The 60,948-nt window shown below is 41.3% G+C and overlaps 2 protein-coding genes across 3 annotated transcripts; both read right to left on the bottom strand.

Moving 5' to 3' along the window:
• Nucleotides 1-520: 520 nt before the first annotated feature.
• tlk2 (tousled-like kinase 2) lies at nt 521-19,980 on the bottom strand. Of its 2 annotated transcripts, XM_079564430.1 has the most exons (28): nt 19,825-19,980; nt 19,218-19,306; nt 18,853-19,139; nt 18,196-18,245; nt 18,051-18,111; nt 17,684-17,823; nt 17,435-17,545; nt 16,412-16,473; nt 13,209-13,291; nt 11,857-11,934; nt 11,704-11,773; nt 11,579-11,622; nt 11,354-11,452; nt 11,023-11,124; nt 10,465-10,557; nt 10,275-10,385; nt 10,050-10,186; nt 9,537-9,689; nt 9,380-9,446; nt 9,220-9,317; nt 9,052-9,133; nt 7,998-8,089; nt 7,782-7,871; nt 7,372-7,541; nt 6,759-6,897; nt 3,966-4,077; nt 3,721-3,828; nt 521-718 (listed from the first exon to the last, which is right to left on the bottom strand). In XM_079564430.1, the coding sequence occupies exons 1-28, from the start codon at nt 19,974-19,976 to the stop codon at nt 545-547; spliced, it is 3,054 nt and encodes a 1,017-aa protein (XP_079420556.1). In that variant the 5' UTR covers nt 19,977-19,980; the 3' UTR covers nt 521-544. The 2 variants fall into 2 exon arrangements, with proteins under 2 accessions (XP_079420556.1, XP_079420555.1); XM_079564429.1 differs by lacking the exons at nt 16,412-16,473; nt 17,435-17,545; nt 17,684-17,823; ... (3 more) ...; nt 19,218-19,306; nt 19,825-19,980 and adding an exon at nt 14,334-14,989.
• Nucleotides 19,981-22,351: 2,371 nt separating this feature from the next.
• Nucleotides 22,352-46,763, bottom strand: LOC306969041 (integrin beta-3-like). Its single transcript, XM_079564652.1, has 15 exons — nt 46,626-46,763; nt 41,496-41,581; nt 40,501-40,699; nt 38,938-39,190; nt 37,526-37,688; nt 37,218-37,379; nt 36,808-36,903; nt 36,652-36,741; nt 36,393-36,527; nt 34,739-35,168; nt 26,608-26,830; nt 26,017-26,135; nt 25,280-25,399; nt 24,424-24,590; nt 22,352-22,661 (listed from the first exon to the last, which is right to left on the bottom strand). The coding sequence occupies exons 1-15, from the start codon at nt 46,690-46,692 to the stop codon at nt 22,596-22,598; spliced, it is 2,376 nt and encodes a 791-aa protein (XP_079420778.1). The 5' UTR covers nt 46,693-46,763; the 3' UTR covers nt 22,352-22,595.
• Nucleotides 46,764-60,948: the final 14,185 nt, after the last annotated feature.

Below are 60,948 nucleotides of genomic sequence, written 5' to 3'. Positions count from 1 at the left end.
GTGGGGCCAGAGAAGCTTACATTGGACGTTGCGGTGTGAATATAGATTTTTTTTTTGAGGTTCAAACAGGCCTGACTGGTATTCTCGTTCAAAGGGACGTGAACAATATTACGTTTGAGCTTGGGGAGGTCGGACTTGCTCATGCATGGGAGTGATGCATCGTGGGATATGAAGGCCTTTTCTGCAGACTGTCCCATATGGCCAAGCTGAAGCAGATCCATACTTCTATTAAAATTCTCTTTTTTTTGTTTTCATTTTCAAGCGGATAAAGAAAAATAAGTCCCCAGGCGTCATACACCCCTCTTTTCACCGACACAGTGCCAAACGTTTTGCCCCGTGCGCTCCAGGGCTTTGACCCCCAGAACAGCGCCACCCTCTGGAGAAAGTGGGCCGGGGTGTCGAGACGGCACGGCCACCCCCCCCCCCAGCTGCCCCGTCTCTGACCAGTCTCCCTCGGGCTCCTCGCACAGGGATGGTTTTTGAGACTCATCCCCGCTCCGTCAAACATCAAAGCAGAGTCTTGTTGTTTTTTTTGGGACGGCGCTCAGTTGGAGGCGCTGCTGTTGGAGGAGCTGGAAGTGGAGGCCACGGCTGTTCCCGACGACCCCGAAAAGTTCACCGATTTGCGGATGTGCGGCATGAGGAACGGGTCGCTGGACAACTGGTGCACGTCGATGCGGTCCTCCTTCCGGTAAACGAGACAGCGCCTTATAAAAGCCTGGGGCAGAAGAAAACGCCAAGGTTAGAGAATAAGACAAGATAAAAAAGGAAAAGATTTTTCTTATTTAATATTTATTCTTCTTTTCTCATGTATTTGCACTTCATTCTGTTTTCTGTGTATATTATAACCATATTTAGTAGCATTAATGTTTGAACAAAGACTGAAATAACAGCTGCTAAAAAGATCTAAACAACAGGGTTGGCAGCTTTTATACATAATTGGACTCCATAAAGACAGCATAAGCATTTTTTGAAAAATTCTGAAATTCGGGCAAAAAAATGTCATAAAAAAACGTCATCAAAATGTCATGCGTAACTTTTGGTTCTGTCTTTTCGTTCGCTTCTTCTAAAAAGAGGAATTTGACATGACTCATTTGTATTTTATGACGCAAACTTTGACTGTTCTTTGACCCCCTACTACATTTGGGGTTCATACCTCCTCGCCTCCCCTGCCTTCAGCGGACACTCAGCCACACACTGCCCCGCTGTACGGTCTCCCGCCCGGATCGTTAGCTAACCACTGTCCCAGGGACACTGTGGTAAAAAGCAGCCATTTCATAAGCACTGACGGCCTCTGATTATCGCTCTGCCCAATACAACTTTAACGTGTCTGTGTTTTCAACGTGAGAACATCAGCCATGTCAGATAAGTCTGTAGCTGAGCTGCTAACCACACGCCCGGAGCTAGCATGTACAGATCCGGTGAAAACAAGTATTGTGAACTAATAACGTCGATAAAGCCGGTAACTATATAAAGCAGCCTTTGAGGTGATCACACACTGAGGCAGTTGTGGTTTATTGTGGACTTTTCATCAACAATGAGCTGTAGGCGATTGTAACAAGCTAACGGGGCTAACCTGGAATAACCATTGTTCACTGGCACAAATAATAATCCTTTATTCAGACATATGGGCTGGATATGTGCTTAAATACTAGGGAGATCCTTGCGTAGACCATGAGTATAGCTATAGTTAAAGATCCATAGGACATGGCAGTAGCAAAGAGGTTAGAGTTAGCCCCAAAACAGAAGTTATTTTAAAGTCAAGAGCTCCTTCCTACGCTGCAGAACACATTTAAAATCACCCGCCCCTTACGTCTAAATCAATCAGTGGTTTTGTATAGCCCAATATCACAACAGGAGTTGCCTCACAGGGCTGCACAAACCATGAAGGCAATAAAACAGAACAGAAAAGTCTCCATCGCGTTCGGTCTGAATGCAGTATAATAGCAACAGGAAGTGCGCGAGGCAAGAAACTGAGGCTGTATCCGAATGTCCACACTATCCCCTAACCCCTCATTCACTACATAGGCCAGCACTATATAGTCGACTATATAGTCACCGATTCTGTTGGCGATTCGGACACAAGCCCACTACTTTCTCCGCGCTGCGTGACGTCACGCGCGCTGCGGCGTGCAGATATGTTTTTTTTTTTTTTTTTAATCTGATTTATTTATTGTTACAAACGTTTATTTTATGAAACAGAACGACTGTTTTGTCATTTTTACAGGCGTTACTATCATCACAAAAAAGCAAAAAATAAAAATAAAAATAAAAAAAGTCACCCCAGCGTGAGCTCGGAGACGCCAAAGTAGGTCACAGGCAGGTGTCCGAAGCGCCAGCAGATTGAGTGCACTACATCTGCTAAAAGTTCGCGAAACTCCTGGAATAATGTAATTCTGCGATAAAGACCAACCAGACTCATGAGACAGTGGAATATTTATGGATTAATACGAGACAGATACGCTTTTACTTCACATGGATTTTACGTGAATGGCTTGGATTATTCGAGATGAAGCTGTCGGTCATTTAACAGCGCAAGCTAAAGGTAAGCAGCTAACGTTAGCATCTTTTCACCGTAACCGGTTATATTTTGGTCGTTTATTCATGAGAAATACGCAACACACGACTGAGACAGCTGATTTCATTCAGTCGTGTTGTTTAGTTCAAAGACCTGTCGCTGTCAGGCTCTTCTCCGACTCTCGCAATGCATTGTGGTCTATATTGACCCGTTTAGTGACCATCGATGCTCACTATTTTTCCAGATGCATTGTGGGAAATTTCGAGTGCACTACTTTTTTCTCTCTGGACATTCGGAGACCCCTACAAAATGGCGTGAGCACTATATAGTGCACTATATAGGGAATAGTGTGGACATTCGGATACAGCCTGAGTCATTTTTTAATCACAGCACCGCTCAGTGGATACAATTTTAGGAGAGCAGAACGCCCGAATTGCAGCTTTTGCCATTTGTGGCGATTAAAATGCAATTTTGATTTGACTGATTAATCGTGAAGCCTTAACAGACAACATAGTTACATGTGTTATTATAATACCGAACCTGAAAGATATAATAAACCCTAGCTTCACACATCAAAATCTCTAATCCTAAATGAATTTTTAGATTGCTTTTAAAAATACATAATTTAGTTGCTTTATGATATGGCTTTGGTCTTGTATGGCTGAACATTTGCATCATGTTTTGGTAATGATAATATATATTCATTAATTGTTGATACGATCCAATTTATCTTTCTTTTTAATAAAGTATAAGTCAATCCATAAGTCATCCATCCATTCATTTTCTTCCGCTTTATCGGGTCACGGAGGCAGCGGTCTGAGCAGAGATGCCCAGACTTCCTGATCCATGCAAGTCAAATGACCAGAATTCAGAATAGGCCTGAAGGAAATGTACACTGTACCAAAACAGGGGTTCCCAAACTTCTCGGCCTGGGACCCACAAAATTACCCCACGGTAAAAACTAATACATACATAATATCAAACAAAATGAAAAAAATATAAATGGTTTAGTGATTTTTAATTGATGTAGTGCATTTCGTTTTTTTGACCTAAATAGTCATTCTGTTTTCAATGAAGAATTACATTTAATACACTATTCATATTTTTCTATATCGCTTTGGAAGCCCTGCACTAGAACCTTGACGTTAATAATTTGGCATTTGTACAATGGCGGCTCCAGTAGTAGCAAAGGAAAGCTTTACCTTAGCTTCAGGTGTGACTACAGGTTTGGGAGGGAACTGCACGTCTGTGGCCTTCAGGATGGTGTTCTCCTGGAGGATGTCCTGCTGCGACTGGTTATGCCCAAACGGCTGGTGAGAGAAAACATGGTTAGAAAGTCTGAACACAAGCTCTGCGAGACTCGTCTACTGGGAAATATTTACTGGTAATTCATATTTATTGTCTATACAGTTTATTTGACTTACTTTTACAACACTAAACGTCATACCTTGCGGCCGTAAAGACACTGGTAGAAGATGACGCCCACAGACCACACGTCCACTTTATTGGAGATTTTAGGAGGCTCTTTTCCAACCACAAAGCACTCAGGAGGCAGGTACCTTGAGAAAGACACACATTATTGAATTAAATATTTCATCCAACACCCTGCAGTCAAAGATCCAGACATAAACTCCTCTTATAGAAACCTTCGTATTCCTGTATTATTGAGATGTTGACATGTTTGCATTATTATCCCTCTCCCTCCGCTCGAAAAGCCCACGCCTTCGCTCTTCCTTCGCAGCTGCAGAGAAATCTCCCGTGTGACGCTCGGGGCTGTTTATCCCGGAGTGCTGCTTTAAGCCAAACTAATTCTATCCATGAGCTGTCAGCCCTGAGAATAATGTGGGAGCCTTCGGATACAGGAGACTGGCTCTGTGTGCTCCTATCGCCAATCACCTGCAGAGATTCTACACCATCCTCAACTCAAACTTTTAAATAGAGAGCACAATCATTCACGAGAAAATTAAGAATGTTCGACAGCAGCTTGAACACACAGAACTATGTTTTAAAAAATATATTGAAGATTTTGTTGAGAAATGTTGCCTTAGGTTGCCTGGTTTGCCTTTTTTTTTTAAATCTATTATTTCACTTTCGTACTAGACGTATGCATTCCAAACCTCGCCGTGCAACCATGCTGTACATAAGGGCCATAACTGAGCCCCAGTTCGATCCACGAAATATCTACCACAGGCATTATAAAACCTCTCATTTGCACTTTAATGTATTTTCACTGTATCAAGTGTCGGTGCAGTTTGGAAAAGCAAGAGCGGAGTAGAATAAATTATACTCCGCAGCGACTTACAAACGGCAGCTCTTCTTTACTATGTATCAATCCAAGGGCGTAGGTTTGGTGTTACTATTGGTGGGGACACTTTTTGTTTTAGTCTTTTTTTTTTTTGTAATTGAAAATCAGTCTCTAATTTCCCGTGCTCTCTCCTCTCCTCTCTCCACATCTCAGCTCCTCTCCTGTGCTCCTCTCCTCCTCTCCTGTGCTCCTCTGCTCTCCTCTCCTGTTCTCCTGTGCTCTCTCCTCTCCTCCTCTCCTCTCCTCTCCTCCTCTCCTGTGCCCTCTCCTCTCCTCCTCTCCTGTTCTCCTGTGCTCTCTCCTCTCCTGTTCTCCTGTGCTCTCTCCTCTCCTCCTCTCCTCTCCTCTCCTCCTCTCCTGTGCTCTCTCCTCTCCTCCTCTCCTGTTCTCCTGTGCTCTCTCCTCTCCTGTTCTCCTGTGCTCTCTCCTCTCCTCCTCTCCTCCTCTCCTGTGCTCTCTCCTCTCCTCCTCTCCTGTTCTCCTGTGCTCTCTCCTCTCCTGTTCTCCTGTGCTCTCTCCTCTCCTCCTCTCCTCTCCTCTCCTCCTCTCCTGTGCTCTCTCCTCTCCTCCTCTCCTGTTCTCCTGTGCTCTCTCCTCTCCTGTTCTCCTGTGCTCTCTCCTCTCCTCCTCTCCTCTCCTCTCCTCTCCTCCTCTCCTGTGCTCTCTCCTCTCCTCCTCTCCTGTTCTCCTGTGCTCTCTCCTCTCCTGTTCTCCTGTGCTCTCTCCTCTCCTCCTCTCCTGTTCTCCTGTGCTCTCTCCTCTCCTCCTCTCCTGTGCTCCTCTCCTCCTCTCCTGTGCTCCTCTCCTCCTCTCCTGTGCTCCTCTCCTCCTCTCCTGTGCTCCTCTCCTCCTCTCCTGTGCTCCTCTCCTCCTCTCCTCTCCTCTCCTCTCCTCGCGCACACCAACAATTGTCTGATCGTTGCTGAGTTAAACATCGGACATAAATAAACGAGGAACACTGTGCGTTTCCGTCGGACACGTAAATGCGTCTCACGTAACAAAGCTCCATAAATAGACAGAAGCTCCGCTACAACCTGAAAATATTAATATCGCCGCGAATATTTGACCAATCAACACGAAACAAGAAGTGTTGTGATGCCGACCATCCTCTCCCAAGCCTAAAGTGCCACATCTGAGTGAAGTTTCTATGAAAGTCTCCACATGAAGATGGTGGGGACAACATCCTGAAATATTGGCGGGGACATGTATGAATCTGTTTATGAACCTGTTTATGAATGAAGTAAAGCATGTGTCTCGTCTGCCACGGAACAATTTACTGGTTGAATAAATCTTAACCCATAACCCTTCGCCTTATCCGAGTGCATTTTCTCTAGTTCGTCTTTACCCAAATATGAGAGCTTCTCGACTGGAGAGCTATTTCAAAGCCAAGATGTTGCTGCTGCATTTTAGTCGTATTCTATTCTCTTTTGTGTCAGTTTTTATTAATTTTTCATTGCTTTTTGTCGCAATTGTCACTTTATTCCTTTTCCTGCATGTTTGTGTCACTCTTTTGTCCTATTTTGTCTGTTTTTATTTATTGTTCATCGCATTTTTTGTTGGTTTTTGTCATGTTTTCGGCACATTTTTGTTGTGTTTTCATCACGTTTATGTTGCTTTTTTTGTCACATTTGATGCTTGTTTTGTTGTAGAAGCTTTTAGATTTGGATAAAGCCAAAAAGGAGAAAATGTGCTCAGTTCCAGTGGGGGTTAAGAGGTTAACAACTACAACATTTTGCTCTTTTAATTGGATATTTTAAACCTTGTAAATTTTTTATGAGCATTTGAACTCCACGTCCCAGCTTAGGTTTCATATAGTGAATAAATACGGCACTTCTTGGCCTTTATTTCTCTGTAAAAACCTGCCTCGCACAATAGAAAGTCTAAACGTGGCCCGAGTGATTCAGGTTTTTTTTTTTATGTGGGTGTAACTTGTACCAGTAAGTCCCTGCTCCCTGAGACGTCAGCTCCATCCCGTCCACCGAGTTGTAGCTGTCGTCGTCCATGATTTTGGACAAGCCGAAGTCTGTGATCTTGATCTCCCCGCAGGCCGTGCCGTTCACCAGGAGGATGTTACCTACAACCGGAGCGGAGGGAAGATTTAGAGGAGGACATTCGTACCGGCATCTTCTCAAACACGAAGTCATTTAATGCTCACATAAAAAAGGACAATCTAAAAATTCATTCATGTTCTTTAGATGAAAAAGCTAATACACAGACATTTGCCAAGCGGCTTCTCTGTCTAACAAAACTCTAGAAGCATTTGTACTCTCTAAATATTTGACAAAATCCTGATAGTAACATTGTCAGCATACTTCCAACACTCTAACAACTTAAAAAATGTGAAGCACCAAGGACAAAAAGCAATCATTGAATTGATGCAGTGGCATATTACAGTTCACATTTCTCCTCATTTCACTCACATTTTTTAAAAGGAATGTTCAGTAAAGCCTCCTCCAAACACTAACTAAATGTTAAAAGAAAAATGGCATAAACTGACTTGCCTACTATTTACACAGTGTAAGACAAAAGCTGAAGTGTATTCTCTGACCGGGTTTGAGGTCGTAGTGGATGATGGGCGGTCGGATCTCGTTGAGGTACTTGAGCGCGTTGACGATCTGCATGATGATGGAGCGGCCCTCTTTCTCTGACATCAGTTTGTGCTGCTTCAGGTAAAAGTCCAGGTCGTTTCCTTCGCAGTACTCCAGCACCGTGCAGAACCTGAGGCCGAGTCAGCAATGACAGACATATTAGACCGAGGATTTCAGCTTTTCTGTAAATTCAGGATTAGGACGAGCCATTTTCGAAAAGATGGACACTTCTGAAGCATCTCTTACCAGAACACAGAATGAGAATGTACTGATTCACAGAAAAATGCTTAACCTTCTCCTTAATTTCTGCCCCCATATAACTCACACAGTTTATACACAGTTTACAACACAATAAATGAAAGCTACTCACGAATCAGTGTCGAGCGAAAAGTAGTCGTAAAGTTTAACTATCCTCGGGTGGTCCAGCTCTTTGTGGATTCTGTATTCTCTGCAGGCGTGTCTGTAGAAAAACACAATCCGAATGTCTTTAGATAAATAAACATGAATCAGTCACACCCCTAACCCAGAGATGGTCAGTTACACGTGTTGTCTAAACCGTAAATTTGACAAATATTAAATGACTTACTTGTGATAGTTTTCTTTCTTCTCATCCCTCCAGTTCTTGTTTAACTGATGGATTTTAACAGCGACGTACCTCTGCTCCGTTAGGTCAAAGGCCTGGACAACAGGTTTTTAAAAAAGCCCGCATTAAAAACAAACCAATGTCATCGCTACAATTGCTCAACACAAAGTATAGACGCGGCACAGGCAGTAACTCATGAACGTTCATTACTGTTACAACGGCGACGACACATTCTTGGCACGAGTCAAGGTCTGCCTAAACCATTTACTGGGAAAAGCTGGTGATCTCAACCCACTGTAATGCAATGAAGCTCACACTGTTTGAACTGCGCACGGCTCAGGCGCTCGGAGAACACGCGTCTCTTATCGGCCTTTTCGGGCGGCTTACAAAATTGGTTGATAAATGATAAATATAATCTTGTGCTTCTAAGCCTTCAGTCGTCAATGAATCTCTTTGGTCTGACCAATCTTCAAATCAGCATTTATTTCAGCCCAAACACATTCAAAATGACTCATAACACGTGATGAAGAAAGTCGGCCAATGTTTTGCTCCCACTTTAAAAGACTAAATGAAGGCAAAACAAAAGAATTTTAGACGCTTTAGTGTCTTTAGAGCCACAGCCAGTATTTAAAAGGTGCATTATCCAACTTTTTATGCAGGAAAAAAATATATACATTTGTGTGTATTTGCCCTGGCATTGACCCAGCGGCTGTATGAGTGGTCAGCATTGTGCCTATACTTTCCATCACAGTGGTCTCTTGGGCGCTGCAGGATCAATTGTTTGGAAGGTTTTCACTGCTGACGGACCCTCTCACCAGAAAACGTACAAAACAATTGATCCTGGAGCGTTGTAGAGACCACTGTGATGGAAAATAAAGGCGCCACACTAGCCACTCAAACACCCACTGGGCCACTACAAGGTCAAATACGCACAAATATTAACTTTTTTCCCCGCAAAAAAAGTTGCATAATGCAGCTTTAAGCTTTTCTGAGTGTTAAACACACAGAACTGGATCGGTGAAGAGGTTAAAGTAAGAAACTAAGAAAGTTGTTATACCTTGTAAACTTCACTGAACCCTCCTCGTCCCAGTAAATGTAGCAGCAGATATCTATCGTTTAACGTTGGATGATCTTTGAACCTGTCCAACAACAGGAGAAAAAATACTTTAATTTTTGATGCAAGAAAGAGTGCGACACAAATGTTGTAAATGGAAAAAAATCTTACTGGGAGTTATCTTCATTGTGGATCCTTTTGAGTTCTCGAATGTGCAAGTTTCGGACTCGCTCCAACCTCTCCAGTTCTGCCTGAATTTCTGCTTCCTCCTGTAAGAAACAACGATAAGAATGTTTAATCTAACTAACAGTTTGAAGAGCGATAATCTTACCTTTTTAAGATGACCTAGCCTAAGTTTAAAAATTTCTTCTTGCTCGTGATACTCCGCCTGCGACAACCTGCGACAAGCAAACACACAAGTTCATCAACAAGTAATTACAACAGACTATGCACTACAGACGTTGTCCAATGTAGAAGATGCAACGTACGCTTCACTTTCTGTGCCGTTGGCTTTGCTTTTACGTTTGTTTTGCTCTAAGCTTGGGGGAGGCGTCTGAGCCATGGAGGGAGGCTTGCGTTTGGCCAGTAGTTTCCGTTGTCGCTCGATGTCTTCTCTCTGGGAGTTGATCCTTTCTTGTTGTCTAGAAGCAAAGGGCAAATGAAGTTCATATGTAGCAAGATAAAACCGAGCTCAAGCTTGTTTTGAAGCCATACAAGGATAAACAGAGACATTCATGGCACTTTTCAATTTAAGTGGACATATTATCTGTCAGCTGGAAACATTGGTATTTCCCATATTAAATTGAGAAGGAAACAACCGCAAGGACTGAGGGAGTGGGCAGGTCAGGAATTCAAATTGGCTTGGATCACCCTCTGTAGGCTGCAGTAGGAATGACGTGCGACAGAACAAGCCTTTGGGGCAATGCTATGTTTGTAAGGAATGCTAACTGAACAAGAAGAGAATAAAAGGGCAAATCTTAGGGTCAGTAAAAATAATTTACTTAATAAGGTTCTGAAAGGCGTATCCATCCGTCCATTGCTCTGTGAAGGACGCCCCGTGCCGCACCGTGGTGAAATGCCCCAGTCGAAGTCTGTCCTGCATGCTTTTGTCCCGGCAGGCCATCTTCTCCTGTTTGGACTAGAGGAAAAACCAGGCACAAAACATTAGAATCAAATCACTCTGGCTCTAAAGTAACTGTCATAGTCGGACGTGAAAGACAACACACCTTTTCGATAAGCAGCTTCTTCGACATGGTCACGCACTTATTTAAACGCTCTTTGTATCGCTCGAGCATCCTCTGCTGTTCGTCTATCTGCCGCCTCAAGTCACAGTTTGCCTTGAATTGAGAATGAGAACATTACCCTTTTTAAATCTTGCGTGGAGATTCATAAGCACATACAAAGAAAGTGACGTACCCTCAGCAAATCGTCTATCCGCCCCTCCTTCTTCTCCAGGTCAGAGTTCTTGTTGTTCTCTATTGCCGTTAGTTTCTCTAAAGTAAGGTCCGACTGCAAAAAAACACAAAATGGTTTCGTTGGTGAGAGGCTGACAAGTAAAGTCTTTCCTATACAGGCCACAATAGTTGAAAGCTGACTTTATAACTAAGATGCCCTTTACATTTGACCCATTTGTCAATTCATCAAGTTGTGCCACTGGGCCAACTTTCCAGGGGCAGAGGACAGAGGAGCCAACAGGTCAACCTTGAGCTCTCGAGAGAAGATGTTGGTGAGGAGTAACCAAAGAGGAGGATCATCCATTTACGCCTTCAGCTTCAGGAGCATTCGAACATTGGGCGACAAGCTCCACCACCTGAGCCATTATCGCCCTTAATAGATGGATGGTCATTATGTTATGTCTGGCCAGTCATTGACAGTAACATTTGAAAGTCTAATTTTACCCACTGCCCTTTTGCAATCATCATTTTAATAGAGACCAGGTGAATTATGCGGCTGCCTGGAGAGCATATGAATTACCTGTGTGGCTTTGTGGAGGAGGAGGAGAGACAGAGGTTTGAGTGAACACGTGGAGTGCTCTGTGTTGGACGAACCGATCGAGGAGGGGCTTCCCTGCTGCACCTACAGGAGGCAGAAAAGCACCGTTAGAGGCGGAGGATTCTTATTTCTGTTCCCTTCCCTGTGCTAACTGCAGTGCTGAATGCAATAAATCCATATGGAAATGCAATGGCACATCTTAATAATTCATGACAAATTCAATGCGGAGAAAGCAAAGAAAAGGAATAGCAGGAAGTGTGTTGAGAGGGTAGAACAGATAAAAATATAGCATCTGTTGAGCACAGTGTCTCACCGTGACAGGAGGGTTTGAGAGCGAGTGTTGGGGAGAAGAGCGGATCACAGGTGGGATGCCCCTGGCAGGACTGGTGCCCGGACCAGTACCTCCCGCGAACTGACAGACACGAGCCCAGAGGAGAAGAAAGAAGTTCAATAAAGGCACGGAGGTGGTTAGAAACAAAAGTAGGAAATGTTACACGGGGCTGTTTAACAATTAAGGAGACGATTTAATTAAACACACCTCAAAATAATCACTAATTTTATGTCCTCTTGCTCCTGCTTTGCCTGAAACGAGAAGAGGACACGGTTCAGAGGCTTGCGGTGTTGAAATGAATTTGTTCAAAGCTTAATTAAGATAAAACTGACCTTGGCTGCCATCAAAGTGATCCGCTTTCCTTTTGCGTACCCTCTGGTCGTTTGCCTTCTTTTCAGGAGTCTGCAGCAAATTAATTAGGGCCGTTTAATGCAAAAAAGTTGTAATAATAAAAGAAATGAGGTGAAAACGGGACAGTGACTAACCTCCAGTTCTTTGTCACTGAGAGAGCCCACACTGCATAAGCTCTGATTGGACGACTCATTCTGACTTTGGCCTGAACCCTATGAAAATATGACAAAAAAACACAAATGTTATCCGTTTTGCATAAATATGGGTATGCAAAATGGGAACGCAAATTGGGGGAGAGGGATGGGACGTGCGCATTTGGTTTAGCGTGGCCACCATTAACTTTCTGCGAAATCTAGACCTGCATCCATCCTAATGCTGCCTCCCTGGTGATGGCTGTCAGTCAAATCACATCAGAATTCAGCTGGCAGTGTCCAATCAGGAAGAGATACTTAGTCATTCAGAGCACACCGAAGCTCCCTCACTGAACCCTCCTAAAATGGAGGAACATTAGGCATGCTGCTGGGGATGTATTCTCCCTCTGTCTGTCACCTTTAGATAATGTCAGACATTTTTCTCCAGTTCACCATACGCCCGGTCATTAGCATCTACATGGACCTGAGTAACAGATCCTTTGCTTATTTGAAAATAGGATATATATAATTCCAGTACTTTGATCAGAAAGAGGTATAACTCCTTGGCATTTCCTGTATTTTTGCTAAAACCTAAGGCAGCTCTTTGTCCTCAGAAAAACAAATATTTTTCTTTAATTTATGACAGCAGTGCCACTGTTCAAGGTCAAGACAAAACTCCCAACTATTTTGTTACATTCAAGGACATCAGGCCTTCAGCTCATATTTCTACCTTGCGATTTGTTGGCGCACTTTTCACTCCTGCCTCACACACATTGCATCTTTTGTCAAACACTAGGCTGTGGCATGATGCCTTAGCAGGGGCCGCCATTTTCTCTGCGGCAGCAGCCATGCCATGCTCTGGGCTGTGTTGTGCCTATGGCTGGCACGGGGCCCAACCCTGGCGCTGACTCTCGCTCCCTAACTGTTTCAAGATCACCTTCTACATACACTCTCTATCAGTGTGTCGAATCTGAGGTACAAGGCTAAATGCTGCCCCCACTCACACCTGGTCAATAACTATTTCTGCATTCCTCCTCTCTCACACCACCCATGTCCCGTCTGTGGCCTTGTTGGCAGCAATCATTGCCTGCATATACAGCCACTCCATCATGAGCCAGGGAGGGATGCCATATCGCACCAGCCAAAAAACACAGACACTGCTCAACCTACTCCAGAGACACAAAGAGGAGTGGAACCAGACTTTTCATAGCGACACAGAAAAATTGTTCTCCGGCAAATTTGGACAAAAGGGGAGACTTTTACAAATTGTGTAATCAGTGAGATCTGTGAATACCGGCACTTTGACATGGCATTTGCCACTGCTCCACCTCCGCAGCATCTGCTCTAACACAAACCTTAGCGACGCCGACCCCAGTGAAGCGAGCCTCCAACAGCTCCTGTCGTCGGGGGTCCAGGCTGTGCAGTTCTTCCATCATGGCTGCAAAGGCAAGAGCATAGATTAAGGAGCGCATTGTGGAGTCTGATATGTTCAACAGGGAGTGATAGATCACATTTTGAAAGGCACCCTTTGTGATGAGTCACTGCTGTTTTTAGCCATATGGATGTGGAAAATTCCTGTTCTGAGTCATCAATAAAACTAACAATAATGTTGTCACAATCCTGTGTTTAACCAGTATCTCATCAACTCCAGAACTCACTAAACCTCACTCTGAACTCATTTGCTCCAGTTCCTAAATGAAGGCCAAGGTTGTGCACTTCATTTGTATCAAAGATATAGACCAGATGTGTAGAGTCACTGCCTGAAAAAATACAGCATCATGTGATAACGCCCTGGCATAATAGGCCCAAGTTACATGGCACTGGTGGCTCCAAAAGGTCACAATTCAACAACCTGCCATGTCCAAGAGCTGAGGAAAAGACGCAATATGTAAAATTACAATGTACAAAGGTTACAGCTAAAATAACACACCCATAGGCTGAGTGATAGCATGGGGTTGAACATTTGATTATTGAGAAATGCAACATTTGTGTCAGTATACAATTGTTTCACTTCACCAACGTTTTAATGTTACGTGTTTAATGGTCTCTTTTATGACGAATACAAGCAATACTAATAATAGTAAATATACAATAATAACCTGGTTATGATTGAGGTAGCAAGTCACTGGTAATCACCAAGTGCTAGCATCGCAACATTTAGGCTAATAAGAGCTAACACTTTTGATTTAGCAGAAAGCGCTATTAACGAGAATATTTCATCATATTCTGACGCAAAAGACTTAACATTTCCTATACGCGCTTAGGTGGGTCCAGGCGATACACAAACACCCAATATTTCCGCTAAAAATGACCAAAACTGTTTTTGTGAGGCACACAAATAGATGCTAAGGTTAGCATGCTAACGGCTGTCAAAAAGAAACATCTCTGCGCCGCTCGTGGGCTTGTGCCGCGTTTAAATCACTGCTTCAACATACGCAAACAACCGCGCTGTATGATCGATATTCCCGCAGCATACTTACTGGATTTACAAAATTGTCGGTCCACAGGAGGGCCTGATCTTAAGCCTGAAGCCGTCCCCGTTGTTTCCCCGATGCTCAGTGGGCAGACCCTCCCTGGCTAAAGGCCGCGACCACAGCCTCGTTCTTCGGGTGTTGATTGTTCCCTCACCCAGACAGAGGAGCGCCCCGTGCAGCTCAAGGTACACACCGAAGGACTCCCGTCGGAGGCCTTGACCACTTTGGGTATCCCGAACCCGCCTTACTGTGCCACCAAGGCGGGGAAGCCCTCCACATCCATCTCCCCGAAGACCACCGAGCACATAATGTCGGGATATCTCCTTCCACACAATGGCGCACGACCCCAAAGATTACGACTTTTCCCACCTGGTGCAAATGATGCCCAAAGCGAGCGCTGGATGCCCCTATCTTTTTCTCCTCGCTGATGAGATGAAATTTCTAGTTCGGGCTTTGTAGCTTCACAAAACAAAGTTCGCCGTCTTGCCTTCTTTATTTCTGACACGGGGAAGAAACCAAAGTATTTCCCAAGTTGTGGTGGGTCAGATGTTTCAGTGTAATCCAGATCGATTCGGTTCGGTTCTCATGTTTTTTTTTTTCAATGTAAACAATAATCAGTAAAATCTCATATATTCTCGTGAGAGTGTTCAAGAATTTTCACCTTCTGTCCACGCCTGCACCAAATCTCTGCCTGGACCAATGGCAAATCTGTGTGTACACAATACAATTTAATACCGCCCACCCATTCATCTCCTGGCATGATCACCCATTGAAAGTTGCAATTCCCTTGTGCTTTTATGCATGCATGATGATGATAACGCATGTCAATCGAGCATTATGCTGATATTGTAAGTGCTTAGTGTCATATATGATTACAAAACATACATTTCAAATGGGTAAACATTTTATGTTAAAATAAACCAAACAGTACAGTGTAGTAGGGCTGTGCAATTCATTTTGAGCTGAAATGTAATGATGAAAAAGACTTAAAAACAATTTTACACTAACTTTAAAGTGTCATTTACACTTTTTTCAACAATAAGGTTAAGGTACACTTTATTAATTCATTCTCTGCAATTGACCCATCCTCAATGCCACTGGGGCGACCTGTAGGAGCAGTGAGCTACCTGCGTGGGCCGGCGCTCGGGAACCCATGTCCATGATGTGGAGCCAGGCTGGTGGTCAGAAACACCTGACTGGAGGATTCACCTATTGTACATGTTTTTAGTAGTAGGGGAAACCGGAGAACCTGGAGGAAACCTACGCAGACACGGGGAGAACATGCAAACTCCACACAGAAAGGTCCCGTCCCTGGTGGGAATCGAACACGGACCTTCTAGCTGTGAAGCACGAGCACTAACCGGTGTACTACTGTGCCGCCCAATATATTAAATACACAGAATATTTTATGATTTATAAAAAAAACAAAAACAACTTATCAATCAATGATGGAATCGCGATGAACTAATTCCAGTTATGGCTATTGTGATTTTTACACGATCGAGCAGCCCTAATTGCATGTTTGGTGTATCAAATATTAATTAAAATAAATCCTTAAATCCTTAGAAAACAGTTTATTTGGAAAGTTTCAACACATTAAAAATGTTACTGAATTGAAACCAGAAATGATCTGATCTTCTCTGGAAATGAGAAGTCGACAGCATCGTCAACCAGGCAAGCTGTAAAACAAGTCCATCAATATCAGCAGCTCAATTGACCCCAGTAAAATAACCAATCAATCAAGCCGCAATATAAGCCAGTAATGGTTTAAGATGTGTCCATTATCAATCAATACAGCACCACTTTGATTTTGAAAAGTCATTAACAGTTTTGTGTGTTCAGCTGGGCGTCTCAGTGGTCTGTTGAAGGCTTCTGCGATACTTGCACTGGATCCACACTCGATACATAGTGAGTTGCTTCCCTCTGTTCACCTGAAGACGTCTATCCACGAGGTTCTGCACTTTTTCCAGTCCTGCCGATGTGAACAGCTCATGCAGTTCATCTGAAATGTCAAGTCCAGTCGTTAAGATGAAGTAAAACAAATGCCAACTGTCTATTATTATGAGTTTTTTTTTTTTTTTTACCTTGAGTAAAGAAATACACTCGCGTTCCATCACCGCGGACATAGAAGTTTTCTGAAAGGCATCTTCCTGAAAATGAAATGAAAGTTAAGTCTTATATAGAAGGAAAACAATAAACCCAGAAGATTTTCTCTGATTCAATATGTATAATGAGATCATGATTTCAATTCAATTTAAAACACATATTTGTGTCGTTAATGTTTACGACCTTTATTAAACCTGGAAAGTCCCACTGAGATTTCAGGAACCCAACTTCAAGGGAGTCAATTGAACGTGCAAATTGGTAAGAGGTCTAACGGCTGACAGTTAGGAAGGAGGTACAGAAAGGAGCCTGTATGCTCATAGCCACTTTAGCATAGGGACCTCTGGTGGTCCCTCACCGACGATTAGCTTTGTGCCAAACTTGATTAAAGTGACAAAATACATGTTAGAGTCACCACAGCACAGTCACATGTCACTGTTTTAAAGAGCCGCCTCAATAAATGACCTAAATGAAGGCAGTTTGTGCTTTTGCTTTCATTTAGAGGAAACTTAAAGCCACATGGCTAATTTGCATACATTGCACAGAGAAGGAGCAGACCCTCACTGTGTGTTAATGCAGCATCTTTCTCTGAGCATGAACCAAAGGGCAGGATTTTGGTGGAATATTTGACCAGAGCATTTATTATTTCTGTAATGAAGTTGTTGCTCTGAAAAGTAAATCTGAAACAACTTTTGATCATCGTCTGTTTTCTGTGTGGCTTCATATAGGGATCTACCAGTGTACAAGTGTTCGGAGCGAGGATCAGGACACAGAAGCTATGTAGTTGAGGGTTTCGGATGGAGCACTGGCCCCAAAGGAGATCCTTATTGTACATATTTTAAGTAGCAGGGGGAAACCTAGCACCCAGAGGAAATCTAAGCATAAAAGGGGGAGAACAGGCAAACTCCACACAGAAAGGCCTGGCACATTTTTGCTGTGAGGCGAGAGCACCAACTGCTGCACCAGTGTGATGCCCAACTTAATAAAGCCAAATCTTGGAACACTGACCTTTCTTGAAGCGCAGTTGTGCCATGTCGTAGCGTCCATAGTCTCTGAGCAACATCATTCCTCCAGGCTTCAGCAGTCGAGCCAATCTACTAATGGACGCCTGCATCCTGAGAAACACAGAACTTATTTTAGTCCTAGGTTTGGTCTTCAGTCTTTTGAAATGGCAACTTTGAGAGGTGTAGTTGAAAGTTTGTGGAGAAAAAGCATAAGGTAAGAGAAAGTTTAAAGCCAAATGGAGTTCATACTTGTTGGGATGCAGCGCTGATAGCACAAAGATCAGGACCAGAACATCAAGGGAGCCGTCTGGGATGGGGTAATCGGCTTCCACATCACTCAGATCCTGAACAAAGGCGAAGCAGCGCCCAGGGTCGTACTCCGGATTAGTCTGATGACAAGAAAGTACTTCATTAGTGATTCTTAGACATGGATTAATAGAGGTACTATGTACAAGTTGTTAGATTAAGATAACTAGGGTTGTCACTATGTCATATTGTTAATAATCATAAGAAGAGCCATCATTTATAAGAAATAACATTTAAATAAAACATGTCAATCTTTTCTACAATTTGGAGCACAGGTTCAATGTAAAGTGTATTAATCCCCAGAGATTACCTTGACTAGTTCGACAGCAGTGCTGGAGAAATCACAGCAGAAAACAAACAGACCTGGGTCACTGTGAAAAGTAATGCCATGTTGCATCAGACTCAGCAGCGTTTTACAAAGTCTCATTATTTGCAGATATTTTAACTTCACTTACTTGTTGGTCTTTAGTATTGGGAAAACGGTGTTGCCAACACCACAGCCAACCTGTCAAAAAAATTTAGTACAATAAGACTAACAATGACAAATGTAATCATCACTGTAGTGACCAGTTATCATCTTACACTACTTTTTATAATTAAATGTCAGATGATTCTGACCATCAAATGCAGATGACAAATTTCGTTGTACAGGCTGTTGTAAAATGACAAATAAAGCATCTTATGAGAGAAGAGGAGTAATGCACACCAAAAGTGGTAACTCAGGTGCAGATGTTGAGGAAAATCATCAGAAAATGAAAAAAAGAGCATCGCGCATTCATGGCCAATGCTAAAAAGTGGATTTATTCAAGATAAAAAGCCTTCTTCAGTTCATTTCTTTTTTTTCTTTTTGGAACCACAGTGCATGAAATAAATCATCTTAACCTTGAACTTAACCTAAATCTTCAAAATTTGAGCATAAGAAAGCATTTTGCACAGAGCACATTTTTTTATATTTTGCTGCCAAATTGTATACCCTAGACTTGTTTACATTTCTAAAATTAATTGGCACTTAATTATCTCCAAATGTGTTAAGAACGATGCAAGCACATTCTCTAATATAATGTTGTGATTTTTAATCTTAAATGTATTTGTGAAGATTGTAGACGACTCACCTCTAATATTCGATAAGTAGCGTTTTCTCCAGGAAAACACGTGTTGCATTCATCGAGTGTGAGAGCCTGCACCGCTCCACAGGGCACCGCATGGTCCTGCGGTGTGTCCTCTGTGTGTTTATCTGTGTGGGATTTTTCATCAGGACACAATTGTGACTCTTGTTTCAAACATTGCGGGGCGAGCTCTGGGAACTCTGTGAAGAGCCAGTGACGGTCTTTGAAGAACCGATTTTCGTGGATGGTGTAAAATTCATTCCAGAACTCGTTTGCCTTTGCATCAAACTCATCTGCAAGAAACAAAGAGTTATTATTTGCTATTACATGCAAGTGTTTACATTGTGATTACAAACTGTTTCAAAAAGCACCTTGCTTTTCCGGAGGCAGAGGCTGGCTGTTCTCCAATACTTTCTTCTTTGCAGCATTTTCTTGGTCCTCAGTCCACTCCACATTGTCCCTGGTTACATCAATGACACACTGGGATGTAACTATTGTTTTTTTGTTTGTTTTAGGAATCTAATAAAATACATGGTGCTGTGGTCAAACGTACCACCTCATAACATAATTTACCTTCCATTTACCACCAGGCCAAGATCAAGATTAAAACAGAACTACACCTAATTATGTCGACACCAAAATATAAAATACAATACAACATATAGACTAATGGTATCTGAATGCGTTACTGGTACTGTCATAGGAATAGCGAGAAATGTATGAAGCTGGTGAGCTGCTCTGGACTAGAAAAAGAGACGTGAACGATGATGACGGAAAGACAGTAAGAAATGTTGTTGCCAGTGAGCACAGTGAGTAGTCATAGGCCTACAGGCAAGCAAGAGATATATTTGTATATAGAAAATAAGTTTACAGCAATTGATGAATGAATGATGAATGAATACACCATCACGACCTGAATGAAAACAGATGGAGCCGGTGGCAATCGTTCTTACTTTCTTTCACTGTTTTTAAACCTACCAGGCGTTGTGTTGAAAGACCTGCCGTGGGTCTGTGAGGAAACGGGTCCCAAACTGTGGTCTCTTCCCCTCTTCGGAGCCTGAATCGGTCAGAATTAGCTGCGTTTCACCGGCTCCGGACTCCACTCCGGCGACTGCATGGGGCGCCGCCATGTTGGATCTGACGCACCGGAAGAAACGCGCCGCGAGGTCACGTGACACAGTTGAGTAAAGTTAGTTGTGGAAAAATAATGTAAAGCGTAAAGCATGTTTTATTTGGGAAAACAGCAACGTCGTGTCTGATATATGTGCAATGTTTGCAACGTTTCAAAATAAACAAATTAAAAAGGAAGAAAAGGACAATAAGAGTTGAGTTAAATTGTTTGAAAACCACATGTAAAATCAATACAAAAATAAGTTCAAACAGTAATAGTACTAAAGATACGAAAAAGAAAAATACCATGTCCAGTTCCAGTAGCCTTCACCAGTGGAAGTCGAAAGTCTATAAGTCCACTAGATGGAGACATTTCATTGGAATCAGTTTAAGCTTTTTAAATAATGTGCTCTTGTGTGTGTTTGTCTCAATAATAAATCTGCATCAGCTTTAGACAATAAGTCCACTGTTCACCTTAACGTGAAGGAGCAGCGGCTCTACTCTGAGCTCCAGGTGACTGAGCTCCTCAGTCCATCTCAAAAGGATGCTACCCTGCGCAGGAAACTAATTTCGACTACTTGTATCTGTTATCTTGTTCTTTCAGAAGAGTGTGTGGGTAGAATAAAGAAGATGGATAGAAGTCCATTTTTACATTAAATTCCACTCCCTCCTTCCTGGTACAAATACAGCCCACCAATAGGTTCTTCAACTATACTTTTACTGGTTTTAGTACCTGATGATTTGAGTTCAGGCTAACACTCTTCACAAAGCCTATCTTTCTATTCTTATTTGTATCATAAAGATTCTTTATACTATTAGTCTGCATACAGGCCTGTTGCCTGATGTGGTTTTGCAGCAAGTGTCAGCATATCTTGTTAAACCATGGCTTGGTTGGCATGTTTGTCATCAAATGCAATAAACTTCCTTCCTGTAGGATGTACAACACAGTATGAACATTTGTAGATACATTCATTTCTTGCTTGCAGAAAATAAAGCATTTTATTGTGGGAAATTTATTAAAATTAGAAGCCAAAATCACCTCAGAAAGACATCACTTGACAGGCAACACTTTCAAGACAATAACGGGAATAAACAACTTTATATAGTATGTTTGTTAAAGTGATAGTCTGTAAGTTTTCAAAGTGAGGAGAGACAATGTGAAATGTGAAAGTGAACAATCAAATCCCTCCCCTCTTTAACCAGAAAGCCCTTCTTCGTTTGCAAAATGAGGAGAGCACGAACAGAATTTTCAAAAGTAAACGATCAAGCTCCTCCCCCTCTCTCCTGATTGGACCTGACAGGCTGGTTCACAGGAAAAGCTCGTCTCATTGGTCAACGTGGGAGGATACTAGACTCTGATTAGTGTCTGAGATCCGGGAAGGAGGGATTTTACTAAAAATAATATATATTTATTATTACTTACTTAACATCAAAATGCAAGACAAGGCGGTAGATTTTGCACTTTTTGTAATCACTTTAAGTGCCATGAGATTTAAGAGCTGCAGGGCTGATCAATCTAGATTTAATATTGAATAGAAAAAAGTAAAAACAAAATAAAGAACGTTTGTTACATTTTTTTATTAAAGTGACAAACGGAAATGAAGAGAGTGTGAGAGAGACAGACATCTACCATAAATAGGTTAAGAGTGTGTGGGTAAAAAACTTGAAATAAAAAAAAAAAACTCTTTGGTTAAGTGCAAACCTTCCTGTGCAAACCGACTGAGGTTAAGAATAACAATGTGAAAAGGACAGCACTGTGAAAATGGTGAGAAATTGGCACCACAAAGCAGACATAAAGTAGAAATGCATAATAGAAAATTCCTATATTCCCCTGATACCAAAATAAAAGTACCATAATACAACAAGAGCATAATTTACAGGTTTGTGCAGTCAATACCCTTTTCATACACAGTTAGAGTGCATATTATAAAACATGTACAATATTTATGTTTCTCAAACACATTATTGATGTTGCATAGAATTTTACAGGATGGATGGATGTGTAAATTGGTGCCATATCCCTGTCATACACTTTTAATGTAAACCTGCTTATTATGCGAGGGTTTTCCATCACAGCAAATTTGGATAAACACAGGGTTCACTGTGATACACGTCAGCTACTCCCACTTCACTCACGATACGAGCGTTTAGAGATTTTGCAATTCTAAGCATGATTTTAGACTCAAGTATTTTATCAAAGCAGTGCAATCTCTCCGCTTACACTCCCCTTTCTAAGACATACATATTCGGTGAAGTGGGACATTCACAAAGGAATCCTCATTCAAAATAGTTGCCAGAGTAGACTCTAACAGCTAAATCTATTTGCAAAAACAGATATTTCTATTTATTAATTTATCTAAACTTAGATGTCTCTGTATACATTTGTGTGTGTGAGTAAACAACAGCACTGTGAAAACTCCCATTTAGCGCACATTATTCCATTTGACATTATGAACAGCAGTTGTGGGCATTTTAAATTCGACAATTTCTTTTTACATAATGTACAATTAACACATACTTTTCTCTTACAGTTCAGCTCCAGTAGTCACACGACAGTTTACGCCATCTTCCTCCCACGTATTTTCTGTTTTTACATCCATCTTTGTCTTGACCCCTGAGATTTCCTGGCAAAAAAGTCTTTAATTGCCTCGGTACGCTACATTTGTGAAGGTAGAAGTGGCTCCTTTATATAAGGGGTTGTGTGCCTGCAAAAAGAAACACAAAGACAGCATTTAATTAATTGTCAAAATGTTCCTCGTGTTAATTTGTATAATACATACTACAGAGAGCACTGCAATAATACATTTTATGAGTACATTTTGTTTTAAAGGGGCTCGATGCAAGTTAGCCATTTTATACTCACTACTGCCACCTCAGGTCATACACCTTCTATATTTAGCTCGTGCATGACGGCACTTCGGACCCGAATTAACACCTTTTTGAGTGACTGTCCAGAGGCAGTTGTGGTGAACAGGTCTGGGCTCATTCTACACCTTAGGACAGACCTGGGCAAAATACGGCCCATGGGCCACATCCGGCCCGCGAGATGATTCAGTCCGGCCCTCAAATTGTAGAGCATAAAATCATAAGTATGTCAAAAAAAAGGAAGTCTTAGGACATTGCTGGAACATGTCGGGGGAGGAAAATAATTAATTTTAACATTTTTAAACTCTGTATGGTCCCTTTAAGTTGCATTAATAGCACACTGTACACTAGGTAAGAGCACACAAAGAACACTAAGAATAATATAGGGCCTAAAACGCTACAACATGGGGGTCCCGTGTTGAGTGGTTTTGTGGGTCGCGGTCTGAAAAGTTTGGGAACAGAGTAAAGTAGACATATTCTAAAATGCGGGAACATTTATTTGGCAGTTCAGATGTCAGTTTTCTTTACTATGTTAATGCTCATGATTGAAAATGCAATGTGCTATGTGAACTTATTTTACAACTTCATTAAAGCGGTTAGATGCAAGTTAGTCATGTTATACTCACTACTGCCACCTCAGGTCTTATGAGTAATTAACACCTTTTTAAGTGACAGTGCTGGATTTTAGAGGCAGTTGTGGTGAACAGGTCTGAGCTCATTCTACACATTAGGACATGGCTGGAACATGTAGAGGGATGAAAATACTTAGTTTTAACATTGTTAAACTCCTTATACTCTCATTAAGCACTTATAAGAAAAATTGCATTTTGTTTTTTGATTTTCAAAAGTCCCTGAGCCCTAATGCAAAAGAAACATGTTTGAATTAGTGGTGGGACTCGATTATAAAAATGTAATCGAGTTAATTATGGCCTTTGTAATTAATTAATCGCAATAATTATTTATTTAGGACTGTATTTATTTTTTAGAGGTATATTTTAGATGCTTCTTTGTATTTTCCTGCATTTAAACTCATCTGAAGTGGAGATGTGAGGCCTGTGTGAACATTTCAAACACCTTTTGGAGAATGATCTTTTCAAATAGGTTTATGTCGACGCTCAACTGTGTGAATAAACAACTTTGACAGTCAAATTGTTTTTGGCTTTACGTGTTTGTGCCTAAGCAACGTCTGCAGGAAAAAAAAGAAAATGAAGTGTTGAAAGTTAAGTGCGATTAATTTCGATTCATATTTTTAATCGCCCTAAACCTTGTGTAATTAATTAATCGTAATTAATCGGAAAAAAGTCCCGGCCCTAGTTTGAATATATGCAAATCTGGTCAGATCAGATAAATAAAGTAATGTGCCTGCCCTGAAACACAATTTCAATCCCTACAGCAGCAGAACTAACATCCTCCTCAGCTGCTATATCTTCCCCTCTTCACCCCATGAACCCCACGGGAGAGATATTTTCCCTCACAAATTATTATCACCATTATAGTCTTTTTGTCTGAGTCTACAACCAAAGTTCTACCACACAATACTCTATCCCTAACACCTCATCCATCGATCCCAGTTGAAGCATGTTTATGTTCAAAGCTCCTCACCGTATCCCATTTGGCTTTGGACCGCTCCTCCTCAAACTTTGCGTAATCGCGCCGGTCTTGGATGGTGATCAGCAGTTTCCATATAAGGAGTCCGATAAGCCCCAGCAGGAGAATGGCTCCTGCCACGGCCAAGGACACCACCAAGACGTCGGCCCCCTCCGGACACACTAAAGGGGGGGGAAGACGGACAGAGGGGAGAGATAAAGCTCCTGTGGTGGCTGGTTAACTGGACAGTGACGGGTTTACACCACAAAGCAGCACACATTGTTCCCTGTTAACAAGAACACGACATGCTAATAATAAATGGTCATGGGGAGACTCTATAAACATATTTGGTAGTTGAGTCCGCAAATACAATCCAACCTGCACAGAGTGTGCTACCATTCATAGTAATGCTATCTATGCTTAAGAAGAGTGAATGGGTTGTCAGAATTTATAGAAATTAAAGAAGTTGGAGTCTATGCTTACAAAAATGTATCTTGTTTAGTCATGGTACTCAGATTATCTCCACTATTGCACAATTGCTTTGTTTATGATTATTGCCACTTCTCCTACTTAGTCACAGCTACTTCCTCCACTATTAACACAACCAGCACTGCCCAGTTTAAAACAACTTCTAATGAGACTAGTTCATGAACTTTTCACAGCGTCATCTCACAAATGTATGACCTAAGTACCACCAGGCCCAGATCAAGATAGAGTAACTCAGAGGCAAAACTTGTCTAAAGAGCTAAAGCAGCTTAAATGCATTCCAAAATTATTTGTATGATTTAATCATTGCTAACTTTGCATCATTGCATATTTTTCCTGACATTGTGCACTATTTTATTGTATTTAGCTATAGTTGAGCACATACCTGGTTCTTTGACTACATAAAGGATGGATTTGCCACTTTCGTCCTCATAGTACTGGAAGTGTTGGATACAGTCATTTTCATCTTTGTACGAGCAGTTTACCGCATTACTGTCCTGGGAAACTGAGGGATAAACAAGAAAATATATATCAATAAGACAAACATTGTTGTAATGGTACAGTTGGCAAATCAACCCGGAGAAACCTTTACATGCTTTAAGAAATATTTTTAGTTTTCTGAATGGGCAGATGTGGCTGCAGCACAGAGAGAAAGTGCAATTGAACATTTTTTGATTATTGCTCGAAAGGCAAAGGTGACAGAAAGGTGCAAGAGGAAAAACAGTGTTCCTGATTGAGTATAAAGTTAATGATAATAATAATGGCTTATATTATTATTATGTATTGCGCATTACAAGCCTGTGTTACCAAGTTCCTCATTCACTCACTCACTCACTCACTCACTCACTCACTCACTCACTCACTCACTCACTCACTCACTCACTCACTCACTCACTCACTCACTCACTCACTCACTCACTCACTCACTCACTCACTCACTCACTCGTTCAGTCTGGCCTCTTGTACATGTTTTTATTGGAAGGGGAAACCAGAGTACCCGGAGGAAACCTACACAGAAACAGAGAGAACATGCAAATTCCACACAAACCCGGGGATCGAACCATTCTTTGTGTGAATGCGCTAACCACTAGGCCACCGAGACACTTAGAGGTTATAACTTGCCTGCACCGATGCCTTCTCCTAAATTGTCCACAACTACGATTTCATCTTTGCAGATCCGGCCACAACTGTTGTCCTTGACGTACTGTCCTCTCTTGAAGTGCTGGCACTCCACACACTGCCTATGGAAATATTTATTAATATTTAATTAATGTATTGTTATATTCATTTAACCATTTAATTGGGAAACTACATAGTCAAGACTATTTGCATCAAACTGTGTAAAAATGCAGATTATAGCAAAAATGAACATTTCCATCTGTTGTCCCAGAAAAGCATTACAATAGGGACATCAACACTAAAAGTGTTCACAGACGTGTTATCTTTCAACCATTAGGCCAAAAATACAGAACGCTGCGCTGACGCTGTTAAGAATATGTGTCACTTCACACCTACTGTATCTATTTTGTACCTTGTTTGTCAGTAACCACTAGACCAGGCAGGTGTTAAAATAATCTTTTTTCAAATCGTGTGACAGCAAACCTAATCTAAAATCAGGGTCACCAATACTTAATATAGACTTTAAAAATCCAACTCAATGAATCAATGTGTTTTTTGTGAATAGTGTGAACATTAGTGTAGATTCTTCCTTACTGCTTGATGGTGCATGAGTCGGGGCAGGTGGGGCACTTCTCGCACGTGTCTCCGTAGGCTCCCGGCTGCGTGCACTGACACACCCCACACTCACAGTTCCCGCGGGCGCTGCACAGGAGCCCGTTGGTGGACAGGCAGGTGTCCGTGCGCGTGGTGCAGTTACAGTTCTCCCCCTTCCAGCCCGCGTCGCACTGGCAGAACCCGCAGTTGCACTTCCCGTGATCTGAGGGAGACGTTCATTTAGTTTAAGGTACTGAAACAAATGCAGTGGTTGGCGTTCACATATACAGTATGTTCTCAGAATATAATGAACTCCCAGTCCCACTAAACGTCAAGTATAGTGCTTCTGCAACAGGATAATGATGGCAGTAAGTGGATATCGATCATAGTTCAACACTCGTGAAGTGGTAATGAAAAGACAACAAGTTAAAATTCTTGCACTCTGAAACATGCATCATCTTTAGAGGGCGACTTTTGTAAAGATAGAGCTGGGACAGCAAGCAATTATTTAATGTTTACTACTTCTTATGTCTAGCGCCGGGTATTGTACCAAAAAAAGTCGTTTTAGATACAAAGTAATGATGGTGGGAAAGCCTTGAGAACACACAAAAAAGTCTACAGGTTTGCTCAAAGACATTTTTTCCATTATTATGAGCATTACATCATCATTCTTGTGCAGTGTTCCACATAACAAACCAGCCTAGATACTGCAGAAGTTATTGTTCAGCTACTGGTGCCTTCCAGTGTTTCCCAAACAGCGGGACTGGGACCCCAGGGGCTACGTGACCCTTTGGCAGGGGGTACATGGAATTATTTCAGATCAAAAAGAAGATGGAACTGAACTGCAATTCAATTTGATCAATAATATATACTATAATATAATTTTAAGATAAGATATGATAAGATAGCCTTTATTGATCTCACAATGGAGAAATTTACTTGTTACATTCAGCTCTTAGAAACACTCAGGGTGTGCAAATAGGCAGGAAAAGTGGGGGGAAAAAACGATTAAATAGTAAATAGTGATATCTTATATACAATGACTACCAAAGACTTTGTGGAGACAAAAAGCATAAACAGTAAATAATAAGTAAACAGATAACAAAAAAGGTATAGTCAGTGTTAGCCCAACATACCAACATGCATCTAAATACAAATAAAGAGTTTAGTTGATCATCTTCTAACTAATTTGCAGCATCCTGTAGATCAGATTCAAAATGGCTCGCACACATTTGTGCAAGAGCCTCAAAAAACAACTCCAGGCATGTTTTCGATGAGGGAACAACATTGCAACATAGTGAAAAGCTCTAAAAGTCGATTTGGAAGTACTGACATTTTGCCAGGACAGGCTTGGACACTACAATGTGTTTGTAAATTCAGCTGTTGCCATACATTAGTAATACTAGATCAACCTGAGTAAACTAGATCAATTATGTTTTTGTGATGGATAATCTAAACCATTTGCAATCAGACACGTACTTGTGTAACCACCTGTAAACATAGAAAAGGGGACATGAAGGGAATGAGTGGATGAGGACTGCCACGTAATTTCTTATTAAAATCAAAGGTATAAGAATCAACTATTGTTAATTTGGTTTTCTCTGCTTATGTTCCCTTTTGTCCCGTTAAATATTTGGTCCTGTGTCTCACTGATGCCTCCTGCAAAAGCAGGAAATGCCTCATGGTGAACAGTACACACTAATGAGTGATGAGGCTGCACACAGAGTTCCACAAAAGACTTCCTGAACTTACACAACAGCATTGTCATTCCAGCAGTGAGGCGAGTGTAAAAGCTCACCTTCACATCCACATCATTTCATTTCAAACTTTCTCTCATGCTCACTAAGTTAATAATTTTAAAGAATGACAAGAGTGCATGCCTCGGTGAAGTGGTCAAAAACATTGAAAAGACTAGTTCTGGCACATTATATTCCATCTGACTGAGATCTACACATTAAAAAAAAATCATGTTAAAGCTGGGGTCATGACGTTTTATTGTTGTAGAGTAAATCTATTTTTGCCACTTCAGAGTATGTTGTAAAAAAAAGGAAAAAACAGATATTGTGGCGACATGTAAACAAGCAGCAACCTCCCTCTTTCATTGGTACAGCTGTTTTTTTTGCCTTTTTCTGCAACAAGCAGCGTTAAAGACACTTGAGATCTACACATTTCTTCTTCTGACACACTGAAGAGGCGCCAAAAAACCCCACACCTGCAGCACAGTGGAGGCGTTACAGGAAGGCGCTACAAGAAGCAAAAAAAAGGACATACAAGGAGGTATCCGGGCAAGACTCAAAGCTAAGCCACACATGCCTTCTATACCTACTATTGGTTGGCTAATGGAGGTCGGGGAAACCGTAGCACCTGGAGGAAACCTGGCTGGCTGCCTTCAGTCTATGATCCTCTGAAACGGTGCAGCGTCTCCTGGGTTTGTCCCTGTTTCAGAGCGTGGTGTCCTGCACTGGGTCAGCTCCTCATTCCTCTTCCTCCTGTGCAGCTCCCTCCGCTCCACAACAGTCTTTCACCATCATCTGGGACGAACTTAGCAGCTAATCTGTTGTTGTATTCTCCAGTGAACACTAGTAGGGATACAAGGCATGTGTGGCTTAGCTTTGAGTCTTGCCTGGATACCTCCTTGTATGTCCCTTTCTCTGTTTCCTGTTGCGCCTCTTGTGACGCCTCCACTGTGCTACGGGTGTGGGGGGCTATTGGTGTCTCTTCAGTGTTTCAGAAGAAGAAATGTGTAGGTCTCAAATGGGTTTAGCTCATACGCTAGGCTGTTTGTTTACTTATTACTTATATATGTGTAAGTTCAGTGACGCAATGAGCCGTGTATTACACTCAGCTTGCATTAGACATTACATAGATGTCAGCGGGAGACACAAATAGTATTTACTGGATTTATGATTAGTAGTAGAGTGAGTCAGACCCCTGTGTATAGGGAGTAGAGGCGGGTCAAGTAACACCAGGGTCCAAAGTCCAGTTTTCTACAACTCAAAACAATAAGTGCTTTTATAAACAGAGAAACTGCTCCCTGGGCGCTGTGTCTGGATCGCTTCTGGGCCACTGTGTGCTGTGGGGTCGGCTGGGGTTAATGGTTAACAGCGGGACAGTAAAGCTAAAAGCGTTAAAAGTTTGTGGACATGACAAAAGCAAAATGATAAAGGATTTAGGAAATTAAAGTTAGAGTAAGAGTGATACAAACTCAAAAATAGAATTCCTGAACAAATAACTATGTATCTACAAAACAAATTGTGTTGATTCAGTTACAAAGAAGGTCGCAGGCTCTCGGCTTTAGTAAATCACGTGATTGTACCCAGGGATAACATGGGGCCCAGTACGCGAACGAAAATACAATGATGACAACCCGACTTAAATTCATTCTCACTCATGAAGAGGCTAAATGATCCAAGACGTTTCTTTTGACTACATCTTTGGCAGAGTGCCAGCAGAGGAATGCAAGCTTCCCTATCCCAATCTCCCTCTCTCTCTCTTTCTCCCTCTCTCCCTGCTAATATTTACGAGCCCTGGGGCGGTACTTGTCCGCTCCTGTCTCTGTTTCTCTCCGAGCACCTCATTCAAAGCAAGAAAAACAAAACCTCTGGGGGAAAGATAGAGGGTTAGAAGAAGAAGAGCTTTGGGTCATGATATCGCCGTGTTTACTGTAAACATTTCCCTATAGGAGGATGATTTATTTTAAATTGGTAAAAATATGGCATGACATTTCAGTAACTAGCGGTTTGGAAACTACAAAAATCCACATATCTGACAAAAAAGACAAAACTAGCAGAAAGAGTGTTAACCCATTACCTTTTTCTTAACAGTTACTTGTGATTAGCCTAATCTCTATTTAACGTTTATCTATGGTTTTTGTAGTTTAATGTGAGCTTAGGACATGATTATCAGATTTGTCGTGGATTAGATTTAGATTAACCTGGATTGCGACATGTTGAGACGCTGATTTACTCTATGGTCTAGACATAGTACTATAGTTAGAGCCTGGTTTCAAACTTATTTCACATCTATAACTTCGGCGGTACCTGTATAGTCCTGGATTGGTGCATTTTAGACAACCTGGTTTAGATTAAGGCACATTTTTAAGCATTTGAAGACAGTTTGTGTGGTGGAAAACTAAGAATCAATCATTTAGATGTTAGCATGACCCAATGCCTCTTAGAAAAAACGCCCTCTTGACTTGTAGATAAAAGTCTGGCATATTTTGAGGTGATCTGAGCATGCCCGCGCACATGCCCTCCTCATTATGCTCTAACGTCATCCCAGTCTACTGCACTCAGATTTCAGTGCAAATTACTCAACATTTTTCATCAAACCAAGTGTGTTAAGACATAATTTCCTAATATGGCACTGAGAGGATTTGGAGCCCAGTCATACTCTGGTGGTGGGTGTATTTGAATAGTCATTATTGTCAAAGTGAACATTACACGCATAATTGAGGCTTAAAAACATTCTTTTGGTACTAAAGTCTTCCAAAGTCTAGATCAAGAAAAGACAGTCAAGAGTGAGAGACTGGGTTGATGAGGATTTCGACAGCGCCCAAGCTATGTCATGCTAGCAAATCTATGGTTCCGCGTTTAACGAACATGGATGATAGAGAAAATCTGATGATGGACTTTGAGATGTGGAGGACAGTTTTGTGTTTCTGCTTCAGCAGTAGATAGAAAAACGATCGGATTACTCAATATTGCATGAATGAAACAAAATACTCCATGTTTGTGTTTTGACGTGAGCTATGACTTGATTAAGCTCAAAAAGTTGATTTACGCAGCTGGAAGTGTGACAAAACATGCTCCAAATGACCAGCTCTATTTTTGCAACGGGTGATCAAAGAATGGATTTGATGAGGGAACAACATATTTAGACCTCATGTTTAACCTCTTAACCTGAACCGAGCACATTATCTCCAGTTTGGCTTTACCCAAATCTAAAAATGAGTGGGAAAAATGTGTCAAAATAGCAGAATCTGATGAAAGTACAGCAAAAAAGTGACAAAAACTTGACATAAAAGTGTCACAAAAGGACAATAAAAAGCCACAAAAAAAATCAACAAATATTTGACCAAAAAAAGCAATGAAAGTGAACAGAAAGTGACAAAACAAAGTAGCGGTAAAAATTTGAGGAAAAAGAAATTGAAAAATGTGACAATCACACAAGGAAAAAGACCAGTTTAGATCAATTTTGTACGCCTTGGCTTTCAAATGAGGCGTTGCACTGGCCTAAAAAAGTCGAACTGGAGAAAATGTGCTCTGTTGAGGCGTGTGGTAAGATGTTAAGATAAAGGAATGCTTTATTGTCCTGTTGGGAAATTTATCCTCTGCATTTAACCCATCCTTCGATGACGCTGGGGCAACCCATTGGGCGACCGCAGTGCAGAGCTCGGGGACCCATCTCCAGATGTGGAGCCAGGCTGATGGTCAGAATCACCTGGCTGGAGCATTCACCTATTGTACATATTTTTAGTGGTAGGGGAAACCGTAGTACCCGGGGGGAACCTGTGCAGACACGAGGAGAACATGCAAACTCCACACAGACAGGCCCCGTCCTGGTGGGAAACGAACCCAGGAGCTTCTTACTGTGAAGCACAAGCACTAACCACTGCGCCACTGTCCAGCCCACAGCTGCATTTAGTTGTTTTTATGAATTTTTCAATACTAAAACTATCTGTAATAAAATAAATGCTTGTGTTTCATTCTATTTATTGGGAGAAATGTTTAAGATGTGGCTTTTACCTAATGTGGTGCCAAAATAATGTATTAGATAGTTTAGGATTATGGATCAGTATATATAGCAATTTGAAATTTGTTTCTACTGTGAAGAATCCATCCAGGGAACAAACCAGGGAACATACACGTATCCTCCCAAATCAGAAAGCTATGATTTAAATAGTTTCATTTTACCATTGATAAAGGTCAAGAACTGCCTCTTCACTGAATATACATTTTCTGTTATGTGTCAAATTTAGTAAGACTTACATCCTTGCTGTATGTAAAGTTCTTGAACAATACTCTCCTGCTAAATAGGACACCACAATGACTTGACACATCAACCACACGTCTTACAGCCAGATAAGCTCTCTTCCTGTCATGCTATCACCAAAAACACTGTGCATTAGCAACAGTTATAGACAGTTAATGCTTTATCGTGAGCACAGTGTCCGTCCGGAGACTTGTAACACAACTATCTCCTAACAATCCAAAAACACCACCAAAACAACAGAATTCATTTTCCTTGTCAGTCACTACGCTCAAATGAGTACAAACCCAAATATACTGAATAGATTGTACGTATTACCACAAAAAACATGGATACAAGTATTTAAAACTACAATTGTATCCGCAGCCCCGACTTGCAATCCCCCATGTGAGGTAAGAAGGAGCTATATGCCCAAATACCAGGAGTCCTAATCCCGGAGGCGATGTCCCGATGTGTACTTTGATTAGTCAGGCTTAGCTACAGTAAGAATGTAAACAGAGCAAAGTGTTTACAGACGTGAGTGAGTTCCTCTGAGTCAGCGCAGAGACTGATCGGACAAAGGAAGGAAAGGGCAGTTTTCCTCACAGCACTCACAGACTCACTTTGTAAATGGGAAAGCAAATTAAGGTTCAAACTAAGGTTCAAGGTTCAAAATAAATCCTGCTGAAGTTAGTCCATGGGCAAGACACTTAACTTGCACTGTAAATGTGAACGTGAAACCGTGATGGTGCAGTCAGTCAGCACCAGGGCAGCTGCGGCTATAGAAGTAGCTTATTCCAGAGTGTACATACAAAGCATAGAGTTTTAAGTATCTTGAAAGATGTTACACATATCCAAGGGGAGTAACTATTTTACAAAGCTGCTTCTTAAATTGGTAACGGTCCATTTATCGTGACATGGAAAACAAATGATTTGAGATGCGTCTGAAATAATTTTAATATGGAACATGGAGTGCCTCGATCCTGTCTTTTATTCAAGTAGCTGCATTCTGGCCCTCAGATCTCGATGAGGTCACCTGTTTCTCCTGCCTACAGAGATGGTTTTCCTTCTCTATCCTGATTTGAGGACAGTGTTGTGTTCAAAATAAAGTTAAAGACACTATACCTAATTTTTAACCTTTTTAGTCAAAATGTGTCGAAAAAGGAAAACTCCCATGATGTGACTATTTGTGTAACAAACACAATGCAAACTTCACGCATCATCAGGCAGATTTTTTTTTCTCACAAATATCTACTGTTACAACAGACTATGGGACAAAAATAATGTTTCCCAACTGAAAGAAAAACAATGTCAGCTAGGTATAGGTCCTTTAAACACTCTCAAATTCAGACATTTGAAAAATTAAAAAAATTAAATCTTGTTTTGGAGTCACTTATTTTTGAATCTGAGGAAATTCCAAGTAACCTCTGCTAACTGTTAAGTACACACAGGGGTCCCCGAACGCCTGGTTGGGAAAAAACAGGTATAATGTTTGCTGTTTTGTGCTTCTTGCAATCTGTTGTTTATCAGATATAAAACGTGAAACAGTTTCACGTTATATTGGTGATCCAGGCCAATCCTAAATCCTGACCAATGCAGTCTTTTCCACACAGACATTTGTATATCACAGAGTGATGTGCAAAGTGTCAAATCCCAATACATTATGGAATGTTATAAATTCTAATACTTTTTTGCCACCTTGGGTCACATTTGGTTTGTCAAGTTAGATGAATGGGTATAAAAAGAAGCTAAAATAAACTATTAAAGCAGTATAAGCAACTTGTTTAGCTTAATAAACCCTTTTCCTAGTCCTTCTGGGGGTAATACAAGTGTTAATGGGATGATTGGGGGTCTTTCATCTCCCCTTGATGTCTCTGGCCAGAAAACCACAATTGCAACTTTCCTGCCTCCAACCCAGAGGCCCAATACACACTAATGGAATCGCGAAGAAGAAGCTAATATGCTATCGGGAAAAGCTAACTTAACGCCACTTAAACAGTATTTACATCCAAGTTTGAGTGAAAACAATGATCTCCATTGTGTAATTGGATGTACAATATCCCTCTGTCCCTTTGTCTTTTCTGTCAGCGTAGTATTTTCTCTCACGGACAATTAATGAGTAAAAAAGTCTAAAGTTAGAAGTAGCATTTCTTGTACTCACCTGAGCACAGCGCCCCCTTGTAACGAAGGCAGTTGAAGTCGTCGCACTCACAATAGTGGCCCCACACCTGTCCGAACTCATTTGAGTGACAGCTGCACTGACCACACAGACAGTCGCCCCGCCCGCTGCACATGGGACCGCCCAGTTTGGCGATACAGTTGGCGTCATCGGAGGGGCTGTAGTCCTCCACGGAGCACTCGCAGTGAGGTCCCAGTCGGCCCTGATGACACTGGCACACGCCGCATTCAAACGTGCCATTGCCCTGAGTGCAGAGGGCGCTGTCGGGCTGAGTGCTGGCCTCGCATTCGCAGTTACACGCAAATTCCACAGTCACCTCCAGAGAGTCTTTAAAGCCCAGGGGTTTGATCTTGAAAGTGTGGCTCTTTTCTTTGGGGCAGCTGCGCAACTGGGCCTCCACACTGAATGACACCTGAATAACAAGGTATAGATTCAGATATTTTTCCTCTTCCCCACCTTTATGTTTGCCAGTGACCGGAGTACAGAAGGTCATGGGGAACATCATTGATAACTGTAGTTCAGTGAAAAGCTTATGTGGATGACATCACAGCACGGCAACGGCATAGCAACAGACACCACAAGAGTGTCAACACTAAGTACCGTATTTTTTGGATTATAAGTCACGCTTTTTTCATAGATTGGCTTGGGTGCAACTTATACTCAGGTCCGACTTATATATAAAAATATATAATCCCACAATGTTTGTTATTTTCACACTGACAGCTGCTAGAGGGCGCTCTAGGCTCATGTACCAGTATCTGGTTCTCCTGTACCACTGAAGATTTAAAAAAACGGTAATCGAGCAGCAGAAAGAAAGTTTAGAGTGAGTAAAAAACTTGTGAGGGACTGGCGAAAAGCAGAGGTTACTCTTCCTGCAATGAAGAAAAGGAAAGAAGCTAATCACGAGCTAAAAGCCAGAGGAACGAGTTTGCAAATGAGAGCTTGAACAACGTGCTGCCGGGAGAGGCTTGTCAACGGTGCAGTTACGCCTCCATGCCCAGGTAGGTTTTTGGCTGGTGCGACTTATAATCCGAAGCAATTTATAGCCCGGAAAATACGGTACACATCCAAAATGAAGCAAGTTAACTGATTCTATAGACTTTGGGATCACATGAATAGTAAGTTGTTTTGGTGTCAATTAGAGGTTTGGGGCAGAGAGGGAACGCCCTTTATTTCCCCTGCTGTTAGCCAACAAGCTAGCAACTCATAATGTGAAAAACAAAACAACATTGTATAGCAAAATTGGCAAAACAGACATGAGGCATCACATGGTCGTCCACATAGCTGTGTTTACAATAAATCCACACAGATGATGTTATTGTTTGACACTCAATGGGGACACGGTTAGAATGAAATTACATATTGTCAACGTGTCCTTAGGCTTGTCCTTAGGTTAAAGGGATTGGGGAGGCTATTTCACTGCCTAATGACTAACGTACAGTAGTTTTCCACTTTTACTGAATGCGGGTGAGAAGTGACACAATATTTCTGCCAGTTAGTGCGCTGACTCACACTGTGACATATACTCTGACTGAAACCATTCATGAGGCGAAAACTTTGGCTAGAAATGGGGCTGTAGTTTCTTTGTCGATGTAGGTTTGTGACTGAACGCTTGAGTACATGACTGAATACGTACAGTGTCTCCTATTTTGAGTCCAGAGCAGGATTTGAGTCCAGGGATGATCTCTCCGTTGAGGCAGGTGGCGTTGAAGACCAGGTTTAACTCCTCGGGCACATCAAGAAGCTCGAGCTCCACTTTGGCGCGGATTTTCTGCCCGAGACAAAAGTTTTAACGTTAACACGCACTAAGCTGAAGAGATCACAAATGAAGTTGACAATAGCCATGCAAATAACAGACATAGGATACAGTATATTTAAAACTTTGAGTGCATTACCGCATAGGCCTCTTGTATGAGCCCGATCACGTTCCCAGAATCAGAATCAAGTTGTCCCACAGTTGTCCCAGGAATGAGCTGACTGTATTCCTGAAAGTAACAATAATAATAATTTTAAAGCAAATGTATAAACCCTATCTATAAACAATTGATTACCTTGTAGAGAGACACCACATAACTGGTCACTGCAAAGATCAAATTAATGTTGTTTTCAGACATTTTCTCAGTCATAAGCGCCAAAGAGGGATAGTCCTGGAAAGGGAATGATAAAGAGGCAATGTTAAAGTCAGAATAGTAATTACGTTTATTGAAAAACGATTAAATTCTGTGGGAATGGGATGCATTTTGGATCTAATTTTGCTTGGAGCCAGCTCAGAAATTATAATATTGCTTTATTATGTAGCTCTCGTAGCTGCAGAGCAAAAGTGTAAACCTGTGGACTTTTCTAAATTGGCAAACAATAGGATGAGGCGGATTACTGATTAATGTTCAGTCTGTGTGTAATGAAACAAAAGAAAGTTTCTATGTTCTTCAAATTCAGAAAGACTTGATTTGTTCCAATTTACCAACACGGCCGTTTTGTTGTAGATATTATCGTTGTCCAGGTGACACTTTCCGTCATTGGGCTGCACGATGCCGGCGATTTTCCCGTCCAATGCGATGTGAGTTTTAGCGTCTGTTGTGAAAACCAGCAAGTGAGAGGCATCGGGACGCCACCCGATTCTATCCTAAAGCAAAAGAGAAAAGCAATAATTAATATGTAGCAATACTTGTTGTGACATTGTCTCAATATCAAAAGTTCCACAATATTATTATATTAACTTTTCCAGCATGCTAAATGGTAAGGAGATACAGGGTAAATAGCAGGTTGTACCTTGCACACCACGGCCTGCATGATGGCGTCGAAGCCCCCCTCTGGAGAGTCCCTGTTCCGGGACACCACCTGCTTGGTAACCTCTTCTGTGAAGCGAGCCACTTTGTCTGTCAGCGTGAGCACATGTTTAAAGCCGAACTGGGCCTGACACCTCTCACTGATGCTGCGAGGGACGACAGGAGAACCAGGGTTGGGTAAAGTAAATCTATGGCATTCGACGCATACATATCCATTTTTCTACTTTGAGGTAAATAATAAAAAATGCATCGACAGTAGGTTGCTTTCGTGACTCAAAATCCTGTGCAAATATTAATAACACCACATCAACGGCAGACGCCCGTCACTGATTGACTTACTCCACTTCCTGTTTGTTTATGTTCAGTTTTGGAAATGGAGTTGATGCTATAGTCACCAGACTCAATCGCTGGTACATTAAGGTATAAAAACTTGGAAAAAAATAAGTATATAGCAAATAGTATTTGGGAATGCAGGCCAATAGAGTTTCAGTTAAAGGAACTTGTGTCACTTCATGCTTTCAATTCACTATTGACAAATCTAAATCAAGTTGATTTACTTATTCAGTGTTGGATTATTATCATTATACAAATGTAACTTGTGTGTGAAGTTGCTCCCCTGCATCTGGGCCAGGACACTCTTGCAAAAGAGATTTTTCATCAAAATTAGCTTTATCCTGGATTACTAAAGGTCAAATAAATCACTTTTTTTTGTATTGTGCCGCTCGACTAAATGTGCATATTAGTAGCTTTCACAGGTTGGGATCCCAAGGTGTTTGCATTGTTAATTTTGAGTAATTTATGAACTGTTTTTTTTTTTCTTATAGAAAAGTAAGGAGAATAGTTGCAGAATAGTTGAATGTGTTTACTTATGCCTATCCTGTCACAACCAGCCACATACAGACTTTGGAATAGCCCATATATGGTCATGTTTGAAGCAGCCAGAGGGGGAAAACAAAGGAATGAATATACTATCATGAATATACATTGCCACGACAGAGTAGTTATGGGCTGTTCAACAGCCCATAACTACTTAAAAAATGCTAACATTAGCCTTACGCAACATGCTAAGGGTAGCAACGAGTGCCATTTTTCACTTCTATTGAACAATTTACAGTGAAAAAAGATCCATGTGGATCCTATTTTGGCTTGACTTTATTGGTGTGTGATAAAACTATAGCCACCCAGAAAACGGCTATAAAGAGTGAAAAGTTGTGATTCCCCTGAGAGGTTTCTTCCCCCTCGGCTAGGCCACGCCCCCCTTGTATGACAGGTTGCTGTCTGTATCTATCGAGTGGAATTGGAGTGGTCAATGTGGGGAAAGTGTCTCATCCAAAGGCCCACAGAATGTATAATACAAATACTTTTCGCTGCATCCACAGAACTCATGTCACATACCCCTCGCATGGATTGGTCACTGCCTCTGGAGGATAGATATACATGTAGGGGGAAACCGTCTTGTCCACAAACGCCCCAAAGCCCATGCGGAGGTTACTGGTGGTTTTGCCCATGGCCAAAGCGAGGTCGTTGCCGAGGGTGACGAGTTTGGCCAAGTCGTCCTTCATGGAGTAGGACAGGTCCATGAGATAATAGAGGTCCACGGGGTAATCCTCCACTTGTTTGACCGACACCGTGAAGCGCTTACTGTCACCTGGGGGACAAGCGTCAAAAGGTGCGATAAGAAACTCGACGGTCTTCGATAAACACTGGAACACTCAGGTTGCTATGTCAGAAGAGCTACTGAAACAAACCTGCCAGTGATACTAAACATGCTACTAATGATCAGCAAAAAGCATTTGGATGAAGTCCTGTTGTAAAACTTTTGTTTGGCAAGGTGTTGTCAAAACAAAGTGGAAACATCTCTACACGACAACCTGATGTCCTGCTATCCCTATCATTCCTTCTTTCCTTCCTTCCTTGTTTCCATCCTTCCTTCCTTCCTTCCTTCCTTCCTTCCTTCCTTCCTTCCTTCCTTCCTTCCTTCCTTCCTTCCTTCCTTCCTTCCTTCCTTCCTTTCTATCTATCTATCTATCTATCTATCTATCTATCTATCTATCTATCTATCTATCTATCTATCTATCTATCTATCTATCTATCTATCTATCTATCTATCTATCTATCTATCTTTTGACAAACATGTATGTAGTTTTTAAATTTAAAAGTAATTTGGTCAACTTAATGTTTCTATGTCTTCCAATTTATTTAATCACATTCTCTGCTTCATGGAGCGTCTCTCACATATTAGACAAGGACAAACTTGGTCCTTTCGAACTGTATCACTGGAGGTTTAAAGTGTATATGACAGGTTTTAATTCTTCTTTTGTAATTATAGCTTATGGATACCATCTGCTGTAAGCAATAATCATATTTTTATTATTTATTTTTCATATTTTTTTTATCATTTTTATTCGAAAGTTATTTCAATTTGAAGTTAATGACACAGATAGAGGAAAGTTCCAGGGAATTCTGACTCACTGATGGTTGCACTTCCTGTCATTGTCCAATAAAGGGAAAAAAATGAATCACAAAAAATGTCAAATTAACAAAAACTGTGAACACATTTTATCTAAATCTTAAGTATAATTGGGTAGACTATGTGGTGTCTTATGTGCCATGTGCACTTTAAATATTTTTAGTACCTTCTTTTCATTTTTATTTAGTCTTCGATGACATTGTAGTCATTATTTTAGTTTTAATTTATTATTAGTCCAATTCTGATCAGCAAATAATATTGTTTATTGTACTGAATTTACTGAATTATTTACCAAAAACTCTCTACAGTGTTTCTTTAAGTTGTGGGCTGGATATCTGTGATATGGTTTGGTTAAAATGGACCATGTATCACTAGAATGAATGATCCAGCTTAGCATTGGAGGCTTTTACTTCTGGACAGTTATGAATAAAACACCTTATAACTACATCAGACATCATTACATTGTGGAGTGTGACAGTAGCCCATACCTGGCCTGAGGACCATGTGTACTCTTTGGGGTCGTATCTGTGTGACTTTGCTGCCTGAGGCTTTGTCACTGAGCGGGTCATCCTGAAGAGTCTGCGTCGAGCTCAGAGGAAACTCCACTGACTCAGAGCCGCACCCCAGTTTCACCAAGTTACTCTGCAGGTCACAGCGGGGCAGGCTGGACCCTCCTTTTCCAAACGCCTACAAAGAACACACACAATACAGCATATTCTTGTGAAACACTTAAAAGTGCATTATGGAACTTTGCAGGGAAAAAGGTTCCTATTTTTGTGCGTATTTGACCTTGTAGTGACCCAAGTGTTTAGCTTTGTGCCTTTACTTTCGATCACAGTGGCCTCTACAACGTTCCAGGATCAATTGTTTGGTAGTTTTCTCTTGAGAGGATCCTGGAGCATCTTAGAGACCACTGTGATGGAAAGTAAAGGCGCCATGCTGACCACATATACACAAATATCAACTTTTTTTTTTGCATAAAAAGTTGCATAATGCACTTTTAAAGAGCAGTGAAAGTGTGAGTGACTTCTAACTTGTAAAACTACATGAAATTTTAAAGTGGGCACCAGAACTAGAGCCATATTTGACCCCAGTATATAGGAGTGGTTTTCATGTATTTATGATATTGAGCCCTATGGTCAATGCTTAAATTAATGGAACCCTGTAAGTAAATACTGTAAATATTGCATTTTTAGATTGAAACAAGGCAAAACTGCAAACTGCTTTTACAATACATTGACACTATTATTATTATTATAAGGGCTATGATTTGCTATGATCAATTGTGGTGGGTGCCAAAGCTACACCAGTTGAGAACCACAGATTCTAAAGAACTTTTCAATAAAACTTTCTTCTTTCTTTTCACAGAGAAACCTTTGATGTTATAATTCAATGAAAAAGAAAGGACACCATTGACAGGAGAGGAATGGCGTTTCTGTCCGGACATGTTTGGCCTCTTGAAGCAGCTGTAGTCGAGCATTACCTCCTGAGAGCACCAGGCGCAGCTCGGGTCCACCGCCAAACACTGTCGGCACGTGGTCACTCCCCGAGACGTGCAGATGTTGGACCCTGGAAAGAAACACATTCAAATATATATATCAGTAAAGCCACTCACTTTGCAGAAATAAAGCAGGAATAGTTACATTAAAAAACCTTGTCTAATTGGGACTTGTGCTTGTGAGATGAGAAAATGGTAACTCAGCAGTAATTCAGTTGTGTTGTGTCATCATCACTTGCTTTTTCTGGGTGAGGCCCATGAACTTCCTGTGGACATTCTGACTCTTTGCTCATCAACATCCAAATCTACAATGTGTGTATTGTTATTATGGTCAGTGTACTCTTCGTTAAATCAATTTTCTAATTACAATCCAGAAAAACAACAACATATCAGCATTGCCTACAACTCCACACATGCGGCAGCCTTACAACAAGAAAAGACCTCATTGCTGGAAGATGAGATGAAAGTTTAATTCTATAGTCTCCGATATATCCTGCACATTATAAATTGTGACCATTTATGTGCAGCCGATAGATAGCAGCTGCATGTTGTCCTGGCTCTAATAATATGCTGAATGTCTCTCCCTGCTCTTCACCCCTTTCATCATAAACTGTCCTGTTTAATAAAGCCTACAGGCCAAACAAATGAATACAATTATGTACTTGGGGGTTGGGCTGGAAAGACTATTTCTTTTAAATTTGTATCATTTATTTGAGCTGAAACAACCATGTAATTTTCTTTAAAGTGCATATGACACATTAGACACAATTCATGCTAAAACATAGTTAACACAATTATATTGAAGATTTTGCTAAACAATATGCCCAGCTTTCTTTAGTTTGACTTTTTTTGTGATGCTATGAGTTGCACTTCCTCAGTGGACACTGACAGGAAGTGACATCGATAAGGCAAAACATTTTAAACTGTTGCCGTGTAACCGTGTTATGTCAATGGGAAATGAGTCAAACTGCTGTGGAACTTTACCTGCCACATTCAGATTTCCAACCAAGTTAAGCCATAGATACAGACGGCATCGCGTCAAAGAAGGGGGCGTGGTCTTGCCAAGGGGGAAAATAGAATATTTTGGGAAACACCATTGCCGTCTGTATCGCATTGAGTTGCCTTGTGTACGAAATGCGCGGTACAAATAAAGTTGCCTTGCCTTGCCTTGTATCGATAAGCCACGCCCCCGCGAATTCTGATTGGATGTTGTTCCAAATGCAGCTTTTTCAGTTGGCTTTAAGTTAATACTGTCATTTTACAAATGTTTAAGGGGTTAGGGTCAGGGTGAGGAAAAAGGACTTGTTAGAGTTAGAACAATGCGAGGGGCAGGATCATGGCATAACTGTCAGCTTAAAAATCCAAATAAAATACATTTTCTGCCCATTTCTTCATTAAAATTGCTGCTTCCCTGAAATAAAATGATAATTATTACTTACAACAGATGTTATCCATCCAAATAAGTCATATTTTCAAAAGCATTAAAAAGCTGTCATTTGCACTTTAATACTGTCCTTGCCTCAAAACTTGATCTCTAAAGATATATATGAAAGAAAAAAATAATGAGTACCTATTCTCGATACTTTTATTTTTTCGATACCACTAGTACCTAAACATTTTGTCTCTTTATACCATAATGGTATCGTTTAGCGGTACCCAGTGCTTCTTGGGGGAGTGGTGGCTTTTCTCTGAAGCTGATTTCCCCTGCCTCATTTCTCAGGCATTCTTCTTTGCTGCATTACCAAAGTTGGTTGACCCCAATGACTACTTTAATAAATGAGTCTGTACAGTATGTGCACAGACGCACCACAGACATGATTCACGCTTTCACAACATTAAGTAATTAACACTACTTCTATTTTCGCTGCGAAGTTTCAACACTGAATGACCCAACTATTTGCCTGTCTGTCGCCTTATCTTATGCGGCTTATGGGTGTGTCACGCTTAATGTTTAACGCCGCTGCATGTGTGATTTCTTCCATATGTGCGCAATGTGCAGAGTTGCAAATATTAAAAGGAAACAAAAGGGTTCACATGGCAGTTTTCAATACGAGCGCGGATCGTATCAGCTCACAAATCAACTTGCATTCGGACCCCTGTGTAAATATGCACTGGGAGAAGGAGCAAAGCAGCTATACCACCTTTGTTTATGGTGCAGCCTTGGAGATTACACATGTTATTCTGTGGTATTAGCATTCCTCAACACTCAAAGTCAATGTACAATTATATGCATGCATGGTGGTGTTGAGCTGGCAGTAGCAACAGATGCCCTGAGGCAGCAGACAAGAGTCAAAATGCCCTTCCGACCACAAGCACTCCAACACATGCACAGAAATGCCTTGATGACTCGTAGACTGGTGAGAGGATCCTCAAACACCAGCACAGCAGCCATCACTGTTCGATTATAACTACCTTTAGGAATACTTCGGACCCAGCTCCCGCAAATGCACACTGTCGTTGTGTATGAATGAGAGACTGAATGGGAGACTGGTTCCTTACTGTAAAGCGCTTTGGGCCTGATAAGTTGAGTCCATTTACCATTTACTTAATCTCTGAAACCCCACCTTAACCAAGCACATTTTCCCCAGTTTGGCATTACCCAAATCTTAAAGCTTCTTGATATGAGCTTACAGGCTGTAGGCCAGTGCTACTAATCGTGACCTTGGCATTGCATTGTCAGCACTTTTTGGTCACATTTTTGAAGCGTTTTTGTCATGTTTTTTGCCTTTTCATCCCTTTTTTTGGTTGCTTTTTTGTCACTCTCTTGTCACTTTTTTGTATTACGTTTTTGTCGCCTTTTCTATTGTTATCGCTTTTTAACCTTTTTTTGTCCCTTTTTGCGGCATTTTCAATCCCCATTTTCGTGACTGTTTTGATTTGATCTATTTTCATGAAGCTTTTAGATTTGGATAGGACCAAACTGAAGAAAATGTGCTCGGTTAACGCAGGGGGGGTAAAAGGAACAGGCCACCGTTTTTCCATGCTGAAATATGTTCTTACCTGAGCTTAGACGAGCTGATATGTACCTGTCTGGTCTTTGGGCGTGCCCTCAGTCACGCAAAACGACCAAAGATGTCGCTAGCATTTGGCTTCTCCCTGTATATTCCTATAGCTCCAAACGGGGGTGAAGTTGGAAGCTACCAAGCTCTTCCACGGGCACACACAATGACCAGACAGGTACGTATCAACTCTTCTAAGCTCAGGTAAGAACATATCTCAGAATGGAAGAACTGTGTGCCCTCAGTCACGCAAAACGACCAAAGATGTTGTTAGCATTTGGCCTCTCCCAGTATATTCCTATGGCTCCAAACGGGGTGTAGTTTGAAGCGACCAAGCTCTTCCACACACAAAGACCAGACAGGTACGTATTAACTCGTCTAAGCTCGTCTCAGTATGGAAAAACAGTGGCCTGTTCCTTTAAGAGGTTAAAACGCCACAACTTTACGACATGTTTCTCTAAGTTTTAGGTTTGAAATATCTCTTGTCTGTATCACGTGTCACGCATCAATCAGTTTTACACCAGTGAAGAGGTCATTTTATGAAGAAAACACACTCATGGCCCTTATGTCCAGTATACTGGCACAGAGTTATTTATGGAATGTTCACCTCTTCATGTCACGTCCTGTGCCCATGTGCAATATTGCAGAGAGGCAATGAACATTACACACATGTAAAACCAAGGAAACTAATAAGAACGCCGGTATTTCATCTCTGCAATAAGGACAGCTCTCCCCCCCTTTACACTTGTCAACCCCAAAAAAACATAACTCAAACGCTCCTGGTCTGGATCACCCCTTCAGGCACTGTCCCTGTCAGGAAACGCATCCCAAGCAACTTCACTGCCTTATATGGAGAGATGTTCCAAACCGGCTCCACTTGGGATCTGCTGTCCATCATCAACACCCATGGGCGCAGATAGCGGGGGGGACGGGGGGGACATGACGTACCCAGATTTTCATTCACCTGGATCCGTCCCCCTCACTTTTATGAAGAAAAATATCTTGCAAGCATTTTGCAATGTGCGAAACAGCGCCTCCCTTGACCATTCACTTTGATATGCGGCGAGAAACGGTATTGCGCTCATGTGTTTGTGTTGACTGGGCTGTGCGTGTGTCAAAATGCGAAACGCGAGCTGTTGGTTATCAGACAGTGTAGCCTACGTCAGGAGGGTTCTGACACAGTTACGAATGACCCTCAATCAAAGAAGGTGGATCCACCTTCTTTGCTCCAATCCGTCCCCCCCAACTTTCATTAAAAAAAAAGTTTTCTAAAAGGCGAAACTCACAGAGAAAATCAAAAGATTAGTTCTAATATAGGCTACTGCTTTGCAACAACATAAAACAGCCAGATCATAAACGGACACTCATTTTGTTGAACTGGGCAGGCTGCCTGCGTTGTAGATATTCTATTTTAATCTTGTCTAAAAGTAATCCGGTCTGGCGTTTACGTCTCGAGCATGGTTTCCACGGTTACCCAGGGCGCGTAGCCTACATGACAGGCACCAGTTGGGGGACTGCTCTCAGAACACCAACGCTGAATGATGAAGCCATCCAAGCCGAAGAAGCAAAAAACAATTGCATCCTTTTTCCAAAAAGTAACAACTGTAAGTAAACTGTTAATTACGGTATCAATTTGCATTTTTGGTTGTCATTTTTGGTTGGACTCGTGCGACATGCGTGGAATACTTCAAAGATTGCGCGAGCACACTTACTAGGACGCCCTGCAGAAAATATGAAAGGGCATGAAAATACAAATGTTTTAACACTAATGCTGTTTTGTTTGTCGGGGCCAATACGCATTATTGTCTTGCAATGATGGGCAATTAAGTTTGATAGGTTGTCATGCCTGAGCAGCTTTGTCCCCCCCAGTTTCAAAAACCTATCTGCGCCCCTGTCAACACCCATCCCTTGCAACCCAAAAAAAAAAAAAAAAAAAAAAACAGCAACACATTCGGAAAAATTGACTCAAAACCTATAGCAGAGAGTGGACCGTGAACTTCTGAACGGCTCGAAGCGGCGCGTCAACGTCCACGCAGAAAGAGAGAGAGGAAACACACCCCTGCCTGGAGTGGAACAGGTGAAAGTTTGTGAGGGGAAAAAAACAACAACTTCTTACCTAAAATGTAGTTGGAAAAAGACAGCACAAGTAGCGTGAGGAGCCCGCGGTGAAGGAGAGGGTCCATGTTGCTGCGAGGACAGAGAGGGGTTAGCGGTCCGATGATGAGTGGTTTTCCTTGTTTTTTTTTTTCTTCTACGCGCTTACACGTCTTTCCTCATTCTTGACTAGACGCGCGCTGTTGAGTAATGCGCGCGCCCCGCTCACACCAAGCCCACTTTACGATGCAGTAGACAAACTTTGGTTTCACAAGTTTTAGAGGAAGCGCTCAAAGGCTGTAATAAATGGTATTAAGCCACACCTGGTGGACTCATGTGGATATAAAGCCTCGTTAGCCAAATGAGGGAATCACACATTAAAAGAACAAAAAACGATTTAGTTGAATATTTATTTGGGATATGTAATTCATTTAGGCCTAGTGTACAAATGAAGACCTATACTTCAGTGTTTTCATGTAGGCCTAGTGAAAAAAAATAATAATCATCAGACATTTGAGAGGGAAGTTGTGCTAATCATCCCTGTGAAGAAAACTTGGATGTTATCAGGGGCGGACTGGGACTGAAAAACAGCCCTGGACTCTGACCAGCCTGGCCCAAAGTATAGCGTAATTGTGACACTTCCACAAATACATATTTTAACCTCTTACCACCCGCCTAAACCAAATGCATTCTGTCCTCTTTTGGCTATGTAACACCTCATTTGAAAGCTAATGTAACAGTAAAATTATTGTATTCCACTTGATACTGGTGTTAATCGTGGGGCAGCGCCCTCTAGTGGCGGCAAACTCTATAAATAGTGGGGGCGACGTGAGCTCGGCACCATTCTGTCAATGCGCAGCCGAGGTAAGGTCACGGTTGTTGGGGTGTCTGTTTAAGTTGTATTTTTACATTTAATCATCATTTGTATGAATGTCGTATGATTGTAGAAATATTAAGGACATGTTTTAGTTATATAATTTCTACATTTTTATTTGATTACTTGTTAAACCACCACTAACGGTTTATAACGTGTACCCCCCCCCACTAGCTGCTATGAGTGTTGGTGTTCCAGGTTCAAGGCTGACCAGCCGTTTTTGTCTGTTGCACAGGTACATTTATTTATTTTTACATTTATTGTATTTATTTGACCATTCTTCTGTCAATGCGCAGCCGAGCTGCTATGAGTGTTGGTGTTCCAGGTTCAAGGCTGACCAGCCGTTTTTGTCTGTTGCACAGATAAAGAACCCTTGTAAAACAACCCCGTCTCCTGACCGTTACTAACACAACGCAGAGTCATCCACGTTACACTGGTGCCGTGACCCGGATCTGGAGCTGGTAGAAAACGCCACCGGACTCGTAAAAAGTTAAGAACTGACGACTGGACTGATGAATGTAAGCTGGCTTTTCACAAACTGAAACAGGCCTTATTAGACCAAGTCGTTCTGGCACATCCAAACTTTAACGACCACTTTTTGCTCTCAGTTGACGCCTCCACAGATGGTTTAGGTGCTGTCTTGTCGCAAGTTCCTCCTGGTGGCACAACAGCAAGGCCAATCGCATTCGCAAGTAAATCCCTCACTTACGCCCAGTCAAAGTATCCTGCGCACAGATTAGAGTTTTTCGCATTAAAGTGGGCAGTGTGCGATAAATTCCACCACTGGCTGAGAGGTCATAAGTTTACCGTGTGGACGGACAATAATCCATTGACATACATTTTGTCCAAAGCTCGTCTAGATGCGTGTGAGCAGCGGTGGATTGCTAAACTTGCGCCTTTCCAGTTCGATATAAAGTACATCCCTGGTCCCCGAAATGTAGTAGCTGACGCCTTAAGCAGAGAGCCGTTCGTACAGTCTAGTGCATCCCACCGTTTAACAAGGGTACCGTATAATGAGTTGCTTGCTGAGGCTGCTGCTGTCGGTGCTAATGGCGTTCAAGATGCTTTTCGGTGGTCTGCTAACCCACCTGACATGACATCCGAGTGTGGCCAACCTGTTGTTCAAGGTGTGGCAGTTGCTAGGTCTGGCTCGTTATCATCGCTAGAGGTCGCTGCTGTGCTTAATGAACTTAAAAGCCGCGATTCAGACTTGTGCTCACACGCGTTGCTCCTGCCCCAGTTCACGCAATCAGTCCTGTTGCCCCCACAAATTGACTCTCAGGTTCTCTCCCACAATGAATTAAAGGACAAACAGAGAAATGATACAGATCTGAGCAAAGTCATTTTCTATGTGGAAAGAGGAAGGAGACCATCAAGGAGGGAACGTGCAAAGGAATCTGCTGGTGCAAACAAAATATTGCGGGACTGGGAGAAACTAACTATGAGAGATGGAGTACTATACCGTGTGACAAAGGATCCAGTCAATAAAAGAAAAACATACCTGTTTGTTGTCCCCCTCTCATTACGCCACAAAGTGCTAAAAGGTGTTCATGATGAGGCTGGCCACCAGGGGCAGCAAAGGACTTTGTACTTAACAAGACAGAGGTTTCACTGGCTAGGGCTCTCTCGGGATGTTATGGACTATGTTAAACACTGCAGGCGCTGTGTAGTAAGCAAAACCCCTGAGCCTGAAGCCAGAGCGCCTTTAGAAAATATTAGAACCTCTGAGCCCCTTGAACTTGTCAGTATTGATTTCTGGACAGCTGAAGATTCTGCTAATAGGTCCCTTGATGTGCTTGTTGCAACAGACCATTTCACTAAAATGGCGCACGCCTTCTTGTGTCCTAACCAGTCAGCCAAAGCAGTCGCCCATCAGCTGTGGAACAACTACTTCAGTGTCTATGGATTTCCAAAACGTTTGCATTCTGATCAGGGAGCCAATTTCGAGAGTGCTCTGATAGCGGAATTACTACATGTTGCAGGCGTGCAAAAATCGCACACTACTCCCTATCATCCAATGGGTAACGGCTCGTGCGAAAGGATGAACCGTACTATTGGCAACATGATTCGAGCACTTCCACCAAGAGCAAAACATCGTTGGCCCCAAGCTTTAAAATCACTGACGTTTGCATACAACTGTACTATACACGAGACAACAGGCTATGCCCCATTCCTGCTCATGTTTGGGAGAGTTCCGCGCCTTCCAGTGGACGTTATGTTTGGCTCTGTGCTCAATGATCCGGAGGTTGTGGACTATGACTGCTATGTTGAATCCTTGCGTCAAAACATGAGAGAGGCTATGGCAGTAGCACAGTCGACAGCAACAAAACAACTTCAGCGCCACACTGAACTGTACAATAAGAAAGTGCGTGGTGCTCCTGTTGAGGTGGATGATCGTGTGTTATTGGCCAACAAAGGTGAACGTGGCAAAAGAAAGCTCGCTGATCGCTGGGAGAATAAAATCTATGTGGTGGTGGAGAAAAATGATGAGAGCCACACATTTAAGATTCAAAACCCAACAAATGGACAGATGAAAGTCGTACATCGCAATCTGATAATGCCAGTGAACTTTTTGCCCTTACCCGAAACCGAACAAAATAACCAAGAGGAACAAATATTGTCCCCCGTATCGAGTTCAGTGGACCTCAGTAGGTCTACAGTCACTGATGCATCCTCAGAATCGGCAGAGTTTAGAACCAGAGCATGGGTGTCGGAGTTGCCATCAAATACGGGCAGTGTGACAAATGTGGAGGATGCTGTCCCGGACAATGTCCCTTTGAATGAGCCAGAGAGTGGTTCTGTGGACTCTAGCCTCGCACAAACCCCTGTCCCACACCCTGACCCAGAGACTACTGTGACCCCTGACTCTGACATGCCTAGCGTCCCCACTGTGACTTCAGCTAACGCAGTAACTGACCATAGGTCTAGAGCTGGACGTTTACTGAGACCAGTGACTCGACTTATTCAGATGATGCACCAAAAATCTGTTTCAGTCCTGTAAGTTTTTTTTTTCCGGACTTCAGTACCCATTTTTTTGGGGAGAGTTTTGCAACATTTTGGTGATGTTGCCATTTTGAGTTTGTACTGTTTGTTGTACAAGCGTGATTTTTGTTTTATGTACTTTGAGGTGTACCTGCAGTTACATTTTAACAGAATATGTAAGTGGGCATATTCTATTTACCCTATGTGTGTAGATGGGTTTTGGCCATTCCGGTCTCACACTGATCCCTCGGGGATAGTTATTTTGCTGGGTTTTGTAGCTGTGTCAGGTGCTCGACATAACCTCGCTAGTACGGTTGGGAACTAGAGTGCTTTATATGTTCCCTATACACATAAGTATGGATTTTACACGCTGTATTTTTTTTTGTACCCTGTGCAGTGCTGGTCTATTTTTTTGTTATGGGTCAAGTGGAATTCAGCAGAGGGGAATGTAACAGTAAAATTATTGTATTCCACTTGATACTGGTGTTAATCGTGGGGCAGCGCCCTCTAGTGGCGGCAAACTCTATAAATAGTGGGGGCGACGTGAGCTCGGCACCATTCTGTCAATGCGCAGCCGAGGTAAGGTCACGGTTGTTGGGGTGTCTGTTTAAGTTGTATTTTTACATTTAATCATCATTTGTATGAATGTCGTATGATTGTAGAAATATTAAGGACATGTTTTAGTTATATAATTTCTACATTTTTATTTGATTACTTGTTAAACCACCACTAACGGTTTATAACGTGTACCCCCCCCCACTAGCTGCTATGAGTGTTGGTGTTCCAGGTTCAAGGCTGACCAGCCGTTTTTGTCTGTTGCACAGGTACATTTATTTATTTTTACATTTATTGTATTTATTTGACCATTCTTCTGTCAATGCGCAGCCGAGCTGCTATGAGTGTTGGTGTTCCAGGTTCAAGGCTGACCAGCCGTTTTTGTCTGTTGCACAGATAAAGAACCCTTGTAAAACAACCCCGTCTCCTGACCGTTACTAACACAACGCAGAGTCATCCACGTTACACTAAGACCCACAAAACTGACCTTTTTTCTCGCGCTGTTGCTGTGTTGTGTCACCTTTTGTATTATTATTATTATTTTTTTTTCATTTTTGTCACATTTTTGTTGAGTTTTTGTGATATTTTTGTTGAGTTTTTGTGACATTTTTGTTGCATTTTGTCACAGTTTTGTTGAGTTTTTGTTGAATTTTTGTCACATTTTTGTCACATTTTTGTCAAATTTTTGTCCCATTTTTGTTACATTTTTGTTACATTTTTGTCACATTTTTGTTACATTTTTTTCCCATTTTTGTTGAGTTTTTGTTACATTTTTGTTGAATTTTTGTCCCATTTTTGTCACATCCTTGTTGAATTTTTAATTATATTTTCTATCATTTTTTGTTGTGTTTTTTTGTCCGTGTTTTTCTCTTTTTCTCGCTATTTTGATGCTTTTCTCTGTAGCTTTTAGATTTGGGTACAGCTCGGTTGAGGCGGGACTGGTGGCCCTCGAGCCAGTGGCCCTTCTGTGCTCTTCCAATGGACATATGGCCAGTCCGCCCCTGGATGTTAGAAATGCGACAGGAAATTTAGGCATGGGCTCGGACCACGACACACACACGCCCACACACAAAAAAAAACATTACATTACAAGCTGCCTGTTTTATTGTTTGGTAACAGCAAAATCAGGCTTTAATTTGTTTGTGATTAAACTCAGTATGTAACATTATAGTTTAGACAGCGGTCGGTTTATTGTAAGTGGTTGTGTGTGAAAGTGAGGCCCCTAGTGGATGATATGGCACAACAAACTGTAATAGACTGCTATAGTGGTCGATTACAGTTTGTGTGGAAAAAACAACGCTATAAAAAACAAACTTTAATTCAGTGATTATGCTTCAAGATGTTGTGGCATCGCTTTAGATTAAGGTGTGCTCATTAAGTATTGATTAGCATTGGTAATCATTTTAGGGTAAGGGTTAAGGTCAGGGTTAGGTTAAGTGTGGGTGTGGGCAATGAATGAGCGTATTATTAATGGCCTATTGCTGGGTTTTTGAGGACATTTTTGGTCTTGTACAGAGAGATTATCGACCCAGTGACTGATATTAATGATGTTTTTTTTTTAATTCATATATTTTCTTTTTAGCTGTAGTGTAAGTGTAATGCTGTTAATAGGAAAAACGGGCTCCTTCCCCCCATTGGGTCCGATGACATCATCATGTTCTAAAACCCGCAACCCACCAATTAGCATGTTAACAGACAAAAGTATAATAAGCAGTGCGTTAATACTTTACAAGCACATATTAATGCTTATTAATACCTAATGAGCACACCTTAAAGCCACACCGTGTAAAATTTTACCCCATAAATAAAATTGCAATACAAGCATCTATTGTATGATATTTTCCTCATTGAAAAATACCTCATAAATCTACAAGCAAACCTTTATGAGGTTCACCCCTCCTAAGATATGACTGTAAACTTTACCAGGGGTGGATACTTCTCCAGCTCGTCTCCATGGAGATGTGACTAAAGGCAGGAGAATTCGAGATTTAAACATGTTAGTTTCTCTTCCAAATCCATTTGTTTATTAACCACTGCATTTCCTGGGTTGAGCTGGTCATTAAGAACATGTTATGTTTTGCCAGGAACAGTATAGTCCAAAATGTTACACAGTGTACCTTTAATATAAAGCGCTACCATTTGCTATAAAAGAACCAGCTTCAAACCAGACTTTTAGTGACGTGTGCACAAATTGCAATGAATTATCATGCAGCTTGTCATAATTACCAGAATTGTTCTTGAGACGTCTTTATGTGTCTATGCGGAGTCCGACAATGCCTCTCTATCTATCTCTTGACCGCTTGATCAAATCCTTATTCACATCTTTTTTTTACCCTCCTCGGTTGCTAAGTTACTGCCACCCAATGTCCTGATCCTTGCATTGAAAGAAATGGCACAAATGACTGGGAAGAAGCTAAAACGGTCCGCTGTTGAGGTGGCATTATGCACTCAGTGTAGGCGGACGGTACAAGGGGCCAACACCCAGCGGAGCAGGGGAGACTGGGGCTGGTTGTCACGCTGTTTATTTTTTTCTTAGAGTCCACTACTTATTAAGAGAGCATCTCACAAAAGTCATATGTGTAAATAAAAGTTTGCAACCTCAACTTCAAGAAGGTTTCTTTTGCATCTTTACCATGAAAAAACAGGAAAATCAATTGTGACAATGTGCAGACATGTGCTGGGCAGATGGCTGGTTGTCCCAATGGATTATTGATTGTTAATCGGCTTTTCTGTGTTAACTTGATAAAAGTAGGTTTTAAAATACTCACCAATCATTGCCTGACGTGTCACTAATTTGAACTGTTTAATGTTGTTTTGTTTAAATGCAAATTACCAATGAGTTGTAAAATATTGAAATTTACCCAATACCCAAACATAATGCAGAAGGTAATACAACAAACGTTCCCCATTTTTACGTGAACACCAACCCCAAAGTCCATGAGACAACCATCCTCCAAGTGCAGCATAAAAAGCAATGAGGTAACAAACCCGCGAGCCCCGGTCTCCTTATATATTTATTTTACGGACTGATTTGGATCTGTACTGCAGAGGGCCGTTGTGTCACTCAATCGAATGACATTTGGAAAAAGCAGTGCAATGGTTCGGCTTGTGTGGGGGGAAAAAAAGCAAGAGACTTAGGTCAGATGGCAGCCAATTAAAGCCGAACAAGAAAAAGGGAGAATAGAGAGGGCTGAGGAGGCGAGAGAGAGGTCCTGACCGGAGATATGGAGCCATCTGTAGTCCTTATGGGCACAGAGCGGTGTGGGGAACAGTGGCAAACAGACCGGTTAGTATTAGTAGGAGGAATAGGAGTTGCAGGAATGGAAAAAATGGAAATTAAGTGACACGGGTAAAAGAAATACTGCTTTTGTCACCCATTTGTAACCAGGATGGGGGACTGTTTTGGACCAGTGAGTGAGTGGTTGGTGGTGGTCGGGCTGATTGCGCAGTTTTGCAGCCTCGCTCCCATCAGTCTGACCTGGGCAGCAGTGTTGGGCAAATTACTTTAAAATTGTAATATATTCTATATCAGTGATTACAGCTTTAAAAATGTAATATGTTTGTATTACATATGACTGTTTAAAAAAATGTAGCTGAGTTACACTACTTTGAGTTACTTTTAAGTTACTTTTGGCAGTAATAACGCCACCGAGCGAAAGTGCAGTCAGAGATTTCCTTTTCCTTCACTTTCCCCCATTCTCTCTCTTATCTTATACAACAAGCTCCAACTTGATTTGGTGCTGCATTTTATTTGGGGGGAGTTTTGTTTCATACATTTAAATGCTCTTGTAACTCGAGTTACTTGAAATGTAATGACTAATATATTCCTGTATTTTGTTATATTCCTTAGTAACTGAAAAAAGCTATGTATTTTTGTAACTCATTACTTTTGTAGTACGTTACCCCAACACTGCTGGTCAGCTGTGTGTAGCTCACCACCACATTTTGACAACAAATTTGAATCCAGTTTTAGTCTTTGTCTTTTGATGAAACTGTAATTTAATTTTAGTCGACTCTGCTTCATGGGGCTTATTCCCGCATGAACAAAGCTCAAAGCTGTTCCTTTGGCAGTGAATTTGAATGATTTGAGGCTCTGTCAAACTGGGATGATTTTAGTCTCTTCTTTTCATTTCTATATTCTTCATATTTCCGTGGACGAAAAAAATCTGACAATTTCAGTTTCAGCGTTAGTCTATGGGACTAAAGACGTTTCATTTAGTTTTAGACCATTTTTAGTCTGCAAAACTTTGACTAAAATTATGAGTAAATATTTTAGTCAACGAAATGAACACTGCTCATCACCACTGATTAGTATTATTGTTACTTACTTACTTAGTTATGCTATTGGTCTGTACTCAGGGCCGTCAACACATTTGATGGGACCCAGGGCAAGAAGGTTTCACATGCCCCCATACCCACCCATTTTTCCATTATTTTCCATAACTTAGCTGTTCAACTCTAAATAGTGTACTTTTTTTTACATAAGAATATCCACTTTACCCTTTACAAAACTACCACTGAATGACTAATAAATAAAACATTCATTAGCAGGTTTGCAATTGCCGTAGGGTCACAGGCAATTACACATAAAGACACAGGACAGGGGGCAGGGGAGGGGACTGTTGACCGGATCTACTTTTGGAATGTTTTTGCTACAATTTGCGTCTACTTAAGCCAAATTTATTCCCATCTCTTCGGGTCTAATCGCCCATTTGAGCAAACTGACAAGCATTAGATCCCTAAAATAGCCGTAATGACGGATGTGGGGCTCGTGTGGGCACTGAGTCACTACCTGATTAATGACTGTATTTACCTCTGCAACATCAGGAGCCCCGTAGTTAGCAAACAACTTTAGCATCAAACGCTTTCCCTGTAATTGCTGTTTGCATTTATGACTTTTTAATCGACATGAACCTTGTTTAATATTCCCTATTAATCCTTGCTTCAGTTAGTCTGTTAATTTGCAAATTAGGTAAGGTTTATATCCACTGGTAAAGTATGTTTGCACAAGCCCTCAATCTCCCAAGAGTTTGTTCTGTTGTTTTGTTTGTTGTTTGTTCTGTTTAAGGTCATCCAGTGGACTGGGTTGTTAGAGTTGAGGGCGTTCTTCTCAGAGGAAGTGAGTCATCGATATAGTTAATAGTTTAGGACAAAGGACAAATTCTCAAACTTTTCACAGTGCCACCTGTTCCGGCTAAACCCCATTTAGACCGATGAGGGCAGCAAATCCAGGTGAAGCAAGTGACGCGCTGACTGTGCACTTCAATACAAATCCGAAGAGTCAAATTGTGCAAAATTACAGCTGCTTTATTTACTTCAATTCATGTCAAGTTCCAATAATTCGTCATGAAATTCAGTTCATTATTTCCATAATAAAGGGGCTAAAAACACACACGGTGAAGCGGTCAACAAACTGTGTGGTCCTCTGGATTGCCAACACCTGTGGGGCTAAGGTGTGGCTCCCCGTTTATAGAGCACAAGCACAGCACCTCCTAGTGGTGACACATGGCTCCAACATCCACCTCTTAAAGGAACAGGCCACCGTTTTTACATACTGAGATATGTTCTTACCTGAGCTTAGAAGAGTTGATGCGTACCTGTCTGGTCTTTGTGCAAAACGATCAAAGGTGTTGTTAGCATTTGGCCTCTCCCAATGTACTCCTATGGCTCCAAATGGGGGAGAAGTTGGAAGCTACCAAGCCCTTCCAAAGGCACACACAAAGACCAGACAGGTACGTATCAACTCGTCTAAGCTCAGGTAAGAACATATCTTAATATGGAAAAACGGTTAACCCCCGCCTGAACCGTGCACATTTTCTCCAGTTTGGCATTTCCCAAATCTAAAAGCTTCTTGAAAAAAAAGTGCCAAAAGAGCGACCAAAAGCGAAAAGAAAACCAGGGTGAAAACGCAACAAAAAAGTAACAAAAATGCAATGAAGAAACAATGAAATAGTGACAGAAACACAAAAAAAGCCATTCACTACTTGCACATAACCCATAATGCTTTGCAATGATGAAAAACAACTTCTTCTGGGCTCGTAATTGCTCCAACGATCAAGGTACAGATTTTCCTAAGCTTTGGTTTAATGGAATTTGATTTTTTTTTTTTTCATGGTATTTGGAAGATTAATTTTAGTCTCTTCAAGGCTGAATGCATTATGGCAGTGGTTCTCAACCTGGAGGTCGCGAGAAAAATTCAGGGGGTCGCCAGAACATGTAGATAAAGAGTATGTGTGTTTTTTGTTATTATTTTATTGTAGAATGTATGTGCTATTTTATAATAATAATAATAATAATAAAATTTATTTGTATAGCGCTTTTCAAGACACTCAAAGACGCTTTTACCAGTGTGTCATTATTTGTTCTTAATCTGATTTATTTTATTTAGCCATTTGTTTTTTCCATCTAGTTTCAAAGAATTATATTATAGGCTAAAGTCCCTGTTTCCCATGGTGTGGCCCCACTGTGGGGTTAAATAAGATACATGCATATGGGCAGGGGTCCAAAAACAACCAAAACAACCAAAAAAGCAACTCCAGAGAAACAAAAAAGTGACAAACAACGCAAGGAAAAACATCCATTTAGATCAGTGTTGTCAGTCTTAGCTTTCAAATGAGGCAATACACTGACCTACAGACTGTAAGCTCCAGTCGCAAAGCTTCTGAATTTGGGCAAAGCCGAACTGGAGAAAATTCACTCGGTTAAAGGGACATTTCAGGATTTTTGACATAGGGCCTCATTTCCTAGCCAGAGTGTTGCTAATTTCTGGAGATATTTTTTTGTAATTCATGCAGTTCTTATATTTGAAGAGTTTCGTGGCGCTAGGCTAATGCAAGGCTAGAGCATTCTACGGTATCAGCTAGCCTGCATTTAAAACGGTCTGACCCGCTCCACAGTGCACCCCTGAGGCAAATCACTTATAACACCAGACTAACCATATAAATGTCTGTGTCGATAGAGTAATTTTAACTATTTTGCATTTAAAAGAACTTATATTTGAGCAGCATCAGCTTCGTGTTTGTATTCACCTTATTCCGCCCCGCCCACTTTTGCCACTTTTTGCGTTGTCTCGGCACTTCCGTTGTCCAGACACTTCCGGTCGAGCGCGAAGCCCGTTCATTTTAACGGAGAACGAGGGAAAATATTCTCCGCTCAAATCTGATGTTTAGTCGATTGATTTGTGTAAAATGGCCAATGTTCATTTGCACCAACATGTCAACACTGCAGCGCTTCTATGCGCGGCCTGAAAACGGCTTTGTTTTTGTGTCGTGACAGATTTTATGTGGACTTCTACAGTCCCATGTTAACACATAGGAGAAAAGGGGCGGGCACAATTCATGGCGGAGCCCACGCGAGCCTCCGGAATAAGGTGAATAAGCTGGAGACGGAGTGATCTGCTAGAAAATAGTCCCTCAAAATGCGATCATTCATGTGATGCAAGGTCAGTTATATTCCAAAAATTATTCTATCGACACAAACATTTATATGGTTAGTCTAGCGTTAAAAGTGATTTGCCTCAGGTGCACTGTGGAGCTAAGTAACTGACATCGTAGAAATGTGCTAGCCTTGCATAAGCCCAGCACCACGAAACTCTTCAAACATAAGAACTGCATGAATTACAAAAAAAAAATATCTCCAGAAATCAGCAACACTCTGGATAACTAGGAAATGAGGCCCTATGTCAAAAATCTTGAAATATCCCTTTAAGGCGATGGGGTTAAGAGGTTAAATGTCTGACCTTCCAATCAACATAACCAATTTAGGATTGACTAATATATGTCTAAACAGGAAAAATGTCTCACCAAAATGCACCAAAACATACATAAAACTATCTCAAGTTTTAATGAATAAAGTCTACCACGTTACCACCTGAAGAAGCTCTATAAAAGTGGTATCGGTACCACAGTTTGACACTGACACTGGGTTGCAATAATTGCCTTGGCAACAAGTAATCATCTGTTGAGTTATCTTGAATCCAAAAGGCCTGGACTCTGGAACCGTGTTCAAACTACAAAGTCACATAAAATCTAACATAATAATTTTCACATCACTTCCCGAAAGCTAAATGAATGTGTACAAGTGTCTCTTACATCCTGCTCGTTAATTTGCAGTGATTCAAGTCGGACGGAGAAGCCGAGGCGAGGGGTAGCGGGTGAGGTCAGACACCTTCTCCCTGTTGCTATAGGGATGTGTTCACTAAGTTTGCGTTGCTAGGCGGCCAATCCCCCACGGTTAAAGTAAAAACGAAAGGAATGAACAGAAAGAAGTCCCTCCCTGTCCCCCCTTGTTCTTCTTCATCTTCTTGTTCTTGTCTCAACCAAAATAACTTCACCAGCCATCTGCCACTGGGCTCTCAGGTCGACCGTTGCTTAGGAACAAGTTCGAAACGCACATTTGAGACAATATAAGCGTCTTTTTGGTGATAAGTGTGTAAATATTTGGTTATTCGAAACAAAATGTCTGTGGAAGTTTTCAATTAAAGTCCGAAGTTTGATAATGAGTTAATGAATGAATGCCGTTCATGACAAAATTTGGTCATGTGATGTTTGTTTATTGGGGCTACACAAAACATATAATTTCAAAAGTAAGCATGGTTAAAACGTGCAAAAATTCAGTGTAGGTCCAAATGTTCTGAACTGAGTTTGATTTTAGGGTTGATTTGGTCCTTATTTCGTATTTCGTGACAAATTCCTTGACCAAGGATGTCTAAATGGTTATCAAATATCACCATTTCTTCCACTTCATATCATGCAGCCTTTACAGTCTATGTAAAAAAAAAAGAAAAAATCACAAGAAAACAGCAATGGCATTTCTTACTATTGGTTATTTTGTCAATTAAGTCAATAAGAAGTTAGTGTCCACTGTGAGGTCTTAAACTTCATTCACATCATATCATTCGGCATGGAAATTTAGCATGTAATCTTTATTCAATTAGTTTTAAAAGATGTTATGACCTGCATGCCTTAAAGGGACTATACGGAGTTTCAAAATGTTAAAACAAAGTATTTTCATCCCTCTACATGTTCCAATCATGTCCTAATGTGTAGAATGAGCTCAGACCTGTTCACCACAACTGCCTCTAAAATCCTTCATTGTCACTCAATAAGTTGTTGATTCGGGTCCGAAGTGCCGTCATGCACGAGCTTAACATAGAAGGTGTAGTTACACGTATGACCTGAGGAGGCAGTAGTGAGTATAAAATGACCAACTTGCATCTAGTCTCTTTGAGTAAACAAATAGCTTATGAGCTAAAGACATTTGAGACCTACAAATGTCTTCCCACACCTGCAGCACAGTGGAGGCGCCACAGCAAACAAAAAAGGGACAAACGAGGAGGTATCCGGGCAAGACTCACAGCCACAAAGCAAATTCAGATGAGTTTAATTCTGGGTGTTGAGCAGATTTTAAAGAGTTTTACACTGATATGAGTTATTATTGACTGTTTTTCAGCTTTTGATGATGGCAAGATTTTTTATGTTGTTTGTTGTTTTTAAATGTTTATTGTTTATTTTAATTGGAAAATTCTAATCTAAAAATAAAAAAAGGTTGAATGAAAGTGGCCTCATTTTTACAGTGCACAGACTTTAACACTAAACAAATAGTGTTAAAATTCACTCTGCAAAAAGTAAAAATTTCATTCCCATTAAGTCTAAAACTAACTCATGTTTGGGTGTTTATATTTAACTCTGGCAAATGAGTGACTTTAGCACTGTCTGGTGTTGTCGCATATAAACCCCACAAACGTGTTGAAATGAACTCACAGGGAGTTGATTTGACCATGCTGAATTTGCTGTGGAAGCCACACATGCCTTCTATAGCGTTCGGGAAAAATCCATAGTTACCATGGAGATCCGCCATCTTTGCAGCTGTTAGCATGCATTTTCCATAGACTAACAATCTGACATTAGCTAAAAATAGTATAAAAAGTGGGGAA

Source organism: Gobius niger (genome assembly GCF_951799975.1).
Source record: "Gobius niger genome assembly, chromosome: 10".
NCBI lineage: Eukaryota > Metazoa > Chordata > Actinopteri > Gobiiformes > Gobiidae > Gobius > Gobius niger.
This window is presented reverse-complemented; position numbering and strand designations above follow the sequence as displayed.

Excerpts from the sequence above, each read along its gene's own strand:
- tlk2 (XM_079564430.1), bottom strand. The coding sequence starts at position 19,976 with ATGGCGGCGCCCCATGCAGTCGCCGGAGTGGAGTCCGGAGCCGGTGAA. Across the intron at positions 11,935-13,208 it reads CTGGGGTCGGCGTCGCTAAG|GGTTCAGGCCAAAGTCAGAA; the intron begins GTTTGTGTTAGA and ends ATATTTTCATAG. Across the intron at positions 9,134-9,219 it reads CACAATGAAGATAACTCCCA|GTTCAAAGATCATCCAACGT; the intron begins GTAAGATTTTTT and ends GTTGTTGGACAG.
- LOC306969041 (XM_079564652.1), bottom strand. The coding sequence starts at position 46,692 with ATGGACCCTCTCCTTCACCGCGGGCTCCTCACGCTACTTGTGCTGTCT. Across the intron at positions 39,191-40,500 it reads ACACATGGTCCTCAGGCCAG|GTGACAGTAAGCGCTTCACG; the intron begins GTATGGGCTACT and ends CTTGTCCCCCAG. Across the intron at positions 37,380-37,525 it reads TGCAGGCCGTGGTGTGCAAG|GATAGAATCGGGTGGCGTCC; the intron begins GTACAACCTGCT and ends CTTTTGCTTTAG.